Consider the following 72,089-nt stretch of genomic DNA (forward strand, 5'->3'; position numbering starts at 1 on the left):
TTGTATACATCTGCATAACGAGTACTTTCGTACTTTTGATGCCAATACTTTTGTACTATTACTCAAGCAAATGTTGAATGTCCACACTTACTTGTAACAGAGAACTTCTACATTGCACTATTGGTACTTTTATTTAAGTAAAACACAAGACCACAACAACACAAGTACTTTTTCCACCACTGGACTTGGGAGACATCACTTCAGCAGCCCTGGGCCTGGGAGGGGGTGCCCAGGCACCACTTGGGAGACATCACTTCAGCAGCCCTGGGCCTGGGAGGGGGTGCCCAGGCACCACTTGGGAGACATCACTTCAGCAGCCCTGGGCCTGGGAGGGGGTGCCCAGGCACCACTTGGGAGACATCACTTCAGCAGCCCTGGGCCTGGGAGGGGGTGCCCAGGCACCACTTGGGAGACATCACTTCAGCAGCCCTGGGCCTGGGACGGGGTGCCCAGGCACCACTTGGGAGACATCACTTCAGCAGCCCTGGGCCTGGGAGGGGGTGCCCAGGCATGGCGCTCCACCGCTGTCTGGCGCTGGGTTGTTACAGAGCCGGGTCCGAGTCTTCCTCCCTGACTGACAGGGTGACCACTGGCCCCAGCATGACCACTCTCCATCTGATGCCTCAGCTGTTGTATAGAGACATTACATTCAGTCTTTTAGTTGCCCCCTACTGTGTGTGATTCCAGTTTCTTTATCAAACTCCTTGAGATGTACCATCTCGTTTTCGAGGGGGTCCCAACATGTCACTAGTAATTACATATAGAGTACACAAAAATCAAACACAAAGACAAGTGCAAACCTTGAAAAACATCACAGCCTCAGGATATGGCATAAAGATCCATTCATAGAATGACGAATTGAAAACACTATGCGCTTGTGTGTGTTAACCAATCCTTGTATTTGACCTCCTCACCTGTCCTGGTGTGCTGCTCGCAGGCATCTCCCCGGTAGCCTTCCTTACAGACGCATTGGCAGGCCGTGCCCCCGACGAGGACGCGCAGGCCGTTGTTCCTGCAGGGGCGACAGCGACACGCGTTGAACTCCTGCATGTACTGGTCCCAGGCTCTCCTCAGGTGGGCCAGCCTCGGGCCCACGTGGTCCGCAGCCATGCTGAAACGCACCAGCTCGTAGATGGGCATGACCTGGTTCATGGACATGAGAGAGAGAGAGAGAGAGAGAGAGAGAGAGACAGAAAAAGAAAGGGGAGATTAATACTTTTGCTCCGTCAGTGTCACTTCTACAACAAGCTCCAAACTGCGGCACGGTTTGAGCGTTTTAGTCACAATACATGTTATACAATTATGCATAGCATCTAATTTACGCCAGCAGTCCATAGATCGCCTATGTGTACTGTATGGTGTGGTATGGTGTGAATTTGACGTAGATTGGCAGGACAGGAGCGCTCAACTTGGACAACACCAGGAACTCATCATTTATTTAATTACTCATTTGTCTTCATTTCCCTTTCCATTCTTTTTTCTTTTCTTTTAAAAAAAAGGGGAAAAAATGAAGAAATAAAGAAAAGGAAATTTATGTTACAGTACATGTGGGACACTGGAAGATCCACATGAGGGGAAACTCACGTGGTCCCGGCTCAGCCTAAACCGGGAGCAAACAGCTAGCGTCACGCCAGCGCGCGCTAACTGGTGTATAAAATGTGTTAAATGTAAGACAAAGAAAGGTTTACCTCGTAATCAATGAGTGTGGGGTTGTACTTGAGGGTCTTTCCCCATTTCCTGAAGGTGTAAGGGTCCCTATAGGGCACCAAGGCAACACCACGCTGGATGGTTCCACCTTTCACTAGTGTGAACTCATCCACAATAATCTCCGATGAGGAATCTCTACCTAAACACATGAACAACATAAATGTCTGTTTACCATAATCTCAACACTAAACTCATGAGACATGCACGGCCTAATATTTACACCGTAGTACGATGGTGTTGCTTGCCAAACACAACACCCTCTTGCAATGGAGTATAAATTGGGCCTAGTGTAGCAGAGTGGCTCAGAGCCTTAGCCTGATGGCCTCAAAAGTCTAAGGGCTCCATTTCCGTCACCGCTAAACCCCTTATCCCTAAACTTCTTTGCCTTTTTTACTATTTTGCAAAACATTTTTGAATAGTTAAAATGGCCAGTCTACAAGCTCACAACGTGTCAATGTAGATTGGCTAGTTGAACTATTCAAAAATGTTTTTCAAAATAGTAAAATAATGCAAAGAAGTTTAGGGATAAGGGGTTTAGCGGTGACGAAAATGGAGACCTAATTCTCTCCCCCAGTCCACAGGGATATCCCTTTGGTCTAGTGGTTAAGATATTGGACTTTCATGTGGGAGACCAGTTCAAATCCCGGGCGTTACACTAACACACCAAGCAATATAACTATAATAATATTGTTCACCACTGTTGGCCACTAACAATATATTTATAAGGTATATTTATAGTTATAGTGCTTTGTGTGGACACTGGCCAGCCCATTAAAGGTAGTTCACCTAAAAAAACACGACTTATCAATTACACACCCCATGAAGCCTTGAAGCCACCGGTTAGTAGGAGACTCTTTGACTCCCCCGATTATCAAATTATTGGCTCAGGAATGCAGGAAAAACAAAAACGTCCAACACCACTTTTCAACCTATCTTCATATAATTGGTCCTCACAATCATGATAAAATAGCACCATTTTTTTCCTACTCGGTCTGTGTCTAATAGGAGCGCTGTGGGCAGGTCAGAAACCCGGCCACCAGTGACATCATTGATGGGGAATCAAGCTAATAGAAACTGCAGGTTTCAGGTCACTGGTTTCTGAACTGCCCACAGCCCTATGTGACACAGACAAATGACAGAGTAGAAAAACATTGTGATAGTTTACATTAGTGAGGACCAATTATATAAAGATGGGTTGAAAAGTGATGAAGTGGTCCTTTAAGCTCAACATTTTTATTTGTAGCAGTACATGAAAAATGTTTGATGATTTTATTTTCCAACACACTTATAACTTTGGTTTTATTGATTTATTGTTCAGGTATTGCACTGACTCACCTTGGGTACCACCTCCACGTTTCCAACATTCTTGGCCTTTCACGGTGAGACCAACTTCCACCTGTTTGGAATGGCCAAGGGGAGTGTTTAAACCAAATGAACCACCAAGACATCTGCCCACGGTACTACCGCTCATGTCTGTAAAAGTACACAGGAATGAAAAGAAGTTATGCACATGTTCAGACGTGGAAAGTAATAATGTATTCAAATTCTGACGTAATTTTACTTTAATTGAGTAGATGTCATTTTTTCTATACTTTATATGTACTTAATTACAGTACAAGTACAGTTACATTACAGGTGAAAAAAAAATGGAAATAGCAGATGATCATTTAAAAAAGCAGCCTACGACTAGATGCCATCTTCTGTTTGTCGGTGATAATGATGTGTTCCAGTGTTCCTCCCATGGATCCCTCGGTGACGTAATGCGTTCCGTAGGTGTTAAGGAAGCGGCCGTACAACCCAAAGTCATAGCTCACTGGGAGTTCCATGAGAGACTGGTACATGTCCTCGTGGAGCATCAGCTTATCACTTCTCATCTTGAACCAGGTCGTTTGCACTTTGGAAAGGAGCCTAATGAACCCAACATCCTAAAGGGCCAAATGACAAACAACAATGGTCAAGAGGTGCACGCACATCCACAAATTGCAACGGGTGCAGGATCCAAAAAAAGATTGAGAGAGAGATCCGCACACAGTTTTAAAAGCACCCAAAATAATTTATTGACAACAGAGCGGACAAAAAATTACAAATGACAAACAACTCATGTGGCCAGAGTGGATTATTTTAACTCAAGTAGAACATTTATTGAGATTTAACCACCATCAACCTGGCACCCCTATTTTGGACATGTCATCATAGGAGTATAAGGGGAAAAACTAAACTAAACTAAAGTAACAAAATGTTGGCCTAAAATAATTTCAAACAGTCAACCATGACGATGTGGAATAAGAAAGGCATTGGACAGAATTGTACCTTGGATTTATAACTTGTAACATTGGTGATGAATTCCTTCTCCTGGCTGCCATGTAATCCAACTTCAACCGGGCCGACCCCGACTGTCACACCTAAATTGAAAGAACCACCTTTTTTCCGTGCATTCAGCAACTGAACCATGTCTTCAAAGTATTCATCGGTGCCCTCGGAAGAAGCTTCAGCCTATATGGGACGCGGGAAAGGTGTAAAAGTTGTTTAACACAGCACAACGTGGTGAGATGCATAAAGAAACATGTCAAATATGGCTTTTACAGCACCATAAATTGGTAGGTGTGGTAGTTGTAAGGTTTCCGGTAGTTTTTCTCAGCGTCGTTGTAGTTCAGGTTTTCACAGAAGGCATCATAGGTCCAATCTCTCCATTCTCCGTTGTAGACATATTCACACGTTTCTCCAAAGTAATTTGGGTCCAGAACTTGATCCACAAAGTCTTCTGTCAGGACATTGAAGCTAACAAATTCAGTTCACAATTAGTCATTGAGTCATGCCCCCTGAGACTCTAGGGATATGACATTCATCAGGCCATGTCGAGAGCAGTTTTATTGTATTTGTGCACTAGGCCAGTGGTTCTCAACCTGAGGGTTGGGAGGTCCCCAGATGAACAATAAAAGAAAGAAAGAAGTTAAAAAAATATCATTACTGCATCAAAGGTAATTAACAAACTATAGTATAGGATACTATAAAAACAACTCTTCAAACATTGGAAAATTGTCCAATAATATAAGAGGCAAACATTGTGAAAATATCCAATGTACAAGCTCACAATGCCTCGCAACCCGAGGCGTTGTGAGGTTGTAGATCTGCTATTTTCACATTATGTATCTGTGGAACCGAGTCAAACAAAATGTAATTCCCCAACTCCTACATTCCACACATGGGCTTCTCAGGGTGGCTGGTCCCCAGTTCAAATATGATTAGCCTTAAAAGGTTGAGAACCGTGCACTGTACAGTCTGTACTAGGCTAGAAAACAAAACAATTACATGAGTACTTTTGATATGAAGTGGACAGTAACGCAACACAATGTAATATGAGCACTGCATGCAGAATCAATCTGTATACCCCTGCGTGCCGTGTATTGCCCCGGGGATGGGTAGAATAGTGGAGCACAGATCATTTCTGTAGTTGTAGTGTGTACAGTTTGTCTCGTCATTATCAAACTGACAGTCTGACTCTCCATTACACTCAAGCAGCTGGCTGATGCATCGTCCTGAAGACACAACATAATTATACTGTACATTAATGCCTCTAACTCTCTCTCTCTCTCTCTCTCTCTCTCTCTCTCTCTCCCCTCTCTCTATCTGACACACACACACACACACACACACACACACACATACACACACACACACACACACACACACACACACACACACACACACACACACACACACACACACACACACACACACACACACACACACATACACACACACACACACACACACACACACACTACTGCACTGTACACTCATGCACACATAGAATTGACATTAACACACACATGTACAGTGCTGACATATTCATTTAATATAAGTGTGCACTGGCTTTCTCTCTCTCTCTCACACACACACACACACACACACACACACACACACACACACACACACACACACACACACACACACACACGCAAGACCTTCCTCAGAAGAACCATGAAGGTTTTGCCTGAGGGGTTGTTGTAGTAGATGACATCAACCTGACACTGCGCATGTGAAGCTCTCTCCGCAGTAGTTGTCCACCATGCATTGTGTTGTAGCAGCCGGACATGCCCATTTGTCCCAGAGAAGTCCAAGGCATTGTGACCCGCCATACTGAGAAGGCTTCTCCACCGACCGGAAACGGTACTAAGATCCATGGAGCGAAAATAACAACAACCTATCAATTCAGATTACCAAAACAGCGACACTACAAGGACTACAAGTAAATCCGTTGGTAGATGATGTCTATGCTTCAGCAAGCTGCATAAAGAAAGAGACCTCTATACTGTAGTGTAGAAAATACACTATGGGTTCAATAAAGCACAACAGCTTTTCATTATAGGAACACTTGTGGTGATAATTAACCGCACAAAAGTCCCAAACCAACCAAGACAGTGACAGAAACGCATAATCCCATGACAAAATCCACAAATAATCCCACAATGCTTTCCCATATAGGCAAACAATAACACAATGGTAGAACAATAATGAATATGGATGTGAAGTGAGGGGCGATCTTATAATCATACATCATCTCATTCCGGCCAATCAGAATTTGCATCCTCACCTTTGTCTTCAATGTTTGTGTTTACACGAACACTCAAAATTGTCCATTCATTGTCAATGGTATTTAATGTTTGTGTAGGTCAAAGTTTGTGCACATACACCAAAGCTGGAGATAGGAGGGGCTATCGCCCCTCAAAACGGTCTTCATTGTAAATTGTCCTCAACAACATAAATCTGGATAACATTCTAGACTATCAGTGGTTTTAATTTCAAGGACCCCCATTACAACTAGTGGATCCAATAAGGGGCCATTCATGTGGGTTTCATGTGGAAGCATAATGCCCAATTTAGTATTCTCATACGCCGATGTCCAAAACACTATATACTGTGTCTGTATGTGGGAACAGAGACAATGATGACATGCTGTTACCTTTGTTTCTGTACAGGAGGTACAGGGGCTCCACCTCGACCAGTTCCTCAGCTTACAGTTGACGGGTATTGGCCTGTCTGCTGACCTGGCACTCCTTGCACCATAGCTGCAGTACACGTAATGCATGAGGGTCATCTTTATTGACAACATCACTCTATATGTACGGTACACATTGTGTTTATCTTATTATCTATAGCACTTTAACCACTAATACTATATACTACTATATTACGTTAACAGGACAGCAGACCTTTCAGTGTTTAGGGGGACAGGTAAAAGGGTCAGACAGACTAGAGACATGTCGTGGGTTTGGTTGGGTGTTGGGTTTGGTTGGGTACCTACAACTGTCCTCAGTGTCTGTATTTGTGTTGGAGTGTCCAATAAAGGAGATAATAAAGGTATTTTAATACTTTTAATATTCAAGACTTTCTTTTGTTGATCATACAAGAAAGATTGTTTTATTGACAACAGACTGTGATGACTTGACTATACGATAAACAGTTTATGATATGGTGTTGCTCCATCAGTGTTTCTTTCTTTGTTGATATACTACTGTTTGTTTGTGGATGCACTAAGCAAAGTTTGTCTCATACAGTGAATAATAAAGATCTTATAATGTTATATTATCTTAAGTGTAACTGTAGCCTGCTTATTCCCAATAGCACAGAGGGGCTGGAGAATGCCATATAAGCTATGAAAATAAGGATCACAGTCAGACACAAGCGTAAGCATCTATAATTTAGAGTGAATATACTGCACCTGTTTTCAGCCGTTACCCATGGGTTCCACCTGGATGCCTCTGTGACTGGATAGGAGTTGAGAAACAGAACGAGTATGCTGCAGTCCAAGAGCGCATGCAGTAAGATGCCCATATTATTAAACATGAGTATAGCTATAACCCTGCTTACATTCGCATATCTGAAACTGTTAATGGCATATCTGAAACATCCTGAAAGGTCCAGAAAGGTCTTCTACAGACCAATATCATCAGTCCATCCATGGTGAATGATTGATTAAAGGTAAACAACACATGCTCTTACAACATTTTCCCATCAATCACGATACAAACTCCCTGTTTGTCCACTTACACACACACTCGCATGCACGTGCACATGCGCGCGCACACACACACGCACACGCACACACACACGCGCACGCACGCACGCACGCACGCACGCACGCACGCACACACACACACACACACACACACACACACACACACACACACACACACACACACACACACACACACACACACACACACACACACACACACACACTTAACAGTGCTGTACCTAAAAAATAAACACACATAGTAGGCTTTTTGAGTTTTAGTAAAAGCACACTGGCAAAAACGCTTGTAGATTGGATAAGTTTGCCAATGATATTTTGTATAGATCTTGGGTCAACTATTATTAGCCTATATAATTTAAGACCACCAGAACCACACCACCAGTAAAAAAGTTGGGGACATCATATCTGATCCAAAGGTGACCTCTGCAGTACATTCATGGAACTAAAAAAGCCAATTTTATGATACACAGCCTTAATTTGGGGTCCTGCTTGGACATGTTTTTGGATTATTTTTAAACATTGGTAAAGTAACTAAGTAGGTATTCTACCCAAGTAGACGTAATTGTACAGTAGTAGTAGTACAGTAGGACTCTACTGTACAATTTGTAGGTAGGCCTACTATACTTTTACTTTACTGGAGTATTTCCAATTTTCTTCTTACTCTACTATATCAAATGCAAATGTACTTTTACTCCAATTTGAAAACTTTAGTTATTTTGTACATTTTGATTATTATTATCACAAAACATACTTCTTCAGCCCTATAGCCTAGCCTATTTAGGCCATTTGAAAATAGCCAATCTACAACACTTACTATTTTCAAAAGTTTTTGTACATTCATTTTAGACATTTGAAACGTTCTAATTTTGGTAACCTATAGGCCAGTAGGCCACTACTTAAAAGTACATTTTGACACCATAGGCCTATAGCCTATATACTTTTGTACTTTTCAAGTATAGGCAGCCTACATTTTATTTTACTTGTAAACAAAGAATTTCTACATTGCAGTAGGCCTATTGACACTTAGTAAAACATGTTTTAGTATTTCTTCCAGTTCCACCGTGGAACTGGAAGAAATAAGTTCTAACTGCTTGAAACTTGGGGTGGCTCCTATCTCTGGACCAGCGGAAAACAATCAAACAATCAAGTGTCACCGCTTGCAGGCAGTGGGACGCAGGGTGCGTGTGTGGTGCGACTGTAGATTCCAGTTGTTTGTTTGTTGTTCGGAGAACATAACGAGCGAAAGTATAATCAGGAAGTTATAGTCCACAGCGTAGTGATTATGAAAGGGTAAGGCTGATATTAATTTCCAAATGGGCAAACTGTCGAAAAACGCACTACAACAATGGAACAGGTAAATATGTTTTCCTGAAGATTGCCATAATTTATAGGCTCATATCCATGCAGTGTTCTACATAGCTAAGCCTACACAGTACACCATTTCATTTATTTGCATGCCATTCATTTAAGTGTACAATTATTTGTCACTCAAAGTGACACAAATGTTTGTGTTTGACATGGTGAAGGTTATATGGGTTTGTGTGGTTTAATAAGGCTATAATCTTCGTTAAGATGAGGCGCTGTTTATCTATTTTAGGCGTGAGGTTGGATTTTGTTTTGAATCAATTGTATTTATTTATGTAATTGGGGGGGGGGGGGGGGGGGGGGGGGTAGCGTTTGGCACTGTTAAGCATGGCATGGGTGTGATCCATAGAGGTGTGATCACGTGTGGTTTATTTTGGTTTAGACACTGTTGTTGTTATATATTTGGTCTTTGCTGCTTACCGTAGTGATGTTTAAGCTGACTATAGGCACTAGCTGAAGCATATGATTCATGGTGCATTGTAATGTTTTGGTTAAGGGTCAGGTGCTAGCCTAGCCCGTCTGCGGACCCCCCGGGTTGAGCTCCTTTGGACCTACCGCGTAGGGTCCGGTATCACCGGCTTCAAGCGACATGGGATGCAATCTGATTTACCCTGACTTACCCCTCTGCTGCGGTGTGGGTGTCACGCTGACATATTCAAAAAGAAGCATATGAACGCTATAGGAGACAACGAACCTTCTGACCCCCCCCCCGCGAACGGCTCAGAAGCCGTTAAGTATTTTTAATGTTTGTACGACCGTTTTGGCAGCTCTGAAATTCTCTCTTGTTGACATCCCATTGTACCGCCTCCAGCCTCTCGGTTGGCTAGCTGCGCCTCCCTACGCGCCTCGTAGGCGCAGCTAGCCAACCGAGATGTCAACAAGGAGGGACCGAAGAGAGAATTTCAGAGCTGCCAAAACGGTCGTACAAACATTAAAAATACTTAACGGCTTCTGAGCCGTTCGCGGGGGGGGGGTCAGAAGGTTCGTTGTCTCCTATAGCGTTCATATGCTTCTTTTTGAATATGTCAGCGTGACACCCACACCGCAGCAGAGGGGTAAGTCAGGGTAAATCAGATTGCATCCCATGTCGCTTGAAGCCGGTGATACCGGACCCTACGCGGTAGGTCCAAAGGAGCTCAACCCGGGGGGTCCGGAGACGGGCTAGTGCTAGCCTAGCTCTGGCCCATAGCTCTAAAATGCCTTTGCAAAGGCAAATACTTTTGATTGATTGAATAGGCTACTTTATATTTACAGTTTTAAATAACAGTGGTACGATTACACAATGATTCTAAAATGATAACGCAAAAAGCCCTAAGGGCTTGTTTCTATTGTGGTATGTATATTCAATTCATCAAGACATTTAAGGACAATAGATCAATAACATAGAAGTCAAGCTTTAGAAGACTTGTCTAGGACAATAAAGGTAACAGGTGGTCGCCCCAATTCCATATAGGACCAGTAGCAATCATTACATCGAGATTGTTCAATCATTAGTGGGTTTATTGAACCCATAGTGTATTTTCTACACTACAGTATAGAGGTCTTCAGGTAAATATGTTTTCCTGAAGATTGCCATAATTTATAGGCTCATATCCATGCAGTGTTCTACATAGCTAAGCCTACACAGTACACCATTTCATTTATTTGCATGCCATTCATTTAAGTGTACAATTATTTGTCACTCAAAGTGACACAAATGTTTGTGTTTGACATGGTGAAGGTTATATGGGTTTGTGTGGTTTAATAAGGCTATAATCTTCGTTAAGATGAGGCGCTGTTTATCTATTTTAGGCGTGAGGTTGGATTTTGTTTTGAATCAATTGTATTTATTTATGTAATTGGGGGGGGGGGGGGGGGGGTAGCGTTTGGCACTGTTAAGCATGGCATGGGTGTGATCCATAGAGGTGTGATCACGTGTGGTTTATTTTGGTTTAGACACTGTTGTTGTTATATATTTGGTCTTTGCTGCTTACCGTAGTGATGTTTAAGCTGACTATAGGCACTAGCTGAAGCATATGATTCATGGTGCATTGTAATGTTTTGGTTAAGGGTCAGGTGCTAGCCTAGCCCGTCTGCGGACCCCCCGGGTTGAGCTCCTTTGGACCTACCGCGTAGGGTCCGGTATCACCGGCTTCAAGCGACATGGGATGCAATCTGATTTACCCTGACTTACCCCTCTGCTGCGGTGTGGGTGTCACGCTGACATATTCAAAAAGAAGCATATGAACGCTATAGGAGACAACGAACCTTCTGACCCCCCCCCCGCGAACGGCTCAGAAGCCGTTAAGTATTTTTAATGTTTGTACGACCGTTTTGGCAGCTCTGAAATTCTCTCTTGTTGACATCCCATTGTACCGCCTCCAGCCTCTCGGTTGGCTAGCTGCGCCTCCCTACGCGCCTCGTAGGCGCAGCTAGCCAACCGAGATGTCAACAAGGAGGGACCGAAGAGAGAATTTCAGAGCTGCCAAAACGGTCGTACAAACATTAAAAATACTTAACGGCTTCTGAGCCGTTCGCGGGGGGGGGGTCAGAAGGTTCGTTGTCTCCTATAGCGTTCATATGCTTCTTTTTGAATATGTCAGCGTGACACCCACACCGCAGCAGAGGGGTAAGTCAGGGTAAATCAGATTGCATCCCATGTCGCTTGAAGCCGGTGATACCGGACCCTACGCGGTAGGTCCAAAGGAGCTCAACCCGGGGGGTCCGGAGACGGGCTAGTGCTAGCCTAGCTCTGGCCCATAGCTCTAAAATGCCTTTGCAAAGGCAAATACTTTTGATTGATTGAATAGGCTACTTTATATTTACAGTTTTAAATAACAGTGGTACGATTACACAATGATTCTAAAATGATAACGCAAAAAGCCCTAAGGGCTTGTTTCTATTGTGGTATGTATATTCAATTCATCAAGACATTTAAGGACAATAGATCAATAACATAGAAGTCAAGCTTTAGAAGACTTGTCTAGGACAATAAAGGTAACAGGTGGTCGCCCCAATTCCATATAGGACCAGTAGCAATCATTACATCGAGATTGTTCAATCATTAGTGGGTTTCTCCAGCTTATTTCAGTTCAGTTTTATTTTCAGAATGGTGGACATACAGTTCATACATAACACACATCATTTCCATTTTTTTTCTTTTTTCCCCCTTTCTACTTCTTTTGAGTGTCCGTTGCTTATGTCCTGTCCAATATCCGAAAAAGGTCTAAGGAGAAGCCATAGGCTAGTCGGGCCCTACCCCTGGAGCCCATTTGCATATTTAAGTACACGTGTTGTAGACTGATCTGTCTACCTACACAGTGCATACATTCATGTTGTCCTTAGATATATACATTCACCTACACATAAATAAACATACATATACATAATTAAACATACATATACACAGCTACTTGCATACACAACAATATACATCGCATCAACACAATAATTCCTGCTGTGTGGAGTCAATACCTTTCATTGCCATTGTGTTATGGTTTACTAATAATGATTGATTAGGCCAAGGTGGCAAAGAGCATCCCGAAGTACATTGTTGGCAGATTATTATATAGGGTTATTATAGAGCGTCGCAGTCCCGCCTCCTACCCTGGACCAGGAAATGATTCTCCGTTCATTTTCCTCATAGACATTTCAGAAAGTATTTATTTAAAGACGTTTACGCCGTGGACAAAGCCAACTCGTGACAAATCATGACAACAAACACAATTTTTTGGGCCGAACAAATAATTAGAAAGAAGAAAAAAACGGCAGGTTACAACACCTTTTTTGTTGTTTTTATTCTTTGTAATTATTTGTTTGGTCCAAAATATTGTTTGTGTTGTCATGAGTTGTCACGACTCGAGTTGGCGTTGTCCGCGGCGTAACCGTCTTTAAATAAATACTTTAAGAAATGTCTATGGGAAAAATGCTTTGGGTTTCATTTCCTGGTCCATGGTAGGGGGCGGGACTGCGACGCTCTATAGAGGATATGAGTATGATTCCTCCATATCATTCATATGTTATGTTATCCTTATAGAATATATATAATGAGTTACTTATGTATATGGTATAATATATGTTATGGTTTACTGTAATATGGTATAGTAGGTATAATACCAATAACAACCAATAACTTATTTAAACAGGACATTTCAGCCCTGGTGGATATCATACAGTATCAGGAGAGAGAACGCATAGCCATACAGGATAAAAACAAGTGATATTAGAAGTGATGAAACACAAAAATTGGAATGATAAGTTTTAAGGCTCTTTCTTTCCCCTGATTTAGTCTGTATAGTTTCAATGTACAGATTATTTATTTTATAATATTATACTGTTTAGAGTTTTAGACTGATGATAGGAGCATCTTGGTTTACCTATAGAATCTATAGCACAAGCACAAGATAATACATCAAGTGCATAGAAATAGTCATCTATAGTATAGATGACTATTTCTATGCACTTGATGTATTATCTTGTGCCTTTTTTCCCTTGTGTTAGGGTAGACTACTTTTTTTTTAATTTTTAACAAATGCACTATAGCAATTATTGTTATCGGTATGGCATACAGAGATTTAACTTAAAAACCTGCATTTGTTTATCAAAAACATATTGCTTATTTGTTTATTTTCGTTGTATTTCGTAAATACGTAAATAAAACGGAATTAGCAAAGATGCCAAATTTCATTCGTAGTCTCCACACAACGCATAAAAATAAAACAGGCAGGCAGTGAAGCGTATTACCGGTACATATGAGACAAAGCACCCATTCACCCCCATTTTAATCATCTGTTTGACCCTCTTATGGTGGCATGACTGGCATCAGTGTTTTCAATTGGCCTGTTCTTATGTTTTACAAGGAGGGACCAATCAACGTTAAAGCTCTGAGGGCCAAATTTCAGGAGGAGGCCACCGCGGCTCAGACCAGCAACAATGCTCGACCAACCATCGCAGAGAAGCCCAAACGTCTTCCATCTCCAGGAGCTCACTGCAGCTCGCTGGTCAGTTCCATCCTCACCACAGTAGAGGGCAAGATACCAGCCGCTCCTCCCGCCGTCATGTTTAGAGATGGTTGGAGGAGGGCGTCCGGGGGCACGCGTCCATCCTCGTTTCCACCGCCAACTCAGCAAAACGCCCCACCAGTGCCACCGCAGCCTGTCGGAGACAGCAGCGCCATGAGGCAGTCTCTCAGAGACCGGAACATGCCTTTGGTTCTACCAGACCTGAATCCCGTGATGCCAAATCCAGCCGCACCACCAGTTAAAATCAAGAAAAAGGGTCTGCTGCTTCCCTTCAAGTCGAGCAAAGCATCGAAGGTCATCGTGCAAGGCAGAGAAGAGCCCACCTATGCTGATTTGACCACCAGACCCTCCAGCGCTCCCGGAGAGCTGCCGTTGGCACACTTGGAGAGACAAACGTCAGTCACGTCTCTACAAGGAGAGCATTCGAGCACCCCTTCCAGCCCAGATGTCACCCCACCTTTCGCGGAGACAAGTGGTGGGGAATCGGAAAATCGATTTATGAGCACCTTGGAGAGAGCTAAGAAGAAGTTATCCCGCAGGGCATTCTTGGGATACACCAGGCCCAAGATGTTGCGCTCCGATAGCAGCGGAACGGATGAAGGCTTTCCTCTGCCACCAAGGGAGGCAGAGCACCTCATGCCAGATCTGCCCCCTCCACCTCCACCTATATGTCTTCCACTAGCCTGCGTCTCGGCCCGGCCCTTCTTCAAAAAGAATAGCACTCTTCGTAGTAAGTCCTATCAAGGATAAGCTATTGTTGCTTATTTTACTGCATAAACTTCAACTTTCACAATCTATGCACACCTGTTTTTGCACTTTTTGTATGTTTGGTCTTCTCTCTGTGACATTCTAATAAAGAATCCAGGGAACATTCGATTTTGTTCAAAGTTCTTGGATTGCTTAGAGACTGTCACATTACTAATCCGTTGGATTTGCTGTTTGCATTTGTTTCTTCAAATGGGTAGAGTCTCAACTAGACAAATGGTTCCATAGAGATCGAGTAGATGTCCCTCCTTTGAGGATGGATGGAACTCCTCCTTCACCACCTCCTCCCCAGAAGAAGCTTGTGCCTGACCTGTATTCTCTGTGGCCTCGGCCTCTAAAGCCTCCCAGACCTCCATCTGTAGATCTCAACCGTTACCATCCAGTTCCCACTCAGGGTATGTTGACCAGGGGTGTCATTTGGGCTCTCAGGGGATGGTAATTGTCACATCCCTTAGTGCAGGTGTCTTCAACAGGGGGTCCGGTACCCCTAGGGGGTCTTTTGATTTACTAGTACACAGGGGCCACCAAATCTTTTTTCTTTTTTTTGATTAACCACTTGAACCTGTGTATATCTATTCTTTTTTTTATATAATATTTATTTTATTTGGAAAAAGCAGTACAATAACAGCATTTCTATGCATACATAGGACACAAGTGCAGTTCCCAGGATTTTTTTTCACCCCTCTTCCCTCCCTCCCCCCTCCAAGTGACTCCATCTCCAGTGTCTCTGTAACATCCTTGCTTTCTTCAGGACTACATATGGCATAAAGTCAACACTTAACAGGGGCAAAGGGCAAGCGTATATTTATTCTACGTCCGAGCATAGACATGGTAACGCCCCGCCTGCCTCTGATTGGCCTACCAACACTGCCCGTCTTGCCTGTCCTCCGAGATGCAAGGGTACTCCGTGGTGGGAAAAATAAGTACAAGAGAATGACAACACGCGACAGTAACTTAATTGTATTGTAACTTACATTTTTGTAGAAGAGGCAACTGGCAAACTAATATTGTGCCGTTTTCTTTGATTGAATAATTGATTGAACACGTATGTACATACTATGATTTGATTTGGTGTTCTAAATTAAAGTGTTAGTGTTGATTATCGTGTATTAATCTAATTATAGTAAACTAATACTATTATACTAAAAAAGATCAAGGTATCAATATAGTTTTCTGCCCAACAGTGATTATATTTTCTTTATTTGTTTTTTCCTCCTGTGTCACAAGTGTACAGATTCTACAGAATATTCTCTCTGGGCAGCAGTTTTATTTATTGCACTTGGATGTCTGAACTGCGTATTATTATAGCCTACTGACTTTCTCCTTTGTTTAGAGGTGAAACATGTTTTAGGTGCTGATTTTTAGTTTGTGTTTTCAGAGGCGTTTTCAAACGTGTCACTGGATCCCAGCCACACACAACAGGAGAAGCCAGAGTGTGCGCTTCCATTCGCTAGCGGCCCTGTGCTGGACGCCCCAGACTTCCCAGACTTTGAGAGTACTGAGGTAGAAACAGGCGAGGCTGGAGTTTTTGACATTGATATTGCTGCTCTGGAGTTGGAAGCCTCCGATTTTGGCTACTTGGAGCCATCATTGGCAGAGTACAATTTTGATGCTGTGCAGCCTGTGTGCGAGCTCCAGAGGCCTGTTGCCTTGGAAGCCAGCGGTCAAGACGTGAAACACCCAGAGCCAGCAGTCGTACCTGACCCTCAAAATCTACCAGAGCCTCCAGAACCTGAGATTCCTGAACTTTATCCTGACGAGGAGGAGGAGGAGGTGGCTGCTCCTGTTTTGGAAGGTCAACCTGATGAGTTTGATAATAATACACTGCTGAACGGTGGAACTCAACCCCAACCCAGGTGAGAATTCAAGGGTTATCGTAAATGGAGTGAAATTGCTTTAAGGCACGCTCACACATACAGTATAGTACGCGCCAGGCTCCTGTTCACTTACATGGTATGCGAGCAAAAGACTGCTGCATAAGGGAGTCCGGCTGCGGTGCGTTTACGTGTGACTTTCAGCACATCTGAAGATTGGAGTTCAACATTGGTGAACTTTCACCGGGCATCACTTGTAGTTTTCTTTCAGTGAGCCAAACGCTCAAATAAACTACACCCACCAGTCACCACTGCCCTCAGCCCCCAGCCATGGGAAGTGCCATATGTCATTTCTCTATTGGCCTCAAACCAAAATATATATAGAGAGAGAGAGAGATTGTGATGATGTTTTGATCTGTTTGGCACTCCCCTTTTAGTGTCTTTGGACAGGAGCGTTTCCATGAAACCTCGACTGAGAATGTCTATGAAGATGTTGAGACCGTCAGAAAATACATCAGTGACTGCAACTCGCTTAAACGTGATGGCGGGGCTCCCACGAGTAAGACTAATAATTTTTGCCTCTCCTATAGACTACATTTTGTCATAACTACTGTATAAGCAATTAAGAAGTTAACTATATCTCTTACAGATCCATATGAAGCTGACAGCCAGCCTCCACTGGTAACGGTAATCAATGTCTAACCAGGAGCAAATTATACGCTTACAATCTGTACTTTGATTGACTAAATCTATACCCACTCATCTGTAGCAAATTAAAACTCCCTTTTCTCGTTTGTGTGTTTCAAGAGACAGGACCGTTCTAACCTATGGCATCGGAATCCATGGTATGTCTTTGTTTTCAAAGATGGAAGTCCTGCATCTTGTCAGTAGTCACTGAAATTCACCTTGCTCAACTAATTCTATTTTATTATGGTTATCAATTTGCAGGATCAGTCTACCAGCCGAACAGAACCATTCAACCCATTATCATGCTCATGGGTGGGTAAAGCCTGATTTTAAACACACATTGTGAAATGTGTAAATTGGCTATCTTCAGCAAGCAACAGAGTCGTATGATCGGATCCCCAACTTTTGCCTGTCACATAAAGCTCTTTGAAACATATTTTAGTTGACTCCATACTATACTGTAGATGTGCACATGAAAAGGCAACTAACTAATGAGCATAAAGAGAGAACAAAGTGCATATGCAATTACGATGTCCATAAAGAGATGCTAAAAATGTTGCATGTAAGTATTCCATACATAAATATGTCTTATGTGAAGGCACTGTCCTAAGGGCAGAGGGGTCCTAGAGGCAATGTCTTCACTCAAGGTTCACATGGCCGAAGGGCAGAAGCTTCTAATGAGCCTCTTCGGGTTATAGTTTGTACTGTTTCCCTGACCTTGACAGTGAGAAGACTAGCCAATTTTCTGGATTGCTTGGCTTGGGTGATACAGAGATCGTATCACCATATTTTTCTTAAGAAATACCTTGATTGATATTGTGACATTAATGTTTGTATCACGGCATGTTATGAGCTTGTAGATCGGCTATTTTGGACATTTTTGAGAGTATAAAATAGTGTTAATTTGATTAAAACCAGGAAAAGACGACACTTATGCCATATCATGGTATTATGATATCCCAACAGGTGCCTAGTGTCTTTCAGGATTAGCTTTCTGTTTGACCTGCAATGCTTGTTTTAGACACTGTATCTTATCTTGGTCAGCCAATATGATTCTCGTTTGTAGCTAATGATTTTTTGTTTTGAATTACTGGATATTTGTATCTTCTGAGGGTTCTTTGTAATCTGTCTTGACTATAAATCTCCACTGAATTGTCTCTAAATGTCTTTGTTTTCAGTAAGGAATGCCAGAGCCCTGAGGGCGTTTACAAGGAGCAGAAGAAGAGGGACAAGCATCGCCTGGATAAGGAGAGAAAAGAGCAAAAGGAAAGGGAGAAAAAGGAGAATGAAATGAAAAAGAAGTTCAAAGTAAGTTCAGATGATGGCAGCAACATGTAGATGTTAATGGACCATTTTCACAGCACACATGTTGACAGGTTGGCACAGCTGAAGCTTTTACCATTAAAACCAGGAATGCGTCTGCAATTTTAGATTTTAGCATTGGCTATTAAAAACATGGCAGATTCACAAGCCTACAGCGTGTGCAAATGAAGCATATTAGTGGACAACGCATTGCAGAGGCATCAAACCGGCACACTGTCGTAAAGTTCAGCTGCACATGATGCGACAATGGAAGCTGGAAGCTCCAACCCTTGGCTCACATAGGTTGGAAGTGAACAGGATGTTCCCTGATCATGCTGACACACAGAAACACGGCTTTTTTATTATTTACTTTATTACCATCAGCTGTGTTTACATGCCAAAATGCCTGCTGCATGATCTATGAATTGAAAGCAAATAGATTCTCCTCAGGGGAGACTTTTGTTAGATTTTTTTTATTGAGGCATTCACTGAGTTTTATGCTGTAGTGGAAAAAAATCCTTGATTAATGGTAGACACTTTATTGTATGCACTGTAGTCCTGGATTCCCTGCATGTTCCTGTTCAGTTTCCTGCGGCAGCATTTCACGTTCAAATCTGCTGCAGTATGCCACCTCTGTGAAACCTGGAACTACAGTTATGCATAGAGCACTTGAGCTTATTGGCTCTTAAATTACATATGCAATGGTCACTAGTATGCCATTGAATAGATCTATACTAAGAACATCTTGGCCAAATTACAGTTTGTAATGGATTCATTTCTGTATGTTTGTAGCTTGGCTAATCCACTTTTTTTTTTAAAGAAAGAAACCCTACTCTTATCTATGCTACTACATTCCAGGTACATGGAACCAACTCCACGATCTAACTTGAAAACATTAGTTTCTATGTGGTGCATGTAAGCCCTAAAATTGTTGGACTCTGTCTAGGTGACTGGCAAGGAGGAGCCCATGCACTACGCTAATGTGATGGTTACCACCAAGCTCCGCAAGAATGACCTAGCTGTGAAGAGCGGGGACACAGTTGGCATCATCCGTACCTCCAACTGCCCCAAAGGGAGATGGCTAGCCCGGGATGCCAGCCACATCAAGTGTGAGAAGAGCTGTGTTGAGTTCTTATTGTGGCTCTTTCATTCTAATGACTTAACATTGTACTGTGTTTGTGTCATCATGCCATTTTCAAAGGGCAGCCTTTTTACTCATAGGTAACCTCGAGGGTGCCGCCTACTGATAACGTATGGTGACATCTAAATTCAATATATGGGCTAGAACTGGGTGCGTGGAAACAATTCCGAAATAAAGAAATAACTGCATTGCAGAACTCTGATAATGAGACAGTGATATGATCATTGGTTTTCAAAGCAGCAGTGATTTCCCCAGACTAAGTAGGTGGAGATCTCTGATTGTCTGGCTACAAGAGACTGGGTAAATGGTGACTCAATCCTGTGTTGTTGTAGATGGCTATATTTCAGTAATGAACGTGGAGCTAAATATCCAGGAGGTGGTAGAACTGGGAAAGAAGGCCCAGGCAGCTGGCAAAGCAGGAAACCCAGAGGCAGATGCCATCAGCATTGAGAGCAGGTACTAGAAAAAAAATAGTTTTTCAGTAAATACACCAACTTATGAAACCACGCCTCTCCCCTGTACACCCAAAACCATTTTGACATTTTTAACCATACTTTTTGGTTTCTAATCTTGTATTATCATCAACCCACCTATGACTTTTTTTTACCCTAGATCATCTAACCAGCCCGCTCTTGCAAGCAGCTGTAAGTATCATGTTTTTCCACAATGACCTTAATGCGAAGTTTGACAATTTGCTAGATGTCTGAAATGTAAATGTATCATTTTAGCTTCCTCTGTACATTCAGTATTAATTTGGCATTGTAGCTAACCTGTACAGTACAGTACAGTACAGTACAGTATTCATTTAGTATGGAACATCTACATCCTAGCATACTGTGTAGAGTATGCTGAACTGTGTAGTGGTACAAGCCTCACATCATCTCAGACACTTTATGGCATGCTAAATTCTGAACACAAAGTGATATGACCGATTTTCACATTACACAGCTTGGTAAAAGTTGTGTTTATTTGATCACAAACGAATGTGATCAAATCAGCAGACAAAACCTTTACGGACAAACATTGACAATCAACTGCATACCACATCCAATGCGCATTGGTTCCCAAACTGGGGGTCGGGACCCAGGGGGGTCCCCAAATTATTGTAGTGGATCCCCAGATGATTAGCTTAATTTGCAACAATGTATTCTCACTCAGCGGTAAACAAACCTATCTGTACATTTCTAAAGTTACAATAAAATAGCCAATCTACAAGCTCGCAATGTGACCTTGTATTGTCGGCTATTTTCACAATATTTATCTGTGGAACCGAGTCAAAGTAAATCATGTAATGCCAACAATTCCAAGTGCTTGTCCAGACAGGTGCGGTCCCACCAGTTCAAGTGCTTGTCCAGACAGGTGGGGTCCCACCAGTTCAAACCGGATTCTTTTGGGGGGTTGTGGCCTGAAAGGTTTGGGAACCCTTGACATACAGTAACAGAAGGGGTGGAGTGCATAACCTAGAATCTAGATAGTCAATGCCTCTTTCCATAATGCAGTCCAGGCCTCTAGCGCCATATGCAGGCTTGACAGCAATTTGTTATCTTTATGATTGCATAGGAATTCCATTTACGTTGAACCAATGCCGTTATGAGATGGGATGTTGACTGTTGTGCCAGGCCTCCTGTCAAATGCATTTTTGTATTTCAGTCACAGATGATAGTGAGGAATGGACGTGTGAGGAGGAGACCCTCTCGCCCGAAAAGAGGTAAATCTGACAAAGTACCTGTATCTGACCGTAGTCTTTGTCATCCAAATAAAAATGTGTTCTTAGATTGACTTTGCTCCCCATGTCAACAGATGAGCATAGATAATCTGCTGTTTTAACACAAACATGAAATGCCATTGACAATGAATGGCCAGCTTTGAGTGTTTGTCTTCAATGTTTGTGTTTACACAAAGGTGAGGACGCAAATTCGAAATGGCCGGAATGAGATTATGTATTAGGTTGTATGATGATAAGAGCGCTCCTCCCTTCACACAGGTGTGATTTTTATTTTATTTTTAATACTATGGCAGTATATGACTAATATTGTTTCGTTCATCATTCAATACCGTAGTGTTCATCAGGAGACTCGATCTCAATTCGTCTCATTGTCCGAGATAAGTGAGTACATGTTAATAATTTTCAATTTTTCTTTTAAAGCGACATTTCACCCTTTTTGCATAAAAATATATGTTAATGACGTTTAGAAGATTTAGAACACTTTCCTGGGGGTCTTTATGTGTGTAATGTGTGGTTTTAGATATTTTAGATTGTAGCAGTGAGCCCAGTGTCTGAAGTCATGGACATCTTCATTAACATATAATCTTTTGCAAAATGGGTGAAGTGTCCCTTTAACTCCTGGTTCAAATAGAGGTTCCTGTTTGAGGTGTTTTTATACTCTCCATTGGCATGCATACAGCAGACCTTTGATGTCCTTCAAAGACCAGATTTAAATGTCTCTCTCAGTCCTCACTATCCTATAATTCACCTCATCTATTTACCACTCGCCTCTCTCCTGCTTCTATCTCTGTTGACAGTGTGTGACACTGTTGCCCAGCACACACTTAGTGATACCAACTTGGAGGAGCTACACATGCAGTAAGTCTTATAAAACTTAAGCCCCTTTTCCCACTGGCATGTAAAGCTGTTAATCCACTGGCATTGTTCAATGTTGGCACCATGTGGGAAAAGTCAGTTTGTCATTTTATTCCGTATATCTCACGACCTGGAATTATTTATGTAACTGCATTTGCAGTTCAAGTGGGTATGAAAGTGTTAGATTTCTGTGATATGGGCAACAATGTTGGGGTAACTGTTTTGTAAGGGAAACAATGTTGGTATAACTGTTTTGTTGAAAAAATGACAATCAACAATAGCATAAGTAACTTTATCATTGTCTTAAAGACTTTCATTTTAGTTCAGTTGCACATCTTGGGTAACTAAGATGTGTGGCAAGTACTGGGAGCTGATGGTACAAAATTGGTGTTGCGCTCCACCTGCGCAATCCATCTCCTAGGGGTCTAGTACATTGAGATGGGGATGGACACAATGGTTCTCGGGCCGATACCGACAATTAGCCTCTCGGACCTGCTTACTTTTCAGTTTCAAGACCTCAGTACAATGTGCGGGTTGCACTTGCTTATACATTCTGTCATACAAGCATTGTTCTTGTGAAGCAGACAGTTTATTATAGGTGGACTATAACTATGATTGCAAGGCAATAGTTAAGTAGTTACACCAACATTGTTTTTGTGTAATTGTTTTGTTCCTATTGGCGTAGATTATAATGACTGCTATGTTTGTGTAGAGAGTAGACAACCTTTACTGTAAACTTTACAGTAAAGGTTGATGCTTGTCTACTCTCTACACAAACATAGCAGTCATTATAATCTACGCCAATAGGAACAAAACAATTACACAAAAACAATGTTGGTGTAACTACTTAACTGTTCCCATCTAACAGTATTAGTGATCACGCAAGATGTGTCTGTCTATAAGAACGCAAGACGAGCCATTCGGGGATGCTAAAATATGTATTTGGGAAGAACAGAAACATTCATCTGCAGATGGTTTAATTTATCTCTACTCGGGATGTAGATCTCAATCTCTCACACGCCAACTCCCTTGGACACTCCCATCTCCATTCAAATAACATTTTTAACATTTCTCTTGGTTAGATAGACCTTGCAGCTAGTAAGCATTTTGTTCATTGAACAGTTTTGTCACTGTTGCCACTGACAGCCTTGCTGTCTCACACACACACACACACACACACACACACTCTCACACACACTATAACCCATGCTTTCTTCACCCAAAAAACTTACACGCTTTATATCCGGTTCTCTCTTTGCCTTACTCTCAACCCAACCTCAACTAGTGCACACACATGCTTTCTCTTTCTCCACCAGTACACATGCAAGAGCTTTTTCCAGCAAATCACTTACATCAGCATTGTTTTTATGAAGCATTTTACTTTTGTATTATTATTTTTTTAGTTCACAGAACTAGCATCTCTTACGTGACACTTGTCATTCACACTCATGATGGGATAACGGTGTAGGCATACTACTAACGAGGTGGGGTGACATGATATTGATGGAACAAAATATACCAGCATTCTGAATCAGCATCTGTTCCATGTGAAAAATAAAACTTCTGGGAACTCAGATTATCTGTTCCCACACTCAAGATGCCAAATTGTAGGCATTTCAAGCATGTGGGAATAGGGTTTACGGTTTTCTGTTTAATACATTTTGGTACATGCATTGATTATTGAGGGGCGCTAGCCCCTCCTATATACAGGTTTAATGTTTGTTTTTAGTTAAACAAACATTATAAACGCCATTGACAATGAAGGGAAATTTAAGTCATCTTGTCCCTAACACAAACATGAAATGCCATTGACAATAAATAATTTAATGTTTGTTTTGTCCATGTTTGTTACATCACCTATCATCATAGCAACATGAGTTTAATATATTAGCGCCACTCACTTCACACGGGTGTGATTTTTGACTACAATGCAGCTTTTCACTACTTGGCCTTTCCTGGTTTTACTCAGGAAAAAGCACACCATTTGCCAATGACATACGCACACATATCGTTGACTTTTTCCAAGTGAAAAATGAGAAATCATCATTGTCCTGACTGCATCCTGGAGAGGATTTCACATATTTTATTGTTCCCAAATGTGCAACGAGTACTGTAGCCATTAGTCATCTAATTTAAGGAACTTTTCCATAAAGGAGTCCAATATGAATGACAAATATCAAGTATGAAGGTTTCTGGGGTTTTTGTTTGGAATAGAAGCAGCAATAATATGCAATGGCTATCGGTAATAACGTGTCCTTGGCATTTAGGACCAGACATGAAGCCCTGCAGAGATTGGCCATCTTCTTTCACCAAAATGATGAATTGACTGACGATGGAGCACTAACACCTACCAAGTACAGTATTCCCATCAAATAATATTACTTCATCCAATGCTGTCTAGTGTCTACTAGATGCTTTAACATTTAATGTGGCTTTTAACTGAGTTGAAATGTCTTCTAACTGAGTTGAAATGTCTTCACCCCCCCCCCCCTTCTGCCCTGTTTGAAGTGTTAAGCCTCCAAGTAAGTGCAGAGATTTTTCTTTTTTTTTTGTCCCCACTGTTTATCCCATCTTTGATTGATTGATTGAAATATTTATTAACAGTTTGCAGAATTACAGTACATTTCAAGCACAAACTCAATACAAAGGCTGTTAACTGTGAGTGGACGACCCAATTAAGCATTACACTTGTTTACAAGAGGGTCCACCATGTTCAATTCATCAAAACATTTAGAGACGTACAAATAGACACTTCTATATAGACAAAGAACGGAACAGGAATTCATCATAATGGAGGTAAAAAGGGAAAAGAAACATATACAGTGAGGGGAAAAGGGGGGCGGTGGGGGGGGATTCAGATTTTACGGGGGCCAGTTTTGAATTGCAGCCATCCGTAGGTGCCCTTTGAGAGGGGTTTTGAAGGAGTCAAGGGATTCGCATGTCTTAATGACTGTTGGTAGGGCGTTCCACATTTTGGTGGCATAGGAGCGAAAATAATTTAGTCCCTTGTTTGTGCCGAATCTGGGTTGTACATGGTTCGTTGCACTCCCTCTGGTGTTGTGGGTGTGGACTTCGTTAACATTAAGGAAGTATCTAGACAGGTACATGGGTATCTTGGTGGTGTATCGAATCTTGTGGACCAGACCCATTGCAAGATGCTGTACTCTGTCGTCGACCCTAAGCCATTCCAGCCTGTCAAAGTGGGCAGGGGTGAGGTGGGTTCGGGGGGTGAGGCCAAATAGGAGCCTGACCAGTTTGTTTTGGGAAGTCTGGAGCCTAGTTTTAAGGGCCTTTGAGGTGCTGTGGTAGCCTGGTTAATAAACCAGACCGAATCAGCCGTTGGCAAAAAAAAGTTGCCTACCAGCGGATTTCGGTCTGGCGAGGCTCAGTAGCACGCCTCTTTCCTACAATCGAGAACAGGTCGGACCAATCGGGACACGGTATGCAATATGGGCGGGCTTTTGGTACAGTGACGTTCAATGCTTGAGACCTTTGACTGACAGTAGCTCTGACCAATTGCGTCAAAGAGAAAATGTTCCCCGGGAAATGAAATCCAAGTGGAGCCAGCCCAGACTGATATACCGCGACAGTGTTGTGTGATATTAGTCTGGCTTATTAGCCAGGCTAGTGCTGTGGTACCAGGAGGTGCATGCATAGTCAAAGAAACCTTGTACGAGGGCTCCTGTTAAGGTCTTCAAGGTGTTTTTGTTGACCAGTGAGGAGATCCTGTAAAGGAATCTTGTTCTTTGGTTGACTTTTTTGATTACGTTGGTGGCCATTTTATCACCGGAAAGATTAGCCTCCAGGATGGAACCTAGGTAGGTAATTTCATCTTTACGTGTGATAACATTGTCACCCACTCTAACCAAGAAGCCATTTGCCTTGCTGAGATTACTATTAGAGCCAAAGAGAATGGATTCAGTTTTTCCCAGGTGTAAAGATAGCTTGTTATCTCATCACTCACTCACTGATGTAGGTGAATTAGGAAGTGGATACTTGCTGTGTACACGCTGCACTCCAACCAGTGGGTAACCATGCACTTAAACCATCTATACTTAAACTAATTCTTGGTAAACTTAGTTTACCGTAAACTATTTCTTAAGGTCCTTACACACACCGGGAGCATTTATTCCATGCGATTAATTCACATTAATTTAGTTTGTCATCCACAGTATGTATACCACACAATGTCAATACTACGTTGGGATAAAGCAGCGACATCAACCTGTATGCAAATGATTCACATCAAACTATTATTCATTCAGACACATTTTGGGATTCTTTTTTTGTCATGCTCCAGATGTGCAAGGACACTTGTTAACCTGTACCTACTTGGTCTGCTATTTTTCTCCCCTCTACACCAAATCCTTTCTGTGAAAATAGCCAGTCTACAAACTCATGACGCATGTGAAGCTTGTAGATGTGCCCCCAGAATAGGGATGCTAAGGTTCAAGTGGTGGAAAGTAACTTGATGTCCCAAGATGATAAAATGACAAACTGTTGAGTGTTGGCATGACACCCATATCTGTTTTCTCTTATCTGTCTAGTCCCAGGCTTTTCATGTGCCATTGAGGAACCACTATACCCGTAAGTGTTGACTGCATACAGCGCCTTCCCGTCTGATTCATTGTATTTATCTTGGAAGACTCGTGCCGTTATTGATGCCAAGTTATTTTGACTTTGTTCTCTGTCAGTCTTGTTGGATGAGCTTAGACATTGTTTTTTCCAACAGCGAACAGGATGTTGACTTAGGGGACATAGGAATCCTTCCACCTCCACCCCTGTACGCTGACACTTTCTGATGTTCTGCACCTGCTAACGTAAGGAATAAAACATTTTGGGGGGAAGCTGATAGTGTACGATTATTTTTATTTTATTTTAGATTTGACAATGTTAGGGGTCACGGTGGCACAGTCGGTAGTGCTGTCGCCTCACAGCTAGAAGGTTCTGGGTTCGATTCCCGCTGGGGACGCTGTGGGCGCTGGGTGCGCGTTCCCTCCTCCGCGTCATCAGTGCCCATACCCGAGGCGGGGTTGGCGAAAGGGCCTTTCTGTGTGGAGTTTGCATGTTCTCCCCGCGTCCCCTAAGGGTAGGTACCCTCACAAAAACATGCAGTAATCCTGGTCTCTAAACTACCTCCCCCTGGCCAGCTGGGGTGCCTGATGGATGGGAAAGGAACTGGTCGGAATAACGTGTTCCTTCCACGCGCTACGTCCGGCCAGGGATACACTCTCCTGTCAGGTGAAAAGAAGCCGCTTGGATTCCTCATGCATAGAAGGAAGCATGAGGTCAGTCTGCTGCCCCCCCCCCTCCCCCCCCCCCCCCCCCCAGGTTGGCAGAGGAGGTGTAGCGCCAAGGATTACATTAGATAATTGACACTGGGTGAAAAAATGGGTTACAAAGTTGTGGGATAAAAAAAACATAAAAGATTTGACAGTGTTGTTGCCTTTCACCACTCTTTATTTGACCATCCTCTTTTGTGAATATTTACAGGGCACAAGAAAGGGGCCCTGATCACTGAGTGACTTGACTTCTAAAGACTGATGATAACTTTCACCAATGTTTAGGTATTAGATTTGCACGTTATGTTCTACGCATCATGTTCTATTAATGATTGAGTTGATACTTTCATTTAATTTAATAATTATTCAATTGTGATTTCTTTCCGGGCCTTATGTTGCTTGCTTGATTTATTTTTATTATCATTTTGTATTTGAAATCACTTAGCTTTTGTGTCTGTATGGGTGGCATCTAATAAACGTTGAATCAATGAATGCTCCAGCCATATGTTGCTTTGCTGTTACACTTGTACAGTAGATGTGCCAGATTGGAATGGACTTTTTACACAATGCCAATAATTATTCAATTGTGATTTCTTTCCGGGCCTTATGTTGCTTGATTTTTTATTTATTTTTTTATATTTGAAATCACTTAGCTCTTGTGTCTGTGTGGGTGGCATCTAATAAACGTTTAATCAATGAATGCTCAGCCATGTGTTGCTTTGCTAGCCTGGCTAATAAGCCAGACCGAATCAGCCGTTGGCAAAAGAAAAATTGCCTGCCGGCGGATTACGGTCTGGAGAGGCTCAATTGTACGCCCATTTCCTACACCAGAGAACTGGTGTGGCCAATCGGGACACGGTATGCAATATGGGCGGGCTTTGGTACAGTGACGTTCAATGCTTGAGACCTTTGACTGACAGTAGCTCTGACCAATTGCGTCAAAGAGAAAATGTTTGAACCCGCCCCCCCGGGAAACAAGATACATACACAGCATCTCCAGACTCAAATACCACACGACAGTGTGATTTGAATCTGGCTTATTAGCCAGGCTATTGCTTTGCTGCTACACTTGTGGGCGTGGCAGATTGGAATGGGCTTTTTACACGATGTCAATCCTGCTTATCAGTGGTGAAAAAAGTACTCATTTTTTTACTTAACAGTATCAATTCTACAATGTAGAAATATTCTGGAAATTAAAATATAAAGTAGAAAGTACTCATTATGCATAATGTGAAGTTTTCAACTGTATAATAAAATAAAATAAAATAAATCATTTGAAAAGAAAATAGCAGATCTACACAACGTGTCCTCGAGGCAAAGTCGTGGTGGAGAGGGTATTCAGCTCGGTGAGCTAAGGATTGCATCGCTGCTTTTTGAAGATGATGTGGTCCTGATGGCACCATCGGTCCAAGACCTTCAGCTCTCACTGGACCGGTTCGCAGTCGAGTGTACAGTGGCTGGGATGAGGATCAGCATCTCCAAATCTGAGCCCATGGTTCTCAGCAGGAAACCAATGGATTGTGCAGTCCAACTAGGGAATGAGACATTACCCCAGGTGTAGGAGTTAAAGTAAAGTATCTTGTTCACAAGTGAGGGGAGGACCCCTCACCTGTGAAGAGAAGATCGGAGAATCGGAGCGGCAGGGGTGATATTGCAGTCGCTATACCTCACTGAAAGGAGAGCTGAGCCAGAAGGAAAAGCTCTCTGTCTACCAAGGAATCTTCGTTCCTAATCTCACCTATGGTCATGAAGTGTGGATCATGACCGAAAGAATAAGGTTGCGAATACAAGCGGCCGAAATGAGTTTTCTCTGATGGGTGGCTGGCATCTAGAGATAGGGTGAGAAGTTCAGTCATGTGAGAGAGAGACTGAGTAGAGTTGCTGCTTATTCGCCTGGAAAGGAACCAGCCTACCGAGCGTCTCCCTATAGGGAGGTCCTCAATGCATGTCCCACTGGGAGGAGACCCCGGGGCTGTAAAAAAAAAAAAAAAGATCGTTCCAATAGCCTATCTAGGCTTAACACCTTCGCCAGACAGGTCGGACTCAGTATTAACACCTCAAAAACACAAGTGCTGTGTGTGAACTCTACCCCCACACAACCCATCCTTGTCGATGAAAAACCACTTGAGTTTGTGGAAGATTTCACTTATCTGGGCAGCCTTATCAGTAAGGACAGTGGGGCATCAAAAGACATCAAAGCAAGGCTGGGGAAGGCTCAGGGTGCCTTCTCCCAACTCCGATCCATCTGGAGATCAAAACAATATAGCCTTAAAACGAAGATGCTCCTATATAAAAGCAATGTCAAGTCTGTTCTGCTGTATGGTTCTGAGAGCTGGAGAGTGGTCAAAACAGACACTAGGAGAATAGAAGTGTTCCACAACAGATGCCTCAGACGTATATGTCAGATCTTTTGGCCGAATAAAATATCAAACCATGAACTGTACAAACAAACAGGGAGCCGGAGCATTACAAAGGACATTACACACAGACGCCTGAGATGGCTAGGACATGTACTGAGGATGGAGCAGGACTGCATCACAAAGGTGGCCTTACGATGGACACCACCAGGCAAAAGAAAACCTGGGAGGCCCAAGACCACCTGGCGCAGAACTGTGACGCAAGAGCTGGAACAGATGAACCTGTCCTGGGGAGAGGCGCAACATGCTGCCAGGGATCGGATGCAATGGAGAGCGCTCATTGAAGCCTTATGTCCCATAGGGGACGAAGAGGAGTAAGTAAGTAAGTAAGTAATAGCATATCTACAAGCTCAGAACATGTCGATCAGTTATTTAAACTATTTTAAAACATGTTTACACCTGTTAAGCCATGTGATGTGACAATTAATGTGATTGTGATTCTTTCTTTTGAAGTCACTGGAATGCACTGACAACCAGCACAGATACATGGATACTGGATAGTCTCCAAGTATAGCATACAATAATTGGGATACATTACACATACACAGCATACATTACCTTACCAAATGTATTGTAGTAGTAGTATTATATTTCCTTGTGGTCTTGTAAATCAGAGCTTCGAGCTCTGGACCCACTAGCATATTCACAACAATCTCAAGGACCCTCCCCAAATATACAGTAGGCCTATTAAATAAGGAGGCATAACAGTCATTTCAATTTATAATTTATTAATATTTCACATTACAAGATATTGAACCGAGTGTCGCAATACATTACATGTATACACACAAGTAAACATTTTAAACAAATAGCAGGCTAAAGTGTTGTAATATACTGTACATTTAACAAAATACATGTATGTGTTTGTGTACATTTTAAGACACTAGGCCATGCATGGGAACAGCAATGTCGCTCTCTTTCAGGTATCATCAGTGGGTGTTTCTGGAACTTGATGGTGGACAGTGTTCCTCGATCTGGCTCAGCTGCTTCTCATACCACTTTTTTCTTTTGCAATGAGTGAGATTCATTAGCGATGTACAATGATATTTTATGATTTGGTATTTGATATATTAATGTTGTAGGCCTACAAGAAAGCTTGTTTCAATGAAATTAATGAATGTTTATTGCAAGACTCAAAGGGTGCAGAAAAACACAATTACAGACAACAAATATAGGCTAAAATGTACATGTTATTGTTAGACACTAGACAGGCCATTTAATTGTGACAGTATATTACATTAATACAGGCTTTTAAGCCATGGTTTAAAAGAGAGAAATGAAATGATTACTATATTTACCCAGGGTATCTGGGCTAAGCTCAATAACTTGTTTCCAGCCAGGCCCTGCTCATAGAACATTTCATCGTAGTGGTTCAATGCCTTGTTCAAGGGCACTTCAGCGGTGGTAATTTTAACGTGTCGGACCGCTGATTCGAACTGGCGACCTTCCGGTATCAAGCCCGCTCCTCAATCCGTTCGGCCACCGCTGCCACACAGTCTCACACACGCGCGCGTCATAATTGATGTATTTCTATGACAGTCATGTTTCAGGTCTACTCTTGCTCATCTCTAAATACAAATTGAACATTTTGCTAAGAAAAACATTGCTCATATCCGGTATACGTTATGCAATGTTCTAATCGATGAATCAAAGCAAAGGGTGTGTTGTGTGTGTGTGTGAGAGAGAGAGAGAGCGAGAGAGCATCCTTGTCAATGGAAGAAGAGGGGGTCAAACTTAATTTATGCACCGTAGTACGACGATGTCGCGTGCAAAAAAGAGCAGATCTACAAGCAAACAATGCGTCGCGATGTGACCCGTTGCAATATTGCATAGCTTGTAGATCTTGATCATCTATTCTTGGTGGCGAGCGACACCGTTGTACTACGAAACATGAATGGGGTTAGAGGAGTGGTTTGAAGGAGGCGGACGCAGAAGGTGGGAACTTAAACTAGGCTAAATTCACCAGAAGAAAAGTAAAAAGACTAGAAGATTGACAACAGAGTAGTACGAGCAGAACATAATAGGCCTACACATAGGTTAAAATTGAGGGGATAAATAAGCATAAATAGACAACAGTAGGTTTTGGCACGAATCGTAAATTCAAGGATCCATGCGTAATCGTTCTCCGTGCGCTCTTCTGTAGCCTAACCATATCCTAAAGTTCCTTTTTATTCGAGTCAGTCTTAACTCATCAACATTTAAATGCAACGCTGTCTGATCTATGAGAAAACCATGGCACCAGAGACAAAGAACAACAATAACAACAACAACTGTAAAGACAGCAACAGGAGAAAGTTGTTGGTCGGAGTGGATCTGTTCTGCTTATTTCTAGGTAAGGATCCCGCTGACTGCTAATGCGCTCTGACTGACAGCAATTAGTAGTAGCTCTGGTATCCTATGTTTTTAACTTTACATATATCTGGCATGTTTTAGTAGCTCTGCTAGGCCTATTCTTTACATCATCTAATTTCAAACCTATTATAAATACCGTACCTTGCCATTTATTTTGACATTAATTGTTTTAATTATGAGTACATTATTTGGCATATCATAGGCTCCACTTGGGACGTTTTTGGTTGATATAGCCTACTTTAACATGTTGCAATAACGCTAAAGGATAATACAAATACTGTTTGTTTCCATTAGTTCTGTGTATTCAATTCATCATGAAGTTTAATTTAGCATGATAAAGAAACAAGTGCTACAGTTTTAAAGCTTTATTATTTATTTTGTTTAATCAGCCATATTATGTTTGTATGAATACTAATTAACCATTTCATTATCTTGGTGTTAAACGTGACACTCAGTGATTCTGTGCTAAAATGAATTCTGCTGGCAATAGGGGAAATACTTGTGCAGTTTCCCCGAGATGGATATATGTTGTTTTGCTCCCCACCCGCACCTGTACCTCTCCTTTCAATCACTCCTCGTTATATTTTCCAGAATGTCTGACATTCCACACTAGCCAGGAATCCCATTGAAGTGACATCTGGCATAATATGTGTGTGGCGTAATTAAAGCAAAGTGGTGTCAATGTCAGACATATGGGGTGTGTGTGTGTGTGTGTGTAAAATAATTCTTCATCAGTTGCCCAATATCCCAATTTTTGTTGGGTGAGTTATTAATGATGATGATGATGAAGTTAGTTTACTGGTCGGAGGCCAATCAAAGGCTCAGCTTTGATCGTCTTGTCAGAAGTCAGAACTCTACTTCTTCACTGCTTTCTTTTCCTCCGCAGTATGACCAGATGTTTTGGTCATATTTGTCAGTCTCATTTTATGGGTATTGAACAGCAAAGCCATGCTCAAGGCTTTACATTTTGAAGCTCTTGTATGTGACTCAATAAGAAAAGCAGGCCTCAATAACAGTCAGTCAGTCATCTGTAATGACCAAGGTTGGTGGAATTTACTTTCAGTAAAGTCTGGACGGTAAGCTTATTTGAACACAACATAGATGGTGATGTCAACATCACAATAGACATTCCCCTGCACATTAGAAAACAGACAAAGTTCATATATAACATGCACAATTTACATTTCCCAAGAGTTTTCAGTCCAGGGTTAGATAGTAGTGTTCAGAGTCCTAATTGTAGTTGGGGGGGGGATCTGTTAACCACAATCAGAATCATTGTTCACAGGTTTACAGGTCTAAATAAGTTCCTTTTGTCTATCATTTTGTTATTTCCTGAAAGAAAAAATAGAACAGGGGCAATGGGTTAGCAAGGAAAATAAAATCAACCACTTTACACTATATATTATATTACACTATATTTACTAGATCTTCTATTTCTGGCGAAGAGTTTGGTGTAGAAGGAAACAAGAGCAGACCAAGTACAGTTGCAACTCGGGTCCATTTAACTAAGAATATAGGGTTTTAGGACATGGTTAAAACCAGATGTTTTGGTAGGATGTTTTGCACCTCCTGCATCAGGAGGTGGTCAGAGACATGATAGTTTTGTTTGTTCATTTGTAATTCAGAGATTCAACTGGTGGGAGGGGTGCCAATGATCTTGTATGCACTCACTGCATTTATTTTGTTTGTGTGTGACTGTGTCCAAACTGTTAGAGATGAGGTGAGTGTGTTGTCATTGGTTGTGTATAACTGAAGGAGGAGCCTTTGTTTTACTAATTATGAAGCAACAACCCAGACAATGCTAACATGTTGGCGTCTTCTCAATGCGCCCAGACTTTTCTTTTGTCCATGCGGAGGGTACAAACCCCCCACGTTTTGCCATGTGTGTTTGTGTATGTATACCTGCCCACAGAAAAAGCTGGTCAACAAACCAGCCGTGTTGGGTAAAGATGTGGTTTTTGGGGCAGTGACCACAAGGAGGAAGTGGTGGGCGCGCACTGGTAATTACGACTCCTCCATTCTCACACAGTGATTGGAGTTCCTGGTAGGCCTACCACCGAGCCTGGGAGACACATGAAAGCATCTCCCCTTACTCACTGTGATGTGGCCCCAATAGCGTCTGCACTGCCAGCCGGCTGCCTGACGCAGAGAGGATTTATTGAACATCCTGGAACTAGAGGGTTATTAATCACCGTGCTGAGACTGAGGCTAATGCTGACTGAATGGAGGGCTGTGATTTTGTTTGTTGCTCAAGCCAAAGGTTAAGTGTTCGGGGTCAGTTGGCCATTAAGGATTTGCAGGTGTCTTTAAAAGTTTTCGAGTTAATCATTTTATAATGTTTTGTATGCGCTGTTGCTATGGTTCATCAGGCTCAACACCAGGTTGGGAGTTAGTATTAACCATGGCATCTGACATTTTGGTTGCATTTTGAAATTATTTCAAAATGTTCACAAAATATTCAAATTTAAAAGAATATCTGTGAGTTTGTAGGTATTTTCACTATTTGTCGCAAAACAAAGTATAAGGGCTTAGTGTGGTTAATCCGTCATGCTGGACTGCTTTAACCCTAGCATTATTAACCTGAACACACAGAAAATAATCCTTCACAGCAGTACAGTAGAAGTACTACTGTATAAGAGTGTATATAGGAACAGAGTTTTGCAGTAGCCCAGAGACACATAGGCAGTAGGTTGTGTGTGGGGGCTCATCCGGCCATACACACTGGGGTGCAAGTAAAAACAACTGCATCTGTGTATACACACCACAACTCCCTTAGACTGTATACATTTATATGCCAGGGAAAGCAAGAGAGAGAGAGGGAGTGAAATCCCGGCAAGTGGAAAATGTGCGTCTGTTTATTTTAATAGTGGCACTTGGTGTTTTGACAAATGCCTTCAAAATATGGTGGGATTTAATTCAACGTGAGAGGGCTACACACTGATTTGAGTATCCACATGCAGCAGTTAAACGGCAAGACCTCCCCAATGCTAGAAAGGCAAACAGACAAGCTGAAGAAACTCTCAGGCCGTAGGCACGAACAATATCTGTTTTCTGCCCATGTTGGTTTGGATGAGAGTGTCTGCTGCTACCTCCGCCGTACTCCCTTCAGCGTGCTGTTTGGCTGCGCTCATTCCTCATCCGAAGCCTGTTAGCGCTCTTCAGCTGACTGTTCAACAAATAGCTTAAGGGACAGAACAGAACGAAAACACCTGATATTGACATTAGCGAGGGAGAGAGCTCAGACTCATGTGAGAGCGAGCCATTTCAGACTAGAGGAGTATTTACCATTCTCCGTGTTGTCTTTGGGCTGATGCTGAGCTAATGCATTAGACATACCCCCAGCCTCCCGCCCGCTGTTGTTGTTGGCAGGAGGGCACCGTTTATTCCCCCTGCGCTGTCAGAAGCGGGAAGGGAGGAAGAGGAGGAGGCGGGCGGGAGAGGGAAAATCCCAAGATGCTCTGCGGAATGCTGACGGTGCACAGATGGAACGGACTGAAGGGTCAGAAGACGGGGTTCAGTGTGGGTGGGAGCACGAAACCCGGCCCGATACTTTGTTGTTTCTGTCCTTCCCATCAACTGTCATTGGGACCTGACGCACATGGCTCTCTTTTAACCACTTGAACCCCAGCATCCATATTCTGTGAGGAACATGAGCCAAAAATAGCAGATCTATAACTTAAGCTCACGATGCGTTACAACGTGCGCATTGTGGGCTTGTAGATTGGCTATTTTTGGCTAAAGAGGATTGGTGTAGTAGAGGCCAAAAACGTGATCCAAGTACAGCGCCAACTCAGGTCCAATGTACTATGTCGAGAGGGTTTTATGTGGTTAAGGGCTTTGAAAAACTGCACTCTTAACACTCTCTCTCTCTCTCTCTCTGCCTTCTACTCATGGCCCCTTCTGTTGGTCTTGAGTCTGTGAATGCGCTTAGAAGCGGTCACAAGGGGTCAGGACTATGGGGTTAACGTGTTTCACATTCAGCGCTGTGGGCCCGCTGCAAGCCCAGTCTTTTTCCACTGGCCTACATCAGCATTCAGGGCAGCCCAAGTTTGCCAAGACCAGCGCGTGTGCGTGCATGCGTGTGTGTGTGTGTGTGTGTGTGTGTGTTAGGAACTTCTGCCTGACTTTCACGCCCTCGTGGCCGACCGAGGCCAAGCAACAATACAGATCAGACAGACAGGATTGTGTGCGCTTAAAAGTATGTTTTCACTTTTCTACAATTCACACAACACACACATACTGTAGACGCACACATGCACGCATGCACGCGCGCGCACACACACACACACACACACACACACACACACACACACACACACACACACACACACACACACACTCTCTGACTCGCCAAGGCTCTCATGGTCCACAAACTTGTGGCCTGCTCAGCACCAGATATTTGTTTGAAGAGGGATTGTAAAAACAGTGACAGTAATAATGTGAATGGAAGGCCAGCGATCTTGGGCTCCCATCATGCAGCCCCCCCCCCCCCCCCCAGTCTGTAACCTGAGCTCAACCCAGCTGGACCATCAAAAGACGTGCGTGTGTGTGTGTGTGTGGCTGCGTGCGTGTGTGTGTGGCTGCGTGCGTGCGTGCGTGGGTAGGTGGATGTCTAAAGACTTCAAGCGGCTCAGCAACTAAGGCGTGTGTTGACATTTTGGTTTGAGAAGTCAAGCCAGCACCCCAGGCTGACCCCCGACACCCCCAGCGATACTCTGGTCTTCACCCATGAGAGCGCACACTAATGTTTGTTTTTCTTTGTGTTCGCAGATCTCAGAATCATTCAGACAAGCGAGTTCAAAGTCTCAGAATTGGTTAAATGTCCCTTTGATGTGATCCAGAGTATGTTTTTCAAACGGGAGGCGGTGGCCTCACTCTCCTGGGTACCTTTTCATAACCCACGAGAGACACCGAAGGATGCCTGAGAAATGGCGATTTATTTGCAGTGGTGTAAAAAGTACTCACATCTATAAGCTCACAATGTGTTGTAATGCGACCAAAATGTACTGTATATACCGTAGGGATGAAGTGTTACTGTAAGTGCATAAACAAAATCAAAACCTACAAAGTAACTAGCAACTATACGTTTTCAAATAAATGTAGTGAAGTACAAGTACAATATTTGGATCAGGGGTAGAAGTAACAGTATTGGACCTCAACATTTTAGTACAGTAGGCCTAAATGTACTTAGTTTACACCACTGCTCCTTTGGTGCCTCGGGTGGATGAAAAGTGACCTGCTGTTGACTGACATGTTTTATTATAACAACATGTTTGTTGTTGTGGGCGATAAATAGGGACTGTTTACTGTACCCCTCTTGAGTGGCAAAAGAACCAGAATTGATTGGACACCCCCGGCCCCCTCCCAGGCGTCTAAAAATGGGCCTTTCAAGTGAAGTTGAAAGCAGAGGAAGGAAGGAATGGATCACTGATAGTGGCATGTTTGAATTTAGTTGTTGTCGAGTTGTTGTTTTGTTATCTGTCATTGACTCTTTCAAACTCTTTTACTGGTAACTAAGCCTGTTTGATGTTGGTGTATAGTAGCATGACGGCTTCCCTGTATATTCCCAAGGACACGTCTTTCCTTTACGGCTGTTGTTCTGGTTGTTTTTGTTATGTTTATTGTTTCCTCATTTTCTTAATCTCGAGTGGGATGTGGAGGTGTTTTGGAAAACTGAGTGAACTAAAAAACACAAACAAGAAAGCACTCCAGTGAGCATGGTGGATGTCTTGTATGTACAGTAGTATGTCTGTCTATTTACAGTATCTGCCTGTTGATTGAGTACATGCCCTTGTCCACAGTGAAACGTTTTTAACCCATCTGTACAGTAAAGTATCTTAGCTGCGGTGGGTAGAGGTGGTCTTGCTGCTCACAGCCCATGGTGATGTGATGTGATGTGTCGTAAGCTTGTAGATCTGCTTGTAGATCAGCCATTTCTTACTGTATTTAAGAAAATGTATATTTTACATTTTCTTTTCAGAAGTCACTCAGGGCTCTATACTAGTGTATTTTCTGTTATCTGTTATTGTGGGGAAACCTCCACAATACGGATGCTGGGGTTTCAGTGGATGAAGACGCCTGGTTGAAAGATCAAAGAGCTGTCTGACGCCATGTGTGGTGTGTGTTGTCTTGACTACGCAGTGATGCTCGTGGCCGTGTTTCTCCACAAGTCTCCCTTGCCTCCCTACCATCGGGGCTTCCACTGTGGGGACAGTGGCATCAGCCTGCCCTATAAGAACAGCACAGTCTCCACTGTGGTGCTCACAGCAGTGAGCACAGCTGTGCCCGTGGTCTCAGTAAGTCTTGCCATGGCACGGGCAGGGGGGGGCGACCAGGGGGTCCACAACAACACCTCGGGACATGCACCATCCATTAATGGCTTTTTATGTAACCAATTAAGACCCGAGGCCAATTCCACAAATGCCTTATTCTAAATCAGTTAGTTCTCACACCTTCAAGATTTTTCAAAACATTTTCAAATATAGCAGATGTACTGTACACTCTGGCAGTGAGCTTGTATAATTTGCTATTTTTTAATAGCCAACGTGAAAATCTAAAATGACACAGATGCTTTTCCCGGTGAACTGTGGACAAATCACGAGTGGGTATAGAGTATGTGTCAATATGGTACCAGATATAAGCCGCCATTGGATTGAGTGTTCCCAAGTGTTCCCTCGTCGCACCTTAACTGTGCCTTTTTACCTGTGTCTTCTTTAAGACTTCCCTGTCATTAACCCGGCACCCTCCACTCCCCCCCCCCCCATTCCTTCTTCTGCTTTCTCTCTCTCTCTGTGCCTCACCGCTTCTTCTTCCGAAAAACACCAGCCGGCCTGCCTTTCCTCGTCATTGAGACTAGCGCCGTTCAGCCCTACCGCCGGGGCTTTTACTGCGACGACGAGTCCATCAGGTACCCGGCCAAAAACGGAGACACCATTAGCGATGGCGTGCTTTGCGCTGCTGGCATTCTTATCACCATCCTCTCTGTAAGTCACCACGCCTAACATCACCCTCACTCTGTACCCTTTTGTCTAGCACCATTATTACTACCACTCACTCACAACAATGTCCTCCAAGGTGGTTCTTTGTGGTGCGGCACGTCTCACAGCATTAAGTGAGCATAAACGCACCCTGAGGTCCTTCAGGCAGGACTTCTGAGGTCATTTTCCCACACATCGCTATAAAGACCAAAGTGCAGGTGTTTACCATCTCAATGCTTGTGGAATCTCCTGCCTGAGGGGCTTCGGCCCACACCGACGCCATCACCAATTCACCATCTCAATCATCTGTTACATTAAAATCAAACAAAACACACAAAAAACTTTCTTTCTCTACTGATGTTATTCACCTGTTTTATGTTTCACTGTGGCATTGTTTTTTATTGAATTTATTGAATTTAGTTTTTTGTTTGTTCATTTTATTGAATTTTATTTAACTTAAGATCTGAGGCCAATTCTACAAATGTCTTCTAAATCCTAACAGTTTTCTGAAAAACCTGTGTTGCTATACTGTGTCAGTGGTTCTCAAATGTTTTCATGTCAAGGACCCCCCAAATGATATGCATTTGGCCGCATACGCTTCAACCTCCCTCTCCCACTCTCTCAAAATATTTTGTTCTGGGCAGGGACCCCCAGACGCAAAGATTTCAGTTAAAAATGTTCACTTGAAAAAATATATTCAAAGATTTGCACAATGTTCACGATTTTCTGCAAGCTCATAGCGTGGCACGAAGTGACGCGCTATTCGCTATATCGCTAATATACAGTAGCTAAAATGACAGGGATACCTTCCTGGTCTTATGGGTTAACCATATATACTAAGTAAAGCCTTATGTTGAGTGAGGAGCTAAATGTGTATCGTCAACTTTGTGCGAGTACATACTAGGATTATCCTGCTCTAATTACTGGATTAGTAACACAACAACACCATTCCACATCTGTGCTATCAGCCCCCAAAGCGCTCACTCTCGGGGTATTCCAGATAACGGCCAACACCAACAACATTCCCCACGTTTACTTTATCAGAGGCTTTCTCCTCTCAGGGTTTAAAGATTGTTCTGCTGATTGAGGTACCTCAGATGGCTTTAGGGATCAAGGGTTTAGTGGATCAATGTGTTGATCGATAATGATTCTCAACATTCTCATGTCGAGGACCCCCAAAGTGAGATGTACTGTATGTGGCGGCAAACCCCTATTTTAAAAGATGTTGTGCCAGGGACCCCTATTTTAAAAGATGTTGTGCCAGGGACCCCTATTTTAAAAGATGTTGTGCCAGGGACCCCTATTTTAAAAGATGTTGTGCCAGGGACCCCTATTTTAAAAGATGTTGTGCCAGGGACCCCTATTTTAAAAGATGTTGTGCCAGGGACCCCTATTTTTGTATTGTTGTCAAGATTATTCCAAATTCTTCTACACTGTTTTAATCAAAAACAGCCTTTCTAACCCTTGTGCCGCATCTCGACGTGTTGTGAGCTTGAAGATCGGCAATTTTCGAATAGCCGAAGTATAAAATAGGGTTATGGTGGTTAAACTGGGAGTGGCTTACCATGCCTACACTTTAGCGGGATGCATTGCACAGTTCACTAAACCATTAAGAAACCTGCTCTGTCATCAAGTTATAACAAGTTAAGGATTAGAGCACTATAGCCATTTAAAAGCCCCCCATCGGTGCCTCTCTATAACACTGCAGGTGGTTTTTTTTGCTGTCGCCAATCTTGACAGATCAGTGGTGCAGCGGGACGTCTACTGTACACCAGGCTTAGTCTGTACACGCTCAAGGCCTTAATTACAAATTAATGACTAAAAGTGAGTACTGTACTTAAGTACAATCAACAAATATTGTACTTTTTACTCCACTACAATTATTTGAAAACTTGAGTTACTAAATTGAGTTATTCCGTAGGTTTCAATTACATTAAGTCATTTGAAAATAGCAGATGACCTGATACATTTTATTAATTTGGAAACTTGTGAAATTGGACATTCTTGATACCAATACATTTGTACTTTTGTAAGTAAATTTAGAAATCCTTTATTTATTTTTACACTGTAGTGTTGATACTTTTACTTGGGCAAAGATTTAATGAAATTTAACTTTTTCCTGCTATTGTGGTGCGTACTGTTGGCAGGCGGCTCCTCTGTAGCGGAGCGGGGAAGGTAAATTCCTTGTGCCCAGGGGCACTGTCACTGACTGAAATATTCTAGGCTGGTTCCCCTATAGCAACGTGGAGTTCCCTCCTCCTGGAGAGCAGACTACTGGGAAGGCTTCGGGCCAATGGGGTTTTTTACGGGTGAGAAGGAGCTCCCCGAACCTGTATAATTATGGTTGACGCAATGGTTGTTCGGTCAAATACAGTAATTGGTGGGGTGAAATTGCGGCGAGGGCCCAAACAAAAAAGAACCTCAGCAGAACTGTCGTTGACTTGTATCCCCCCCGCCTGCTAAACGTGAACAAAAACATAAATAATAATCTTGTCTGTCTTTGGCCATTGTCTGGAAGTTAAATTCTGTACATAGCTCCTGGAGTAATGTATGAAGGTATGAAAAACGACGTAACGTCCTAGCCTAACTGTCTCATTTGAGACAGTTAGAGAGAACGCCAGCATGCTGTCGAGATGCTGTGCTGGCGAGAGAATTAAGTAGTGCTTCACATCCGTCTGACAAAAAGTCTGATTCATACTTTGTGCTGGTGCCGCACGCCGAAAATAGCCGTTCCTTCGCACTATTTTCAGTGCGAGGCACCGGCCGCCTCAAGGAATTATAAATCAAGCCTATAAGGCACAAGAGTGTCAGTGGGGTGTTCATAATTGGCTATTATGCAGATATTTCTTTTTTTAGACATAAGGAAACACCCTGTCATACAGTGTTTGGGTTCGCATGTTATCATTTTTGGGGAAATGATAGAGTTTTATGAGGCAAGTCGCCACGAGGCCATGAATCTCTCCGAGGTTGCAGACAGTGTAACAACTGCATGTCCTACACAGCGTGCTTTTCTTTCGCTCGTTCACATTCACAGTTAATCTCTTCTCACACAAAGAGATCCAGATGTGTTTCTCTCTCTCACACACTTTCACTCCATCTCCCATGAAAGCAGCTGGGCCTCGTCGGAGCCGGCTCTCAAGGCCTGGACGGGGGAAAAACAACACATTCTATCAGCTTGTTAAATCTCCCCTCAGGACTTTCCCTGGTGAAAAAGAAAAAAATTACAAAAACGTGTTTCTCAGAGTGAAACCTATGACTGTGTCCTTCTCGCAAGAATGCCTGACGATACGGAGATACTAACATGAAAACACCCAGACTCCCTCTTGTGAAATCAGAGACTTTACAGAGAACGAAAGAGAGAGAGGGATTTATAGTTGGTTGCGTGTCTGTGTCGCGCACGGAAAATAGCAGATCTACAAGCCCACAATACGTCGCAGTGAGACATGTTGTGGGCTTGTATATCCGCTATAATCTGTGTGCGACACCCATGCACAGCGAAGTATAAATCAGTAGTGGCGTGAAAAACAAACGTGCCCCCGATGTGCGCCCAGTGGAGTCTGGCCACCGAAATCAGACATGTCGCCTAGCTCAGCGTTTCTGCTGATTAGAACCAGAAGTGCCTCCCTCCTCCTCCCTCCTCCTCCCTCCCCCCCCCCCCCCCCATCTCTCCACTTTCCCCCCACCCCCTCCTTTCCTTTCTGTGTTTTTATCCTCCTCTTATGCCCTCGCTCTTCTCGTTTCATTTCCAGGCATCCTTCCTGCCTCCCTCAGATTATTACATTTAACTAAAACATTTTAATTAACCGTTATTAAAAAAACAAGGCAAAACAGCAAAACAACAAGGTAAAGAAACGGGACAAACTTGTTTGTGAAAATAGCAGATTGACTATTTTCACTAGTATTTTTCTGAACTTTTTGAATGTCGCCCCTGACTACCGAAACCAACCGAAATTGACTAACCGAAATTGAAAAACTAAATAAAATTAATGAAAAATAATAACTTTGATCCCCCCACTTTGTTTCCCCTCTCTCCCTCCCACTCCCCCACAGTCCCCCCCCACACACTCCTCTGCCCCACTCGCTCCCATTTGATAGTGGCTTGGAGGCTACTTATGGGGAGGGGGCGAGGCATTCTGAGCTTGAACAGCTGTAGTGAGTTACTGCTGTCCACAACATTCACCAAAAGTGTACCATTCCCATCCATGGTTTTGGCTTTTCAGACAGCAGTTTTATTTGCACAATTACTGAAAAATCCGCACGGTGTCTGCATTTTTTTGCGTTCACACATTACCACCCCACCCCCCATATTTGCACAGTGAACTCGCTGGTTTCTGTATTCTCAAAGCAGGCTGAAAACAAAGGCACATTAGCAAGTGTGCATTGCCTCGGTACCTTCAAATGGCAAAAATGGCCATACTTACTTCAAGACCTACTTGTTTCTGTTACCACCATGCTCTTACCACTCTGGTGCATCGTCGTCATAAAACGTTCAGCATATCAAAAGGTCACCCTCAGAAATAAAAGTACATATTATTTTCTTCTATTGCTCTATACATCAATGACAGATGTTTTGGCTATCCAGCCTTCATCAGTGTGTCACGACAGCTGGATAGCGAAAAGACACAAAATCAACAAAGGTTTTGACCATTGCCACTGCAGAGTAAACGCATTGTAGCCTATAAATGATTATGCCACCTGCATGACGGCCGTCAGTAGAGCCGATTAAACCACACCATGGCTTTACAACAGTACAAAATGAGTGGACAAAATTAACAGAACCACATAAAGATCTATAGTCCTGAATTACCATAACAGGTCTGTAACTCGTGTACAAAATGCAACCAAATGGACCCTGGCTGCGGCCGGGTCCATTTGGTTCCATTTGTACACTCTCAGAGTTAAAGTAGCTATAAGCAATATATGTAAAAATGTTAAAGGACCACTTCACCACTTTTCAACATCTCTTCATATAATTGGTCCTCACTAATGTTCATGATAAAACACCACCATTTTGTCCTACTCAGTCTGTGTCTCATAGGAGGGCTTTGGGCAGTTCGGACACCCGTCCACCAGTGACATCATCATTAGGCAGATTTTTTTTTAAACAAGATTTGTTTTAAAATATATTTAGATTTGTATTATCGTGAGAACGATGGCTTCAACTTTTGCATTGCAACTTTTCAGGAAAAGAAAGCCTGCCGTTTCTATTAGCTTGGATTCACCATCGATGATGTCACTGGTGGACGGGTTTCTGAACTGCCCACAGCCTTCCTATGAGACACAGACTGAGTAGGAAAGAATTGTGGTATTTTATCATGAACATTAGTTAGGACCAATTATAGGAAGAGAAGTTGAAAAGTGGTGAAGTGGTCCTTTAATGACCAGGGAAAAAACGGTCGAAATGACTAACCAATCAGGAAGTAGACAGGCAAATCGACCAATGACAAAGCTTCTAGGAAAAACTTTGAATGCAGATTAAGGCCCCTAGATGTGTCACAGAGACTACTTTTTTTGGGAGCGTTTTACCCATTGCTGGCTGTCTGAATAAAAAAAATAAAAAAAGGTCATGGCTCAGCGGTCCAGGCACCTTGGCTGGTAATCCAGTCTGGCAGTGTGCCGCGGGTTCGACTCCCGATCCCGACGCCCTTTACTGCATGTCATCCCCCCATCTCTCTCCCCATTTCCTGTCAGCCTACTGTCTGTCCCTCCATAAAAAATATAAAATAAACAAAACATTTAAAATGTTGACATAGTATTGCTTATAGCAGCTTTAAGGGGGTCTTTGCAAATAACATTTGAGAACCACTAGTACAGTAGTCGTGGTAAATCATATTCTGAAGTAAACCTGGATTAAACTAAGAATATTATAATGGTGTGTAAAAAAACAAATCTAAAATGTGCCAGTCAAGGCCATGGACACATGTGTCCGTGTACGGACATATTGATGACCCCTGACGCAGAATCCTCTGTCCCCGTCATCAGATTGTGATCGGCGAGAGCTACAGGATCCACTATCTGAGCGAGGGCTCCAAGGCCTTCGTGGGGAACCCCTACGTCGCCGCCCTCTACAAGCAAGTGGGTGTGTTCATCTTCGGCTGCGCCGTCAGCCAGTCCTTCACTGACATCGCCAAGGTGTCGGTGGGTCGCATGCGGCCGCACTTCCTCGACGTGTGCAACCCGGACTTCTCCACCATCAACTGCTCCCTGGGGTACATCACGGACTACCAGTGTCAGGGGCAGGAGAGCAAAGTGCAAGAGGCCAGGTATGTGCATTGAATTTATCCTTCACAAATAGTTCAACGTTGTATGTGAGATAAACTGCAAGGCATTATAAAGATGGATCTTTTGTATCTGTTTAAGTGCCTGTTAAAGGGGTAGTTCTCCCCAAAAAAATCTTATTTTCTATCAATTACACATGCCATGAAGCTTTGAATTCATGGATATTATTATTATTATTATTTGTCGCATTCCTGAGCCAGTAACTCGAGGATCGGGTCATCAGTCAGTAGGAGACTCAGAAGTCTCCTGCAGGAGACAGTAGGAGACTCTGTTTTGATTGATTGATTGATTGAAGAATTTATTAACAGTTTGCAGAATTACAGTACATTTCAAGCACAAACTCAATACAAAGGCTGTTAACTGTGAGTGGACGACCCAATTAAGCATTACACTTGTTTCCAATAGGGTCCACCATGTTCAAATCATCAAAACATTTAGAGACGTACAAATAGACACTTCTATAGACAGAACAGGAATTCATCATAAAGGAGGTAAAAAGGGAAAAGAAACATATACAGTGAGGGGAAAAAAAGGGGTGGGTGGTGGGGGGGGATTCACGTTCAGCTCCGTTAATTTGTTTGTTTTCCTTGGAGGAGCTGCGTTGGGTCCCCAAGTCGGCTCCGTGGCCGTACCTTGAGTTGGCTGTGTGGCCGTGACCGTCTCTTGTGTTGTCCTTGCGTTGGGTCCCCAAGTTGGCTCAGTGGCCATACCTTTAGTTGGCTGTGTGGCCGCGACCGTCTCTTGTGTTGTCCTTGCGTTCGTGTTTGAGGGATTCCGATTTTACAGGGGCCAGTTTCGAATTGCAGCCGTCCGTAGGTGCCCTTTGAGAGCGGTTTTGAAAGAGTCAAGGGATTCGCATGTCTTAATGACAGTTGGTAGGGCGTTCCACATTTTGGTGGCATAGGAGCGAAAAGAATTTAGTCCCTTGTTTGTGCCGAATCTGGGTTGTACATGGTTCGTTGTAGACTGCCGGTAGACTCAGTAGTCTAGAGTAGACTGCCGGTCATCAAATACTTGGCTCAGGAATGTACAGGTATGAATTCAAAGCTTCATGGGGTGTGTAATTGATAGAAGGAACAAGCAAACAATGTTCAGTACAGGAGTGCGTAAATAATGAACGTTTTATTTGTATTTTCATCGTCAGATATTGTCAGATATTTCAAAATGTCCCCAAAGAGTAGTGTGCGTAGTGAATACATTTCCATCATGGCTGTTAGTGATGGGTTGTGTGAGCTGTGGCAGGATGCTGATAGGCTCTCTTCTTTTCTCCTCAGGAAGTCTTTCTTCTCTGGACACGCATCATTCTCCATGTACACCATGCTTTACCTGGTGGTGAGTTATTGTCACTTATCTACAACCCATTTAGGACTGAGGCCCATTCTAAAAAAATGTCTTCTAAAAGTTATCTGAAAAACCTATGTTTCTATGTCGGTGGTGCTCAACCTTTTTCATGTCAAGGACCCCCAGAATTATCTGTATTTGGCTGCCGACCCCCATATGAAAATATGTTTTTCTAGGGACCCCCCAGAAGCAAAGATTTTAGTTAAAAATGTTCTCTCTGAAATAATATTTATTCAAAGATTTGCGCCACATTTTCACGATTTCACGAATAGCAGATCTACAAGCGCTATGAGCTATGTAGCTTGTATATCTGCTATTTTTCAATAGCTAAAGTATAACATAATGCTTGAAACACCAAAAGGGTTTCCCGTCCAGAATCGGTTAACATCAACAAACCATGCTTTACCTAGTGGTGAGTTACTTGCTGTCACTTATGAACAAGCTTTTAACATGAACACACCATGCTTTACCTGGTGGTGAGTTAGTTATTTATCTACAAGCTTTTTTAAACACACACACATACACATTTACACAAATACAGTAGAACAGTGGTTCCCAAACTTTTTAGCCTGTGACCCAAAAGAGAGATTTGATATCTCCCCGGGACCTAAACTAGTGAAAATAGCAGTGACATGTTTTTGAGTGGTGCAACCACTCCAAGGAACAGCTTTGTCCCTATGTCCCAATCTATGTCCTAACCTATGTGACTATGTCCCGATGTTTAGAGTACCAATAGGGGGTGCTGTTGCACCACTCGCTTTATTGAAAATAAAGAAAAAAACACACACACACACACACACACACTATGCCCTTATTGATCACGCCTTTCTGTTTTATTTCCCATCCAGTTCTACCTGCAGTCTCGCTTCACGTGGCACGGAGCTCGTCTGCTGCGTCCCCTCACCCAGTTCACCCTCATCATGATGTCCTTTTACACCGGCCTGTCCCGTGTCTCCGACCACAAACACCACCCCACAGACGTACTGGCCGGTTTCGTGCAGGGAGCTCTGGTGGCGTACTGCATAGTGAGTGGTTCGGTCATGGTCTTCTGCTCACTTCTCATGTCGCTGTTGTCGAGCACAAACCTTGTTATCTCCGAGTTGAAAACAGTTTTCGCTTAGTTTTTTCCCCGTAAATCGAAGCCCATCACACAAGAGCGCCGCGTATAAGTAGTGAAAATAGAAGTTGTACAAGCACACAAGTGAGCTTGTAGATCGGCTAGTATCAGCTCGTCTTGCCTTTCGTACTTTCTACTCTAACTCGTCTCTACCCAATTTTGCTTTGTGTTTCCATTGGCTCTCGGACCCCCTGTGAAGTATAAATACAGCCCATCAAACTGCTTCATTTCATTTACAACATCTAGTTTAAACATTTCTCAATAGTTGACGACGAGCACAACACAAAGAATCTTAATAAATGCAAGAAAATGTTCAATTTATTGCTACGCACAGCAACATTTATATTTACAAGAATAGGAAAACGATTCACCCCTACCAACATTTCTCTGTGCTGTATTAACATGTGAAAAGATGATGTCACAAAGGAAAGAGGGGCAGCAGATAGCCAATGTGTAAAGAGTACATTTGGTTAATTTGTACACTCTCCGAGCAAACTTAGACGAACACAATGCAATCTAATCAAACCGGTTTCTAACAGCAGCAATTAGGTTACACACGAGAGACATGCTCCTCACAGATGCAAAAGGACAAATATAACACAATAACAGACAGCTGAAACAACCGTGACTAGCAAGCTGAAATCTGTATCCGTCTGTCTGTCTGAATGGAATGGGGGCATTTGTTAATAAGCCTGCTTTATTAGTTGTATTATATGCATCAGATAGTTTCATTTTATTATGTATTTATAAGGCTGTATTTCAGTGTCCTTCAGTTATCTTTCAGTTCCATAGGTTCTATTCTATGTGACACATTATGAGACATGATTCCATCCTTCCGTATTCTTGTCAAAGTGCTCGTGATCTTGGATCAGTTAGGCCAGTCAAGATTTGACCCAAAAGAATTTGCAAAAGTAATCGTTCACGGTTTTTTATGATCCTTAGGTTCATCCAAATAACATATAAAAAATTGAATATTATATCAATTGTGGATCATGGTAAATTCAGGGGTTGAAAGTTTGAGAACCATTAAAAACCTGTAAGGCAAAACAAATCTCATTCCAAGCATTAGTTTTGCACTAAAAACACTCCTTGGCCTAAAAACGGTCATAGCCTCTTGCCCAAATGTGCCCAAATGTGATGTGGTCAGCACATTTGGGCAAGTGGCTATGGCCTAATTTAGCCCAATGAGTGTTTTCCGTGCAAAACTAATGCTTGGAATGGATTCAGAATAGTTTGACACTTCTTAAAGCATAATTCAAATTAGATTTTTTAGGTATTTTAGGTATTTAATGGTACTTTACCATGATCCACAATTTATATGATACTCTATTTTTAATATGTTATTTGGATGAACCTAAGGATCATAATAAACCTTGAACGATTACTTTTGCAATTTCTTTTGGGTCACGCCCCTTATTAGTTTAGATTGACTGGCCTAAATTGCATGGTAATTTAGTGTCTACACTCGTTGAACAGAGATGTCTTCATTTGTCTTCCATAGGTGTTCTTTGTGTCTGACCTGTTCAAACACAAAGGCAGACGCTCTGCCATGTCTTCCACACCCGTGAAGAAGGATCTCGTTCCTCCGGCGGACATCCGGGAACGGAGCAGCCACCTCATCATGGCATAGGGCGGACTCCAGATTAGCACATTATATCCTGACCTGTGCCACTTAAATCACTACTACTACTACTACTACTACTACTACAACATCATCCACTGGCCAAGACTGGACGGATCGAAATCTGAACAAGTCTGTACAACGCAGACAAATAAAGAAGTTTGGACATCTCAACGACGCAGACAGAAGAGCAGGAGGAGAGAAGGGGAGGTAAAACGAAGTAAATCTGAACAAACGGGGTTTGACCAAATCCCCATCTCAATCCCAGCAGACGTTTTGAATGTGGGACTGCGATTACAACCGGCTCCTCTCTCGTTAAACTCCCAGGACTGCGATTACAACCGGCTCCTCTCTCGTTAAACTCCCAGGACTTTAATATCCTTCTAACTCTTGATTGTTACAGAACAGATGTGGCTTGCAGATATTCCTAGAGGCCTCCTCTAGCCCCACGTACTGTACAGCCCACGGTCATTCCATGGACGAAAGCCTGAACTGAAACGAGATGGTGAAAAGACAGCTGCGGTGCAGAGCAGTGCGCGTGGCGTTTCCTCCGCTCAGCTGCAGCCAACATGGGACGCCGTTCTAATAATAACATGCACGTTAACACTCGCAAACCAAAAGACAACAACAAATTCCTTAATGACAGGAAGGATGTTCTGTTTCGTTTAAATGTATTATTGATTTCAAGTATATGAACAACGGCAACAAAGGAATAACCTTTATATGTATTGAGTTATAGCACTATTTTATCCAAACCCAGTATTGATTGATTGATTGTCACCACTTGAATGAACTGAAGTGAAGCTTTTGCAAAGCTTTGTAACCAATGTTCTTGTATTATACACATATTATTTGCGTCCACACAGTGTAATTTTGTATAGATATAAATGTACATAGGAATTACAGTAGGTGGAAAATACGGCAACAGAAAGTGGGCCTCTTTCTGCTGGCTGGGACGAGCCCCCACTGAGCCTTTGAATGAAATGACTGTCTGTTATACTGTATGTACCAGACGAGCGCTCACGAGTGTTAGGGCAGAGTGAATGTGTGTGCGTGGTGTGTGGGCACACGTGTGTGTGTGTGTGTGTGTGTGCATACATGCTTGTTTGTGCGTGTATACGAGTGTGTGTGTGTGTGTGTGTGTGTGTGTGTGTGTGTGTGTGTGTGTGTGTGTGTGTGTGTGTGTGTGTGTGTGTGTGTGTGTGTGTGTGTGTGCGTGTGTGTGTGTGTGTGTGTGTGTGTGTGTGTAAAGGCTTGTCTGTCATTGAGCCAGTGTCTAAATGTCATGTCTATATTTGAGTGTTTATAGCCTACAGTACATGCGTCTCTTTTCAGATATGCTTTAGGCTGAGTGCAGGGAACCGGCACCTGCTTCAGCGGACTCACATTCAAGTCAAGACACGAAAAACGTGGAAAATACAGTACAGCACAAGTATATACAGTAACTCGCTGTTATGTATGTTCATAGTTCACATCTCCGTGGGAACCCTGTGACAAGAGATCCCCAATTACCATTATACACAACAACAACAATTACCAGGGTTGGGATTTTCAAAGGCAGAGGTCATCAACCTTTTTGTATCCGAGGCAGGCAAAATTGATAAAATTGCAACTCAATGTTTTGGCACATTAAATGATGGAAAACCATGTATACTAATACAAAATAATATAATCATTGGTTGCGTGACCACAAATGTTTTTTTTTAACTCGTATAAGCTCATATTGAATTGCAGGTAATTGTATGTTAATGTGAGGTCATGTAAGAGTTTGCATAATATTGACATTTCAGCACAATGTCAATAGACCTGCATCCAGTATAAAGATGATCCCTCTTCTCTGTCTGGAGAGGTTTGTGGGAAATCCCACCCTGTGTGATAGATAGGCCTATTCATCAATGTATCGGAGAGTTATGTAGGCTATAATACCATGTATAATACTGTGTCACGTATATTCTACCTTATGAAGAAATATCCACTATGACTTAAAAGTGTTGACACCTGTGTAAAATGTCAAAAAGTGCTGCTTGGAGAGGCATTGGTAGACAAACGTCACGTTGCAATGTGACAACTTGTGAATGAATACTAAAAGGTTTTATGAAAGAAATTCTCAAGGCATCAGCGTTTGTTTAAAAAAAAACTAAGCCTTTCAATATTTTTGTATTGTCTCGTTTGAGATTTTTGTATGACACAAATGCAAAACACATGTATCTAAGATGAAGTGTCTTTAATAAAAACACAAGACCAAAAACAGCAGAGCACGGTGGGTTTTCTTTTTAACTCTTTGTGTGTTCTCTTCTATGCTGATGGTGGGCACACGTGTCAACTTAAGGATTCCAGACTTTTCTACTAATAATTCAGCATGCTCTGCGTGCGATGGAGAGATCTGGGTGTGGGGTGGGGCCACACTAGAGTTCCGTGCTCAGCTTCCTGTGGGGAAATAGTGCACATTCCAGGTTTCAACCCCTGTCCCCACTGGCCCACTAGAATAATATAGGCTACGCTCACTGGCAAGTGGCAAGTTACATTCACATACAGTAAGAGAATAGTTGAAACGAACAGACCTCCAGTGTTGCGCGGTATGTTAATAATAATACGAAGTGTTCATCACTGCAGTAGCATATCAGTATATGAATTATCCAAGCAACTCATTGTCATTCTTGCATATCAAGCAAGCCGCATAGTTGTTGTTTTTTTTGTTTAATTTTTTTATTTTTTACACCAGGTAAAAAGTCTGGTGCTACGACAACGTATACGGCTTAAGTGGTTAAATGTTATTCTGGAGAATTAAAATAGGCTATATTGTAACCGTTGCAAGCTACAAGACAAGTCCTTGTAAAATGCATCAGCTGAAAAGAAAGAAAGATGTGTATCTCTCCAAACAGAATGTCTTGGGCCCAAGGCCAGAGCACAACAAAAGTAAGCAAACACAGAAGTGGGACATTTGCACTTGTTCAGTCAGCCATGGAAGCTCATTGTGGATCAGGCTCTGTGCCAGCAAGGAGATTAAAGTTGATCAGTTCAACAAGCAAGAGAATGTGTGACCCATGTGCCACCATGGTGACACAGCATATAGAATACAGTAATACAGCATATAGAATACAGTAGAGAATGTGTGACCCATGTGCCACCATGGTGACCCAGCATATAGAATACAGTACTTTCCTCACGTGATGAATGATTTACTGTTTCCTGATGTTTTCATTGTTGCAATGCAGTGGTTCCTGAAGGGGGGGGGGTCCAGGGACCCCAGGGGTACTTGAGGGGGTTCCAGGGATGCCTAAAAGCAAAAGGAAATTTCACTATTTCTTCACCGGCTAGACGAATGAGAGAATGCATGAGAATGACAATTCCGATCATAGGTTTCTCTCTCTCCACTGTTATAGAATGATGTTAGTCCTACTATATTATATCTAATCTTATATCTAAACAAGAATCTTCTTTGGCTAGAGGTTCGCGGGCCGATATGCAGTCCTCACATCTTCGTCGCACTGCCGACGGCGACCAATATGTCTGAGTCTGAGTAATATAGGCTATATACTGTAGGTAATATTTAGTGTCAGGGGAGGATTTGTCAGAGTATCTGTTGTACACGACTGTCTGTGTCCCTTTTGTGCCCACATTGGAGATCCATGTCATTAGCATATGCCCATACCCTGGGCCTATATATTGGCATGCCCATATATGGGTATAGAATATATCTTTATTGTCATTGTAACATGTACGAAAATTAAAATCAGGTCATCAAATCACTAAAATATAAATAAAAATAACAATCTATAAAAACTAGTACAACAAATACACACACACTACAGTACTTGTTATTGTTATTGCACAAGCCCCTATTGCACTTAAAACGTGTATTGGTTGGATCGGTGGAATGGATATAGTCTACTCATATTGTGACACTGCCACATAAATGTGTGAAGAAATGTATTTCCTGTCCTGGTATGAGTATTAAAAGAAAATTAAACATAACATACTGGGTGATAACAAGGGAATATATTGGTTATGGTTGAATATTTAACCCCGAAATGTAGTGTACAGAAAATATGTTTTGTTTTGTGTGACCATGGTCATTCACTTTCTGTTGACAAGGTTTGATCATAGGGGGAGCTGTGGGGAAAAACATGTTAGTGTAGTTCCAGGAAGTGAGGTACCAGGAACATCTATAAAAGTACAGGAAGTGAGGCAGCCTGCGGCCAGGGGTCCAATGCACAGGTATCAAAACAGTGTTTGGTGGTGGTTTGTCAAAGAGACTCTTTTAAAGCCAATACTAATTACTAAACCATAATCAGAAATTGATAAGCCACAGAGTAGTGGGGCCGGAAAACTTCTGGAAGATCTGGAAGAAGAAAAGTTTGGTCAAGGAACATTGCACACTAAAGGAGTGTTGAGCCCTGAATCCCTTCGGAGCGTTTGGACAAAGGGGAACCTGCTGTGGCCTCCTGACTTGAAGGTTGGTTGAGGAATATATTTCTTCCCCTTTTTGAGCAATGCATTGTACAGCCTTTTTATTTGATGACATTATGGATTACTTGGGATTTTTGGAAAATAGAAGATCTACAATTTTTGGTTTGATTACTTTTGGATACATTTTTTTGATACTTTGAAAGGAACTTTACGTTGCGGTTTAAAACAATCGGAGATTGAACATTTTCATTTGTACTTGATTGTTCAATTGAATTGAATTATTTTATTTTGCCTTTTGATGTGCCCATGTGTGTTGTGTGTACTACTGTACACATCACATACGTATATTTTTTAATGAATATCCAACTTGTGTATCCATAGTTCCATGAGTAGCCTACAAACATATTGGTATAAAAATGTAGGCCTACTTAAAGTACCAAAAGTAGATGAGTACAAATGCGCCAAAATGTACTGTATGCAGGGCTGAAGTAGATGATGTATGTTTTGAAATGACCGGTAATGACCTCACAGCTAGAAGGTCCTGGGTTCGATTCCCGCTCGGGACGCTGTGGGTGCTGGCGGCGTGTTTCCTCCTCCGCGTCATCAGTGCCCATACCCGAGGCGCGGTTGGCGAAAGGGCCTTTCTGTGTGGAGTTTGCATGTTCTCCCCGTGTCCCCTAGGGTAGGTACCCTCACAAAAGAACATGCAGTAATCCTGGTCTCTAAACTGCCTCCCCCTGGCCAGCCGGGGCGCCTGATGGAGGGGAAAGGAACTGGTTGGAATAACGTGTTCCTTCTACGCGCTACGTCCAACCAGGGAAACTCCCCCCTGTCAGGTGTAAAGGAGCAACTTGGACACTCAGGCATGAAGGAAGGAATGAGTTCCGTTGCTCTCCCCATGTCCCCCATATATGGGGACTAGGTTGGCGGAGGATGTCTAGAGCCCAGGATCACATTAGATAATTGACACAGGGGTGAAAAATGGGTTACAAAATCGTGGGATAAAAAAATATTAGAAAAAAAAGAAATGACCGGTAATCGAAATGTACAAAGTAACTAAACTAAGTAAAGTTTTCAAATAATTGTAGTGGAGTAAAAGTCAGAAAATTGGAGACACGTCTTCATGACCAAAGATGGAGTTTATACTTTCTCGGTCTAACCAGTGGTCCCCATGCACTTCCAATGGTTTAACCAGTGGTCCCCATGCACTTCCAATGGTCTAACCAGTGGTCCCCATGCACTTCCAATGGTTTAACCAGTGGTCCCCATGCACTTCCAAATTGCCAGAGAGACCCGACACACAATGTTTATCTTCGTGAACCAGTCCTGACCTACTACAACAAAAAGTCATGTTCTACTGTAATTGAAAGTGATAGGTGCTGCAGAACAAGTAGTAGTATATTTTCTGTGCTCACCAGACCAACCAAATGGCCCTGGGGGGGGGGTGATTTTCCACAAGTGAGCCCCTTATTACCCCTGAGATTAGAAGAGGCTTTCTTGATCACCCGTGCTTGGCATTCTAATAATGGAATCCTTTTCATGTGGTTTAAAAGAGAGAAAAAATAACTCTTGTCGTGTTTTCCCACAGCAATCTATTCCCCATCCTGCGTGTCGAGTGTTGCATTCTTTTCATGCACTGTGGTGCTGTTTTTGTGGTTGCTCTGAAGTGACATTGTTCACCCCCCCCCACACACACCCTTTTCACAAGTTCTCAGGATTGATGCTGTGCACAACTGTCATCAATTAAATGGCAGCTTTCATACTGTATGCACAAACAAATTAGATTGATGTCTCCTTTGAGTTGTCGTTGTTTTTACAGAGTGCAGTTTTATGTGATGCCTTTTGAATTATAAATGTAACATATCGCCGCTAGAGGAAGTCAGCGATTACTCAGCATCTGATGTTTGTGGGGAATAACAATGTAACTTGGGTGAAGGTCAGATGGTAGAGGAAGATAAGTGGAACAAGAAGTTGATAAGGCAAATTGCCTTGTGTAGACATTCTATTAAGGTGGGGATTGGGGAGGCGTTACAGGAAAACCAGAATGAGTTGGATTAAACCTGCGGGAGTGTGCTCCGTATCATGGCAATCCACCCAGCAGATTTTGAAATATATTCTTCTTTTGCAAACGTTTGGCTTAATGGTGGCAGTAGACTAGAGAAAAGGTCAGTAGGGTTAATTCTCAGAGGAGTGCTATTAGAATCCTAACTTTTTGACAAAATCTTTTCTATGCCAAGCTCGACTGACAGCACATGAGTGGAGCAAAGCAACAGTGCAAGCATGTGTTATGGAAGTGGAAATACTCTGACACAAATTAGGTTAATTAGTAGATTGCATAAACCGCTATATTAAGAATGATGAAACATGATGACACAAATATGATATCTGGAAGTGTCACTGGTACTGGTCACTAAAGGTCTCTGATTTAACGATGGGAAGGAGACAGGGCATAATATTAGGATATATATCCTCGACATGAATGCTGATGATGGACACAGGATGCTGAATATGATTGAATCACCTTGTGATTGGTAGATAAGAATAGAGGTGGATCATAGGGAAATAATTAAAGAGGGTATAATATAAGCTGCTTGAAACTCGATGCAGGAGCCTGCCGCTCGCTCTTGCGCTTGCTTTAAAGACCTAGAACTATCATGTTGTACATGTACTTGGATAAAAAGTGCACATGCGGACTGGTCTGTCATCTTCGCTCAAAGTGCCTTTTCCCCTCAAGAAACTCCACCACACATGTTTTGTGCAACATGTTCAAAAATGTTGGACCACTTCCAAACAGACAAAGAAAAAGTTCCCCAGAGGCCCCGAACCCAGATTGGGAAACACTGGTTTATAAGATATGTTGTGGGTCGTTGGACAAACCCAACGAAGACCAGCATAAACAACAATGAAACTGACCGCATTGTGAATTGTCCTATAGAAAAGTTCCGTGTCTAGAAGTTTAACCTACCAGGCCCCTTTGTTCCTAAGCTGATATCTTCAATTGAGCCTGACGCCACATGGCCGTACTGGCAGCAATTGGTGTAGACAATTGTGTAGCCATTCTATTAAGGTGGGGATTGGGGAGGCGTTACAGGAAAACCAGAATGAGTTGGATTAAACCTGCGGGAGTGTGCTCCGTATCATGGCAATCCACCCAGCAGATTTTGAAATATATTCTTCTTTTGCAAACGTTTGGCTTAATGGTGGCAGTAGACTAGAGAAAAGGGCAGTAGGGTTCATTCTCAGAGGAGTGCTATTAGAATCCTATTGTTGCAACTTTTTGACAAAATCTTTTCTATGCCAAGCTCGACTGACAGCACATGAGTGGAGCAAAGCAACAGTGCAAGCATGTGTTATGGAAGTGGAAATACTCTTGACACAAATTAGGTTAATTAGTAGATTGCATAAACCACTATATTAAGAATGATGAAACATGATGACACAAATATGATATCTGGAAGTGTCACACTGACCAGTTGTTACTGGTCACTTGTGTACTGGTCACTAAAGGTCTCTGATTTAACGATGGGAAGGAGACAGGACATAATATTAGGATATCCTCGACATGAATGCTGATGATGGACACAGGATGCTGAATATGATTGAATCACCTTGTGATTGGTAGATAAGAATAGAGGTGGATCATAGGGAAAGAAAGAGGGTATAATATAAGCTGCTTGAAACTCGACGCAGGAGCCTGCCGCTCGCTCTTGCGCTTGCTTTAAAGACCTAGAACTATCATGTTGTAAATGTACTTGGATAAAAAGTGCACATGCAGACTGGTCTGTCATCTTCGCTCAAAGTGCCTTTTGCCCTCAAGAAACTCCACCACACATGTTTTGTGCAACATGTTCAAAAATGTTGGACCACTTCCAAACAGACAAAGAAAAAGTTCCCCAGAGGCCCCGAACCCAGATTGGGAAACACTGGTTTATAAGATATGTTGTGGGTCGTTGGACAAACCCAACGAAGACCAGCATAAACAACAATGAAACTGACCGCATTGTGAATTGTCCTATAGAAAAGTTCCGTGTCTAGAAGTTTAACCTACCAGGCCCCTTTGTTCCTAAGCTGATATCTTCAATTGAGCCTGACACCACATGGCCGTACTGGCAGCAATTGGTGAGGTCACTTGGCCTTTCACTGACAGATTGGTAGACCGAGAAAGGAAGGGCGCCCCCACAAATGCCCTGGCTGATAAGTGAGCTCATTACAGCTGTGCTGTTTGCCACATTTTTCCCATCCAGCAACACGATGAAAGCCAGCGCACCCCTTGATTGTGAGCCATGCCAAGTTCATGGACTCTGAGTTTTTCTTCCCTTGGCTCTTGGCGCTTGACCAAAGGTGAGACAACATACAAAGTGATACAAACACGCACACATACCTTACACCCACTGCTTTTGCTTTACAAGAATATTGTACCCTGTAAACATTTTATTTGAATGGTCTTTAAGAGAATGCAATGCAAAAACAGTGAGCCAGTGAAGAGTTACGTAAGCCTCCTTTCTCTGTCCTTCAACCATCCGTGAACAATTCACGCAACTTCCCCCAATACACCATCGTCACATAATTGCCAGAGGGGCACTAGCGCTAAATCCATTGATATCCATAAAGTCTGGACTAAGTGCAGCATATACTACACATAATCTCCTGCAATTACCAAGAACCTTGTTCCCTCTAGGGGTACAGCTGTAAGTCATTCTCTCTCTCTCCCCCGCCACGGCCGCCAGCCCTAGTCACAGGAGAATGTAAACAGCCGAGGGGGAGAGACCAGTTCTCTCCCATCACGTCCTTGACTCCAACGTGCCCAAACCCAGACAGGCAGGGCTATGCCAACCAGGGGGCCACAAAAAGGCCCCAACAGCAGAAATGTACACAGTGAGTAAAGCGTGATCACATGCAGGTTGATCGTAACCTTGTTGTTTACAATGCCCTGCCCTGCCCTGGAGGTCTACTCTGCATAGGGAGCTGTCAGACCTAGTGTAAACCTCACTGCCATCTCATGTCATATCACTTTGACTCTGCCTATAGTCCCTATAGTCATTAAAAAGCACTGGGACAGCAATCACATACCGGTAATCACGTGTTCGGTCACAAGATATGTGATTGCAGTCAGCGGTCTGATTTAAATACTTTTCTGTTTTACTGTCTTGGTCAGTATCTCAGATTCTATCTCGTACCCTATCTCTGTACCCACAGAAGCAGATAATCAGCTAATCAATCACTCGGTTCATCTGACGCTGCTACGCCATTCACAATCCCCACAAACGTATACAGATGCAGCAAGCGTTTGGGTCTGGGTCCTGATCCAAAATATCCCCTATTATTATCCTGTAGTGTGCGCTCAGCCTACTGTATTGTATATTGGACATGGGGTGCTCATGGATATTGTATATTGGACATGGGGTGCTCATGTCCCCAAAAAAAGGTTGACAACCACAGGTGTCTCTGCTCGTTCTCAAAGCTGAACGATATGATGACGATGCCATTGACTGGTCATGGCCTTGTCCTTTATGCCATTGACTGGTCATGGCCTTGTCCTTTATGCCATTGACTGGTCATGGCCTTGTCCTTTTAATGCATGAGGGGGTCGTGTTTTTCATTTATTTTTTTCATTTATTTTTCAGATTTTGTAGGGAAAATGGAAGAAATAACATAATAAAATAAGGACAATATCACTCACCCGAAGCAAGGACATGTGTTTTAAATTAAGATGGAGTTTGAAGTTACAATGGGTTTAATATGGAACGGGCGTGTCTGATTAAATTAATATCAAATGGTAAGTAATCTTGACACAGTCTTACTCAAATCAAAGTAGTGGCAATGTGGCATCAACATATATGTACATAAAGTGTATAGTACTTGATTCAGATATGTAGTAGTAAGTAACCCTAATCCTAAGTATAAAGTATCATGGTTAAAGTAAGTACAGTACTTGAGTAAATATACTAAATTACTTTACAGCAACTTCTAAATGATTGTTCTCCTGTAACATTTCACTCAGAGGTCTCTGAAAATCAATTTCTCACAGCCAACTCCCACCGATCCCCCAAATCCCTTCAACCCCAACAGACACATACCCCCACCACCCCGTCCCAACTTCCAAGCCAAAACCCTCAAGGCCAAACCCCCACAAACCTACCCACCCCTCCCTCTCTCTCTTTCTTTCTTTCTCTCTCTCTCTCTCTGCAGAAGAATTTGAACAAATTACCTCCATATGTGTGTGAAGGAGCCCCATGGGAAGGGGCCAAGAAGAATATACTGCTGACTGAACACAAACATTGACTTCATCAAACATCGCAGGCAGCGCGCCCTGATGCTCTCCATATGGTCACCTGGCGCTGGCAGCCATTTGCTGACAGCCGTGGCTCTACGTCTTGCCTCCACTGGGGGCTTTTTATCATCCTCTATCCCAGTGGTTCTCAAACATTTTCATCTCTAGGCACCCCCAAATTGATATGTACTGAGCCGTAGACAGTACACCCATTAGAAATGTACTGTATTCAACACCGTCGCGAGCTTGTACATCTGTTCTTTTTGAATACCCAAGTATACATTTGGGACAATGGTATTGGTTAAACTGAATTTGATACTAGCCTATATATAAACAAATGCTGAGGACCCCCAGGAAACCCCGGAATGACCCCCGGGTGTCCCCGGACCCCACTTTGAGAACCATTGTTGTTGTGCAATTGTTATTTGTTAGTGCAAGAGACGAGGAAAGAGGCGGCTGCAGTTGGCTGTGGCAGGCCGGGGGGGTTATCACCAACTAAAGTATACAAAGTCACGGTGTCACTGGGAGAGGCTCGCCTGTGTTTTCTTTAGGGCCGTGAACCAGATCAAATAAATCAACAGATAACTGTGATGGATGGTATACAGTATGTGTCATGTAACTGTGGCGGTCCACCAAGTCCTGCTCCTTCCTTCTGCTGCGGGCCAGGGGCCCCTCGCTCTGCGGGCCAGGGGCCCCTCGCTCGCGTTTTCAACCCGCCACCGACAGAGGAAGGAAAGAGGGGGGGGGGGGGGGGGGGGGCACTGCATGAAATGGAACAGGCACATGGAAAGGAAAGGACGGGAAAACGGAAAGAGTGGAAGAAAGGGCATAACTTTCCCTGCGTTTAATTTACTTAAAATCTCGGGTACCACAGTCTCGTTTCTCAACATTCGAAACGCCATGTTTCTCTTGGCCGCCGGCCAAAGGCGTTTGACCCCATTTGCTTTCTTCCAGTTTTCTTTTTTGGTTTTGTTTTGTTTTGTCATTCTGCAGCCATTCCCTGTGTGACCTTTCAGACGATACGCCTCTGGAGGAAGATAATTTGCAGAGAAACCTTCGCTTCGACGCAGGGCCCTGGGAGAGAAATCACCCAATCACGCGTGGCCATATTTCATTCCAATCATCGATGTGCCTCGAAACGCAACGTCCTCCCTCCACACACTGACCTCCGACTTCAGGAATGTGTGAATCACTAAGGGAGGCGAGGGTGTGCTCCGCTCCGCCCGGCCCCTATCTACAGCACAGAGCACCAAACCCTGAGGGTTCTCCGCTCCGCTCGGCTGTTCTAGAGCACCAAACCCTGCGTGCTCCGCTCTGCACTACAACACATCAACCCTAGAGCACCAAACCCTGCTCCGCTCTGCACTACAACATATCAACCCTAGAGCACCAAACCCTGCTCCGCTCTGCACTACAACATATCAACCCTAGAGCACCAAACCCTGCGTGCTCCGCTCTGCACTACAACACATCAACCCTAGAGCACCAAACCCTGCGTGCTCCGCTCTGCACTACAACATATCAACCCTAGAGCACCAAACCCTGAGGGTTCTCCGCTCTGCACTACAACACATCAACCCTAGAGCACCAAACCCTGAGGGTTCTCCGCTCTGCACTACAACATATCAACCCTAGAGCACCAAACCCTGAGGGTTCTCCGCTCTGCACTACAACACATCAACCATAGAGCACCAAACCCTGCGTGCTCCGCTCTGCACTACAACATATCAACCCTAGAGCACCAAACCCTGCACTACAACACATCAACCCTAGAGCATCAAACCCTGCGAGCACCAAACCCTCTGCACTACAACATATCAACCCTAGAGCACCAAACCCTGAGTGCTCCGCTCTGCACTACAACATATCAACCCTAGAGCACCAAACCCTGCACTACAACACATCAACCCTAGAGCACCAAACCCTGCTCCGCTCTGCACTACAACACATCAACCCTAGAGCACCAAACCCTGCGTGCTCCACTCTGCACTACAACACATCAACCCGAGTGGCAAATACTGGGGCAGTGTTCATGAATTTGAACTTTGAACAAATTCAATTAATATATTTCACGAATAAATAAAAAAAAAATCAAAGAAATTCATCATTAGAAAACAAATGTTTAAGAAGTAGTGAAAATAGCCGATCTACAAGCTCACACGTCACAATGCGTTGTGAGCTTGTAGATCTGCTATTTCACTATTTCAATCTAGTTTTTCTTTTGGGTCACGGGCTAAAAACGTTAGAGTGGCTATATTGGGCATGTCATAATACAGGGGTGGGCAACTTTGACGATGGAGAGGGCTACTATAGTTCCACACTCACTCCAGAGGGCCACATTGCATATTACTGTCGTATAACAAAAATAGCTGTTTTGCTCTTTTTTAATTGGAATCCTGAAAAGTAACCTTTTTATAAATACATAAATACAAATACAGTGGACATAAAAACAAGATAATAACATTTTAATACTATTACTAGTAATTAGCTGAATAATACAATTATCTATATATAAATCAGTATTCTGATATTAACCTGTGGGGGCCGCATGTGGCCCCCGGGCCGCCAGTTGTCATAATAGACAAACATTCGGCTAAAATAGCAGTCGTCAGCTTGTAGATGTGCTATTCCTGCTATTTGACGCACAATGAATGAAGTACAGGGTTGAAGTGGTTAATGTTCGCCATCCAGCAAAGATCCTTTCAATGAATTTCTTCTGCCTCCTCTCCTCCCCAGCCATCTGTATTCTGTAACAGAGAGAGAGAGAGAGAGAGCCTGGGAGAGAAGGTCAAGCATTTGGCAATAACAATCTTCCTGAAAAACAAAGGAGTAGAATGGCAGCTATATTGAATTGCAGCGGGTGTTGTTATTGCACATATAGGTTCCATCTGGATTCCTTTACAGACTGCTTGGTCTAATTTCATTTCACGCTCATTATTTGTTAACTCCTCATCTTATCTCAGATTGGCATCACATTGCCTTGCAGACAGTGGCGAACTGCAGAACGGTGTGTGTGCGTGCGTCACGGTGCGTGTGTGGAGCGAGAATGGATACAGATGGCCGCTGCAGTAGGTTTTTACTCAGAGGGACTCTTCCATGCAGATACACAAACGTGAGCTGCATGAGGATGTGTGTTGTGTGCATGCCCAGTTTACAGCCAATATAAAAGCATAAAAGCCTCCCTCGGTGACAGGATCTCTTATAGTGTGGGGGGGGGATTTCACATCTTTGGAAGCGGCTTAGAGGACAAAATCAAGACTCATCATCGCAAACAGTGACACGGTTCGATCGCATGGGCCGTCATTCTTCATGGTAGTGTGATGGAAAATGTCATCTGAAATGACCAAAGTCCACGTGCTGAATAAGGATGCTATGTGGTAGAAGGAGGCTGAATAAGGATGCTATGTGGTAGAAGGAGGCACAGTGCTGAATAAGGATGCTATGTGGTAGAAGGAGGCACAGTGCTGAATAAGGATGCTATGTGGTAGAAGGAGGCACAGTGCTGAATAAGGATGCTATGTGGTAGAAGGAGGTGAATAAGGATGCTATGTGGTAGAAGGAGGCACAGTGCTGAATAAGGATGCTATGTGGTAGAAGGAGGCTGAATAAGGATGCTATGTGGTAGAAGGAGGCTGAATAAGGATGCTATGTGGTAGAAGGAGGCACAGTCCTGAATAAGGATGCTATGTGGTAGAAGGAGGCACAGTGCTGAATAAGGATGCTATGTGGTAGAAGGAGGCACAGTGCTGAATAAGGATGCTATGTGGTAGAAGGAGGCTGAATAAGGATGCTATGTGGTAGAAGGAGGCTGAATAAGGATGCTATGTGGTAGAAGGAGGCACAGTGCTGAATAAGGATGATATGTGGTAGAAGGAGGCTGAATAAGGATGCTATGTGGTAGAAGGAGGTGAATAAGGATGCTATGTGGTAGAAGGAGGTGAATAAGGATGCTATGTGGTAGAAGGAGGTGAATAAGGATGCTATGTGGTAGAAGGAGGCACAGTGCTGAATAAGGATGCTATGTGGTAGAAGGAGGCACAGTGCTGAATAAGGATGCTATGTGGTAGAAGGAGGCTGAATAAGGATGCTATGTGGTAGAAGGAGGCACACGTGTGATTATCATTGTGTGCAAATCACTGAGCGAAGGCTTGTGCCTGCTGAATGGAGGAAGTTGCTTTATAAGCACTTATTTTGCAGTAAAGGATGATGGTGACTCAGTCAGGATGCGTTAGTACATTTACGGCAGCATCAGTCCAACTTCTCTAAAGAATGATTAGATATAAACCATTGTGGGGGTAAAAAGGTTCTCTTATAGCACGTCTGCTCAGTGGCCTAGTGGTTAGTGTCCGCCCTGAGGTTGGGAGGTCGGAGTTCAATCCACGGCTGAGTCATACCAAAGATGGTTCAGTTATGAAGATACACCATCACAGTTGGAGCCACTAGAGGCGAAATGGTACACGAATCCGTCTAAATATTGACGCTGACCCCATGAACCCGCCTCACGCTACAGGTGCCCAATGGGCCACATGCAGAGTGTAGGAAGGACTTTCCTAGGGCCTTTAATAAGGGCTAAATATTTTGCAGTGTGTAGTAGCCCTAGAGAATGGACCCTTACCATTTGTACACTCAGAGTTAAATGATCACTCAGGATTTTATTGTGTGGTACTGTACCTCTACCTTTACATTTATTTATTCCTTCTTCCTTCCTTGGAGGAGAAGAAGGAATTAAGGTCATGAGGTTTAACCACTTGAGCCTTGCGGCCTTGTAGATCGGCTATTTTCAGCTAAGTACAGCCAACTGAGGTCAGTTTTACTATAGGGTCCAAGTAAATGTCCTCTTTTTACCTGATTGTCCAAATAGATCATACAAACTGTACAAATGGCACCAAATTGACCCATAAGAGGATTTTACAGATTGTGGTCCTTCAGAGATACAATTGGTATCAAATGAGAAAAAATGTTTAAGAATGACTGGACTAAACTATGCCATAAACCCCCAATATACACTGATATATATACTATAATATACTATATACTATATACTTATTTAACTATTGAGAGTGAACGGAAACAAATTAGGGTCCATTTGGTTCACTCTCAGAGGGTCCATTGGAATCGGACCTGATAGTGTCTGAGAGAACCATGCAGTGCCCCCCCTAAGCTACAGAGACGCCAGAGTGATGCCTGGTCGTTCTCCTGGGCTCTGGGAGGAAAATCCTGTTTAACGTCTTCCACAATAACATTCCCCGGGGTTATTTATTCAGGAATGTTAATGTGCTTTAGAACCCTGCGGGGCCCCGTGGCCTCTGACATGGGTTCCTCTGGGTTTTCCTATCAGGCATTTGATCGGATGCGCGGCGAGTGTGTCTGCCATCTGTTTTAGTCCACCGACAGCGACTGATGCAGCGCTGCAATCCGTCGATGACCCTGCTCCCTGCAGTCTGAGAACGAGGAGGGGGAGGGGGGGTGTTATCTGTCTGTGTCTGCGCCAAACAAGTGTGCTTCTCAAAGTGGGGCCCAGGGACCCTCCAGGGGGTCACCAATTAAATTAGTTATTATAGCATGAAAAATATTTTAACCAAATATAAATCGACTATTTCATAGCCGACCTACAAGGCAAGCTTATGCTCAGCTTGTAGATGTTTCTTTTTAGGGGCCAAGCAACCCGAAGGCCTATTGTTTTTCTACCGTTTTTCCTTCCGCAACATTTTGCAGTTCTGCCAGTTCTGTGCTGTCGCTTTCCATGAAATTTGGCAATATGGTATAGAGGGTCATGGGAAACGGTCAAGAACTGAAGCTCACATTCCAGCCAGCTCAAGGCCGGACCTCTGACCTTTTGATCTCCCAATATGAATTATATGATCCACTCTATCCACTTCTGGGATTTTCATATGCATAGCATGGTTAGCCACTCCCCCTTCAAATCGCACTTCCATGCATTTGTGCGGAAGTGTCTGGACCCTGCTAATGCATGGTTGGAGTACAGCATTGACAGACAACTTCTTCAGCTAATCAGCGTAACAAAAAAAGTGATCTCCAGTCTACAACCAGAGAACCATCAGTGTTTCTATGGCTTATTCTTATTGTACATATTGCGTATAGCTTTTTTCTTCATTGCTTTTATGGCTTGGCCCCGTCATATCGCTGCTTGCAGCTATATATTATTTTGTAATCTTTTAATTAATTTGGAAGAATTTGGAATATTAAACAAATAATAACAACACAAATCTTGTATGGAGGTCCCTGGTACAACATCATTTTCAGATGGGGTCCCCGGCCATTTGGGGGACCTTGACGTGATAATGTTTGAGAACCGTTGGCTATAGCGCAGTCACAAAATGTATCTCCATTTGTGCATAGCCTCAAACTGATGTTGCAATGACCACCAATTTGGAGGCTGATGTGTTTTAATGTTGAGTGTAGATTCATGGGCTCTGGCTTCGCTCCACTTGCTGCACGCTGTAAATATTTATGTTTCTCCTTCCCAGCTCAAGCATCTTCTTCAAGCAGCATTCATCACAGGAGAACCTGTGTTTTGGTGGATCCAATGTAGTTATTATTTAGTCACAAGCTCTTGTTAACTTACTTTTCATTGGTTAAATAAATATGTATAAGACCCACTGAATCACTTTGACATTCATAGCTAAAATAGCTGATCTACATTAAGCTCATTCGAGAAAATAACACAAAAATGTGAAATATGGAGAGTATGAGGTTTCTCTGCCCGACAGCAAGGATACGAATAAGCAGAAGACAATTACAGAATGCTAATGGAGCTCTATATACGCTCTATAATACATGTGAGATGCATTACTTTTACAATCATTTAATGTCTCCCTAGGCTCCTGAATGGAAACAGATGCACAGCGCCCCGCGATTCATCTCACTAAATATTTATGAGCGGCAGAAGTCTCTTTTAAACACGGTTCCTCTCTTTTCATTACCGATGTATACTAGCATCTTCATCTTCGGCCTCGTTACTTTACTCCTCCATGGCGCTGGTGAATGTTTTAAAAGAGATCTTGGATTACTGAGCATCTATAGGGAAATCTCGAGGTCACTCCCTAATCTATCACTGTGTGTGTGTGTGTGTGTGTGTGTGTGTGTGTGTGTGTGTGTGTGCGTGTGCGTGTGTGAGACATGGATGTATGATGATTCCAATGCCATTTATTTTTCTTTGGTAACATGAACAGGCCGTTGAGCATATTGGGGTCTAACGGCAGCGTAGAGGTCCGAGGGGCCTCGTACGCACACCCACCCCTAATTGGCTTTGTTTGCCAGCGAGGGCCTTCCAACAAATCATGTGAACCCAGAGGATTTCCTGGCCCAGTGGCCTCATTTGTAACGCTGTGTTTTCCTGAACCCCGTGACTCCACGCGCGTAAACACATGCGTCACACGGCGCTTAATCACTTTCAACCTGGCGTCCCTATTTTTGGGAATGCCATTTGAGGCGGAAAGGTTCAGGATTTGTTCAAAAATAAATGGATTCTGGAGATTGTCTAAAATAGCGAACACAAAAGAGCCACATCGCATTATATGCCGCATTGTGATCTCATAGATCATCTATTTCCAACGTGCCGAGTATAAAATAGAGCTTAAGTGGTTATGGTGGCTCAGTAAAATGATACAATCCTCAGTGTTCATTTATCTAATTATAACTATGAGTGTAGTATAGAATATAAATGTACTACAGCGTGCATTACTGGGAAATCAAGCTATGTGGAGTGGGTAGTGAAATAATCTGTTCCCATGCAGGGTTGGACTACATGGACCAGGCCAATCCAGAGGCGTTGGACCTCCAGGGCCTCAGACCCAGCTAATTTGAGTGCAAGACCTCTGGTTGTCCAGGCAAAGTCGTGATTCTCTTTGGGGCTGGGGAGCAGTTTTGGGTTAAGTCTCTTAAACCGTGGCCGGGATGTGAACCAGGGAACTTTTGTTTCCCAGGTAGCCTCATAACAGTTTGATGTTTGGGCTATCTATGATAGTGAAACTGAAATATATATATATATATGTACAATGTGCATAATGACCTTTGGGTTTGAGATATTACTTTAGATTTCTTAAAAATGGTACAACAAAAAGTATTGAAGTAATCTCAGGACAATTGTGTACATCCTGAATATATTTTCAGGCTTTTATGCCTTTATTGATATAGGACAGTAGACTGACAGGAAATGGTGAGAGATGGGGAGTGACACGCAGCAAAGGTCACCGGGATTCAAACCCGCGACATGCTGTCAGGCTGGCATTGCAGCCAAGGGTGCCCGGACCACCATGCCGGCAGCCCGTGCCTAGATTGGCTACTTTTGCTGCAGAGATTAGGTGTAGATGGAAAAAGCAGTCCCAAGTACAGTTTGTAACCAGGTCTGTTTTACAAAGACTATAGGGTTTAAGTGGTTAATGAGGATTCACACAGCTCTTCATTCTCTACGATTATACGCTTCAGCTGGTTTGGCAAAAACTCGAGGGCGACTCCCCGAATGACCCCCACACACCCCCTCTTTACGAGACACAGTAAATCACACGCAATTGCACCGACAGAATGCAGTAAAATCTTATCTGCTCATAATGGCAGCCTTTCAGCATGACATCACTGCATTGACCATTTTGAATGTTTGTGCAAGTTTATGATTTCCCCCAAAAACTGGAAGTCAGATGCCCTGCCACATAAAAAGACATAAATCTCTCTGTGCGCAATATTTTTATGGACACCCCCCTCATGTAATGCTGAACCTTAGGGTCATCCTGAACCACTGTAGAAACCATTTGCCCAGGGTATGGGTCATATTTTACCAGCCCCTCCGGGGTAACAGGAACCAGGTTTTTACAACCAACTCGTAATTAGAACTTCCTTCTCTCTTTTTCAGCTCAAGGAAATGTATCAAGTTCGTCAGATGGACTTTCAAAAATGATTAATTTGACGCTTACGATTTCACCGTTTTCACATTTATGTAGTGTGCTCTTTTTTTCTGGACAGGAAATGTTGACATTTTACAGCCAAGCGAACAACCACATTACTCCAATACTTCAACCTGAAGTGGGCAGCTGAGCTCATTGTTGATTTAGGATCAAAATCTGAACAAACTAAACTTAATATGAAAAAGATATCCTCATCATTCAATTTAATATTGTCCCCAGGGGAAAAGTTAGTTGCAGTCAGGCTGTTCAGTGATCAGTGATAATAAAGACTGTGGTAGGGTTGAATCCATGCCCAATACAAACCTGCCCTGTAGAGAATGTTGAAGTCTATATACAGACACATTACAGCAGTGTTTCCCAAACAAATATAAAACATGACATATAAATCAACAAGAAAAAAACATTTCCTAGTTTATGAAATTTAAATGGACTAATTGACTACTATTGAAATCGTTTGGAATCCATTCGGGATCTATTTCTGCGACTCATATGTACCTCGAATGTATCTTTTTTATTCCTAGAAACTTTTTTCCATTTATGAAATGTATGAAATCATCATCAAAAACCACAGAAGAGTAGTTTAATACTCTTCTGCTGAAAGGAAAGCACTATGGCTTGTTTCCATTGGGGTCCTGAGTGTTCAATTAAGCTTTCTTTCTTTCTTTCTTTCTTTCTGGGCGTTTAACATCTGGCTAGCTCAGTCTTATAGTGGATGGGTCAGTGTTTGTCTCCCTCTAATGGTGGGTTATGGCAACTGCCTTTTCAAAGGATTTCAATAGTAGTCAATTTAAATGTCATGAACTAGGAAATGTTTTTTCCTATAAAGTTTTTTTTTTACCAGCTGCAAGCTGGTCAAAGAATAGCATGGAAATGTACACAACAAGTTCACCACCTAGTAGAGTAAGACAGAGCTCTGACAACTCCGTTCACGTCATGGCGCCAGTCCAATGGCGGTGTGGGTACCCACAGCGGCTCACAAGCTGATTTCCAACTCCAGCCCAGTTCAGGCTGCAGTTTTCTGCCTCCTCAATGTCGTAAGCCAGCATTAACCAGGGTTGCCAAGTCCGCTTATTTCCAGTCAAACTTGGATTGTTTATTTCCCCACCGTTGCTTGCCTGTTTTTTGGAGGTGGGTTAGCTTATTTCTGTCACGACAGTTGGCAACACTGGCAACAACCCATACATCCCATCCCAATGATCCCATCATCGGCCGGGACAGCATGCTGCATGCATCTATGGCATGCATAGTAACAAACTCACACCGTCTGCAAAACCGCTCTCAAAGGGCGTCTGCAATTCGAAACTGGCCCCTGTAAAAAAAGTAGAAGTCCCCCCCCCCTCTTTTTTATACTGTACACTTTTTTCCTTTTTTCTAACAGTGTATATGATGATTTTGTTTTCTTCTTTTGCATAGAAGTGTATATCTGTATGTCTTTAAATGTTTTGATGAATTGAAAATGGAGGACCCTGATGTCAACAAGTCAGTGCTTTTTCAGGTTTTATCCTCTTAGCAGTTGTTGTATTGACCTGTACCTTCCTTGAACTGTACTGTACCCATTCTGCAAACTGTTAATAAAATGTTCAATCAATTCAATTCATCAATCAGATAAGAACAGAAATGAACAGGAACAGAACATGCATCTCGTATCATTGTGCACAGATGTCAGTCTCTGATCAAGTACATGATGGTCTGACATAGTCATTATTTTACCAGCTGCCTTATATTTGCGGCGGTGGTGGTCCAAAGTAAAACAAATCTACAAGCTCCCAATGTGTGGAGATATGTGAGCTTTGTGAGCTTGGAGATAGGCTATTTTAAGTTTTTATTTTTTTATTACATTTATTATATATTATATTATATATTATTAATTATACAAGGTTTCGACCTGACAGCAATATATTGTTTCCTTTACAAAACAATTAAATAGCCTATCTACAAGCTCACAATGCATCATATTCATATCTCCACATATTGGGAGCTTGTAGATCTTCTATTTTTTTATCTTGAATCAATCTTGAATCTCTTGAATTTTTCACGTTTTATATTTGGTCAATCTCAAATGTTAAAGGTCAGATTAAGGTTAAATTTGAGAACTGCTATTCATAATTTCACTCAGGTGGTTAACCGAAAGTACTTTGTCCATGCACCTCTGCATGGGAATGACGTATTCACCTCACCATTCGACCATTGACACACAGCTGTTTGTTGTAACCAGCCTGTGCTGTCCTATAATGTTATGGTGTGTAGCAGAGTGGATCACAACCTCAGCCTAATGACCTAAGTCTAATATGTCCCAGAAGCCATAAGGACTTCCCTTTGGCTTAATGGTTAAGATGTTGGCTTTCCCCGAGAGAGACCTGGGTACGAATCCCGGGCATTACAGGTCATTCCTCAGTCATTCCTCAACTGCATTGCAAAACTGATGCAGGGATCAGCACTGGAAATGCATGTGGTTGCAGCTTCAGCATATGGGGAGCTGACAATCAGCAACAATCTTGAAGTGTTTTCTGTCAACAAAGAAATTTGCACAGATAGAGAACTACATGGCCATGGGAAGATATTTACAGTAGGAGGTGCATGCTGTATGACCGCGTGCACGCGCATTTTCACGCGGAAAAGTGGCTTAAACGTTCCCTCTCCACACGCATGAGCAAACTAACACAGACAATTAACCAGGATAAGGCGCCGATACTGTGATACAG

General features: G+C 42.9%; 4 protein-coding genes across 6 annotated transcripts in view; 3 read left to right on the forward strand and 1 right to left on the reverse strand.

Moving 5' to 3' along the window:
- Positions 1-475: 475 nt before the first annotated feature.
- Positions 476-6,805, reverse strand: c8a (complement component 8, alpha polypeptide; the record flags this gene model as incomplete). Its single annotated transcript, XM_079529216.1, has 9 exons — positions 476-627; positions 915-1,143; positions 1,689-1,846; positions 3,392-3,632; positions 4,018-4,200; positions 4,296-4,485; positions 5,096-5,250; positions 5,740-5,880; positions 6,671-6,805. 9 exons carry the CDS (start codon positions 6,803-6,805, stop codon positions 476-478), a joined length of 1,584 nt encoding a protein of 527 aa, XP_079385342.1.
- Positions 6,806-8,857: 2,052 nt separating this feature from the next.
- LOC306912574 (uncharacterized protein) lies at positions 8,858-28,173 on the forward strand. 2 transcript variants are annotated; one of them, XM_079488906.1, is made up of 20 exons: positions 8,858-9,098; positions 13,948-14,839; positions 15,075-15,269; positions 16,253-16,730; positions 17,126-17,247; positions 17,338-17,375; positions 17,496-17,533; positions 17,637-17,687; positions 18,554-18,683; positions 19,624-19,786; positions 20,151-20,274; positions 20,431-20,462; positions 21,469-21,526; positions 21,879-21,925; positions 22,342-22,402; positions 24,667-24,753; positions 24,908-24,921; positions 26,947-26,986; positions 27,132-27,219; positions 27,893-28,173. In XM_079488906.1, the coding sequence occupies exons 1-19, from the start codon at positions 9,090-9,092 to the stop codon at positions 27,199-27,201; spliced, it is 2,649 nt and encodes an 882-aa protein (XP_079345032.1). In that variant the 5' UTR covers positions 8,858-9,089; the 3' UTR covers positions 27,202-27,219; positions 27,893-28,173. The 2 variants fall into 2 exon arrangements, with proteins under 2 accessions (XP_079345032.1, XP_079345033.1); XM_079488907.1 differs by having other exon boundaries at positions 17,338-17,369.
- Positions 28,174-32,088: 3,915 nt separating this feature from the next.
- On the forward strand, positions 32,089-49,801 carry LOC306943700 (phospholipid phosphatase 3-like). Of its 2 annotated transcripts, none has more exons than XM_079530224.1 (6): positions 32,089-32,430; positions 38,592-38,746; positions 45,410-45,690; positions 46,981-47,038; positions 47,896-48,072; positions 49,666-49,801. In XM_079530224.1, exons 1-6 carry the CDS (start codon positions 32,301-32,303, stop codon positions 49,792-49,794), a joined length of 930 nt encoding a protein of 309 aa, XP_079386350.1. In that variant the 5' UTR covers positions 32,089-32,300; the 3' UTR covers positions 49,795-49,801. The 2 variants fall into 2 exon arrangements, with proteins under 2 accessions (XP_079386350.1, XP_079386349.1); XM_079530223.1 differs by lacking the exon at positions 38,592-38,746 and adding an exon at positions 39,276-39,433.
- A 4,168-nt stretch (positions 49,802-53,969) lies between these two features.
- The window catches only part of LOC306943699 (leucine rich adaptor protein 1-like), a 22,952-nt gene continuing 4,832 nt past the window's right edge, over positions 53,970-72,089 (forward strand). Inside the window, exon 1 of the mRNA XM_079530222.1 lies at positions 53,970-54,241. The gene's annotated coding sequence lies outside the window, so the exon portion shown is untranslated. The remainder of the gene's footprint in view (positions 54,242-72,089) is intronic.

The sequence above is a fragment of the Electrona antarctica genome, assembly GCF_951216825.1.
Source record: "Electrona antarctica genome assembly, chromosome: 19".
NCBI classification, from domain to species: Eukaryota; Metazoa; Chordata; class Actinopteri; order Myctophiformes; family Myctophidae; genus Electrona; species Electrona antarctica.

Bases quoted from the DNA above. Each gene is read 5' to 3' on its own strand.
- LOC306912574 (XM_079488906.1), top strand. The intron at 17,534-17,636 runs GTATGTCTTTGT...ATCAATTTGCAG, and splicing joins CTATGGCATCGGAATCCATG to GATCAGTCTACCAGCCGAAC. The intron at 22,403-24,666 runs GTAAGTCTTATA...CTTGGCATTTAG, and splicing joins TTGGAGGAGCTACACATGCA to GACCAGACATGAAGCCCTGC.
- LOC306943700 (XM_079530223.1), top strand. From the start codon at position 32,301: ATGCAACGCTGTCTGATCTATGAGAAAACCATGGCACCAGAGACAAAG. The intron at 32,431-39,275 runs GTAAGGATCCCG...GAAAAACACCAG, and splicing joins TCTGTTCTGCTTATTTCTAG to CCGGCCTGCCTTTCCTCGTC. The intron at 48,073-49,665 runs GTGAGTGGTTCG...TGTCTTCCATAG, and splicing joins CTCTGGTGGCGTACTGCATA to GTGTTCTTTGTGTCTGACCT.